This window comes from Lolium rigidum, chromosome 6, assembly GCF_022539505.1.
Source record: "Lolium rigidum isolate FL_2022 chromosome 6, APGP_CSIRO_Lrig_0.1, whole genome shotgun sequence".
Taxonomy (NCBI): domain Eukaryota; kingdom Viridiplantae; phylum Streptophyta; class Magnoliopsida; order Poales; family Poaceae; genus Lolium; species Lolium rigidum.
This window is the reverse complement of record NC_061513.1, coordinates 125,081,220-125,153,308: the sequence shown is the minus strand read 5'-3', so window position 1 is coordinate 125,153,308 and position 72,089 is coordinate 125,081,220. Positions and strand designations below refer to the sequence as shown.

The following is a 72,089-nucleotide window of genomic DNA, read 5'->3' as shown; positions in this document are numbered from 1 at the left end:
TAATTTATTTAGGATGGATCCTATATTCCCCATAGTTAATTCAACTACTTATATGAGGATTCTATTTTATAAAATTCTACTCCATTTGGTCAATTAAACAAGGTACTTGGAATACCAAATAGAATTGGATATTAGTTTCACTATACTCACCAAATGACAATTAATCTTAAGTATATATGGCTTTGTTTATACTTGTGATCAATGATACACAAGTTAGGACATATTATTTTATGAGGAGCTAATCCTATGTGAAAGGACTAGGGTTTTGGTAATGCTTCACTAATTGAAGTAGGAAACAGGCATGAGGCATGTCAGGGTTCTATTTGTAATCTAAATTTATACTTGTATTGAAACTCAAATTGGGTTTAGGGTTTTATTAGTGATCACCCAAGTGATACACAACTAAGATTAGGTATGAGCATAAGCTTGGTTATGTTTAATTGGCTAGGGTTATCCTCCTCACTTAGGTAGAATTATTGTATCAAGGCAATGCTAGGTTTGTCTCAAGTGTTTGATAGGCAAGATGTAAATACCATATCATTACTATTCCATACAAGGCATGAGTATTGGTTTCGTTAACTACTATTGATATATTTATCATTTCATGTGAAGAATGAGATCTATGGATCACATATATAGGTTTAACTTATCATCTCAATTTATAAAGTAAAATCATGCATTAGACATGATCCACTTATTCCTCACTAATCGCTCTTCTTTAATACTTCTCTCAACACACTCACTTAGATTCTTAGGGTTTATGATCATCACCCAATTTGTAATGATCAAAGCATTGGCCTCATAACAATTCATTGGTGAATTATGGTTGATGGCGTGTAACTCACACGTTCGTTGGGAACCCCAAGAGGAAGGTATGATGCGCACAGCAGCAAGTTTTCCCTCAGAAAGAAACCAAGGTTTATCGAACCAGGAGGAGCCAAGAAGCACGCTGAAGGTTGATGGCGGCGGGATGTAGTGCGGCGCAACACCAGAGATTCCGGCGCCAACGTGGAACCTGCACAACACAACCAAAGTACTTTGTCCCAACGAAACGGTGAGGTTGTCAATCTCACCGGCTTGCTGTAACAAAGGATTAACCGTATTGTGTGGAAGATGATTGTTTGCGAGAAAACGAGTAGAACAAGTATTGCGGTAGATTGTATTTCAGTAAAGAGAATTGGACCGGGGTCCACAGTTCACTAGAGGTGTCTCTCCCATAAGATAAACAGCATGTTGGGTGAACAAATTACAGTTGGGCAATTGACAAATAAAGAGAGCATGACCATGCACACACATATCATGATGAGTATAGTGAGATTTAATTGGGCATTACGACAAAGTACATAGACCGCCATCCAACTGCATCTATGCCTAAAAAGTCCACCTTCAGAGTTATCATCCGAACCCCTCCAGGTATTAAGTTGCAAAGCAACGAGACAATTGCATTAAGTATGGTGCGTAATGTAATCAACAACTACATCCTTAGACATAGCATCAATGTTTTATTCCTAGTGGCAATAGCACAACACAACCTTAGAACTTTACGTCACTTGTCCAGGTGTCAATGCGGGCATGAACCCACTATCGAGCATAAATACTCCCTCTTGGAGTTACAAGCATCTACTTGGCCAGAGCATCTACTAGTAACGGAAAGCATGCAAGATCATAAACAACACATAGATATAACTTTGATAATCAACATAACAAGTATTCTCTATTCATCGGATCCCAACAAACGCAACATATAGAATTACAGATAGATGATCTTGATCATGTTAGGCAGCTCACAAGATCCGACAATGATAGCACAATGGGGAGAAGACAACCATCTAGCTACTGCTATGGACCCATAGTCCAGGGGTAGACTACTCACACATCACTCCGGAGGCGACCATGGCGGCGTAGAGTCCTCCGGGAGATGATTCCCCACTCCGGCAGGGTGCCGGAGGCGATCTCCTGGATCCCCGAGATGGGATCGGCGTTGGCGGCGTCTCCGGAAGGTTTTCCGTATCGTGGCTCTCGGTGCCGGGGGTTTCGTCACGGAGGCTTTAAGTAGGCGGAAGGGCAAGTCAGGAGGGGGCACGGGGGCCCCACACCATAGGCCGGCGCGGCCAAGGGGGGCCGCGCCGCCCTAGGGTTTGGGCACCCTGTGGCCCCACTTCGTTTCGTCTTCGGACTTCGGAAGCTTCGTGGCAAAATAGGCCCCCGGGCGTTGATTTCGTCCAATTCCGAGAATATTTCCTTACTAGGATTTCTGAAACCAAAAACAGCGAGAAAACAGCAATCGGCACTTCGGCATCTTGTTAATAGGTTAGTTCCGAGAAAATGCACGAATATGACATAAAGTGTGCATAAAACATGTAGATAACATCAATAATGTGGCATGGAACATAAGAAATTATCGATACGTCGGAGATGTATCGGCATCCCCAAGCTTAGTTCCGCTCGTCCCGAGCGGGTAAAACGATAACACGGATAATTTACTGGAGTGACATGCCATCATAATCTTGATTATACTATTTGTAAAGCATATTTAGTGAATGCAGTGATCAAAACAATGTATATGACATGAGTAAACAAGTGAATCATAAAGCAAAGACTTTTCATGAATAGCACTTCAAGACAAGCATCAATAAGTCTTGCATAAGAGTTAACTCATAAAGCAATAATTCAAAGTAAAGGCATTGAAGCAACACAAAGGAAGATTAAGTTTCAGCGGTTGCTTTCAACTTGTAACATGTATATCTCATGGATATTGTCAACATAGAGTAATATAATAAGTGCAATAGGCAAATATGTAGGAATCAATGCACAGTTCACACAAGTGTTTGCTTCTTGAGGTGGAGAGAAATAGGTGAGCTGACTCAACATTGAAAGTAAAAGAATTGTCCTCCATAGAGGAAAAGCATCGATTGCTATATTTGTGCTAGAGCTTTGATTTTGAAAACATGAAACAATTTTGTCAACGGTAGTAATAAAGCATATGTATCATGTAAATTATATCTTATACTCCCTCCGATCCATATTAATTGACTTCAATATGGATGTATCTAGAACTAAAATATGTCTAGATACATCCATATTAGAGTCAATTAATATGAACCAGAGGGAGTAAGTTGCAAGCCTCATGCATAGTGTACTAATAGTGCCCGCACCTTGTCCTAATTAGCTTGGACTACCGGATCATCACAATGCACATGTTTTGACCAAGTGTCACAAAGAGGTACCTCTATGCCACCTGTACAAAGGTCTAAGGAGAAAGCTCGCATTGGATTTCTCGCTATTGATTATTCTTCAACTTAGACATCCATACCGGGACAACATAGACAACAGATAATGGACTCCTCTTTTATGCATAAGCATGTAACAACAATTAATAATTTTCTCATTTGAGATTGAGGATATATGTCCAAAACTGAAACTTCCACCATGGATCATGGCTTTAGTTAGCGGCCCAATGTTCTTCTCTAACAATATGCATGCTTAACCATAGGGTGGTAGATCGCTCTTACTTCAGACAAGACGAACATGCATAGCAACTCACATGAAATTCAACAATGAATAGTTGATGGCTTCCCCAGTAAACATGGTTATCGCACAACAAGCAACTTAATAAGAGATAAAGTGCATAATTACATATTCAATACCACAATAGTTTTTAAGCTATTTGTCCCATGAGCTATATATTGCAAAGGTGAATGATGGAATTTTAAAGGTAGCACTCAAGCAATTTACTTTGGAATGGCGGAAAATACCATGTAGTAGGTAGGTATGGTGGACACAAATGGCATAGTGGTTGGCTCAAGTATTTTGGATGCATGAGAAGTATTCCCTCTCGATACAAGGTTTAGGCTAGCAAGGCTTATTTGAAACAAACACAAGGATGAACCGGTGCAGCAAAACTCACATAAAAGACATATTGAAAACATTATAAGACTCTACACCGTCTTCCTTGTTGTTCAAACTCAATACTAGAAATTATCTAGACCTTAGAGAAACCAAATATGCAAACCAAATTTTAGCATGCTCTATGTATTTCTTCATTAATGGGTGCAAAGCATATGATGCAAGAGCTTAATCATGAGCACAACAATTGCCAAGTATCACATTACCCAAGACATTAATAGCAATTACTACATGTATCATTTTCCAATTCCAACCATATAACAATTTAACGAAGAAGAAACTTCGCCATGAATACTATGAGTTGAAACTAAGGACATACTTGTCCATATGCTACAGCGGAGCGTGTCTCTCTCCCATAAAGTGAATGCTACGATCCATTTTATTCAAACAAAACAAAAACAAAAACAAACCGACGCTCCAAGCAAAGCACATAAGATGTGATGGAATAAAAATATAGTTTCAGGGGAGGAACCTGATAATGTTGTCGATGAAGAAGGGGATGCCTTGGGCATCCCCAAGCTTAGACGCTTGAGTCTTCTTGATATATGCAGGGGTGAACCACCGGGGCATCCCCAAGCTTAGAGCTTTCACTCTCCTTGATCATGTTGTATCATACTCCTCTCTTGATCCTTGAAAACTTCCTCCACACCAAACTCGAAACAACTCATTAGAGGGTTAGTGCACAATAAAAATTAACATATTCAGAGGTGACACAATCATTCTTAACACTTCTGGACATTGCATAATGCTACTGGACATTAGTGGATCAAAGAAATTCATCCAACATAGCAAAAGAGGCAATGCGAAATAAAAGGCAGAATCTGTCAAAACAGAACAGTTCGTATTGACGAATTTTAAAATGGCACCAGACTTTCTCAAATGAAAATGCTCAAATTGAATTAAAGTTGCGTACATATCTGAGGATCACTCACGTAAATTGGCATAATTTTCTGAGTTACCTACAGGGGATAACAGCCCAGATTCGTGACAGCAAAGAAATCTGTTTCTGCTCAGTAATCCAAATCTAGTACTTACTTTTCTATCAACGGCTTAACTTGGCACAATAAAACACTAAACTAAGATAAGGAGAGGTTGCTACAGTAGTAAACAACTTCCAAGAAACAAAATAAAAACAAAGTACTGTAGGTAAAAACATGGGTTGTCTCCCATAAGCGCTTTTCTTTAACGCCTTTCAGCTAGGCGCAGAAAGTGTGTATCAAGTATTATCAAGAGACGAAGTGTCAACATCATAATTTGTTCTCATAATAGAATCAAAAGGTAACTTCATTCTCTTTCTAGGGAAGTGTTCCATACCTTTCTTGAGAGGAAATTGATATTTTATATTACCTTCCTTCATATCAATAATAGCACCAACAGTTCGAAGAAAAAGTCTTCCCAATATAATGGGACAAGATGCATTGCATTCAATATCCAAGACAACAAAATCAACGGGGACAAGGTTATTGTTAACGGTAATGCGAACATTATCAACTTTCCCCAAAGGTTTCTTTGTAGAATGATCAGCAAGATTAACATCCAAATAACAATTTTTCAGCGGTGGCAAATCAAGCATATCATAAATTTTCTTAGGCATAACAGAAATACTTGCACCAAGATCACATAAAGCATTACAATCAAAATCTTTAACCTTCATCCTAATGATGGGCTCCCAGCCATCCTCTAGCTTTTTAGGAATAGAGGCTTCACGCTCTAGTTTCTCTTCTCTAGCTTTTATGAGAGCATTTGTAATATGTTGCGTGAAAGCCAAATTTATAGCACTAGCATTAGGACTTTTAGCAAGTTTTTGCAAGAACTTTATAACTTCAGAGATGTGGCAATCATCAAAATTCAAACCATTATAATCTAAAGCAATGGGATCATCATCCCCAATGTTGGAAAAAATTTCAGCAGCTTTATCACAGGCAGTTTCAGCAGTTTCAGGCAGTTTCTCGCGCTTTGCATTAGAAGTAGAAATATTGCTAACACCAATTCTTTTATTAGTATTAGTAGGAGGTGCAGCAACATGTGTAGCATTAGCATTACAAGTGGTGGTAATAGTCCAAACTTTAGCTACATTCTTCTCTTTAGCTAGTTTTTCATTTTCTTCTCTATCCCACCTAGCATGCAGTTCAGCCATTAATCTTATATTCTCATTAATTCTAACTTGGATGGCATTTGCTGTAGTAACAATTTTATTATGATGATTTTCATTAGGCAAAACTTTTGATTTCAAAAGATCAACATCAGCGGCAAGACTATCGACTTTAGAAGCAAGTATATCAATTTTCCCAAGCTTTTCTTCAACAGATTTGTTAAAAGCAGTTTGTGTACTAATAAATTCTTTAAGCATGGCTTCAAGTCCAGGGGGTGAATTCCTATTATTGTCGTAAGAATTACCATAAGAATTACCATAGCCGTTGCCATTATTATAAGGATATGGCCTATAGTTGTTACTAGAATTGTTCCGGTAAGCATTGTTGTTGAAATTATTATTTTCAATGAAGTTTACATCAACATGTTCTTCTTGTGCAACCAATGAAGCTAATGGAACATTATTAGGATCAATATTAGTCCTATCATTCACAAGCATAGACATAATAGCATCAATCTTATCACTCAAGGAAGAGGTTTCTTCGACGGAATTTACCTTCTTACCTTGTGGAGCTCTTTCCGTGTGCCATTCAGAGTAGTTGATCATCATATTATCAAGAAGCTTTGTTGCTTCACCAAGAGTGATGGACATAAAGGTACCTCCAGCAGCTGAATCCAATAAATTCCGTGAAGAAAAATTTAGTCCTGCATAGAAGGTTTGGATGATCATCCAAGTAGTCGGTCCATGGGTTGGGCAATTTTTAACCGAGAGATTTCATTCTTTCCCAAGCTTGAGCAACATGTTCAGTATCTAATTGTTTAAAATTCATTATGCTACTCCTCAAAGATATAATTTTAGCAGGGGGATAATATCTACCAATAAAAGCATCCTTGCATTTAGTCCAGGAATCAATACTATTCTTAGGCAGAGATAGCAACCAATCTTTAGCTCTTCCTCTTAATGAGAAAGGGAACAATTTTAGTTTAATAATATCACTATCTACATCCTTATACTTTTGCATTTCACATAGTTCAACAAAATTATTAAGATGGGCAGCAGCATCATCAGAACTAACACCAGAAAATTGCTCTCGCATAACAAGATTTAATAAAGCAGGTTTAATTTCAAAGAATTCTGCTGTAGTAGCAGGTGGAGCAATAGGTGTGCATAAGAAATCATTATTATTTGTGGTTGTGAAGTCACACAACTTAGTATTTTCAGGGTTGGCCATTTTAGCAACAGTAAATAAGGCAAACTAGATAAAGTAAATGCAAGTAACTAATTTTTTTGTGTTTTTGATATAGCAAACAAGATAGCAAAATAAAGTAAAACTAGCAACTAATTTTTTTGTATTTTGATTTAGTGCAGCAAACAAAGTAGTAAATAAAACTAAGCAAGACAAAAACAAAGTAAAGAGATTGAGAAGTGGAGACTCCCCTTGCAGCGTGTCTTGATCTCCCCGGCAACGGCGCCAGAAATTTAGCTTGATGGCGTGTAACTCACACGTTCGTTGGGAACCCCAAGAGGAAGGTATGATGCGCACAGCAGCAAGTTTTCCCTCAGAAAGAAACCAAGGTTTATCGAACCGAGGAGGAGCCAAGAAGCACGTTGAAGGTTGATGGCGGCGGGATGTAGTGCGGCGCAACACCGGGGATTCCGGCGCCAACGTGGAACCTGCACAACACAACCAAAGTACTTTGTCCCAACGAAGCAGTGAGGTTGTCAATCTCACCGAGCTTGCTGTAACAAAGGATTAACCGTATTGTGTGGAAGATGATTGTTTGCAGAAAACAGTAGAACAAGTATGGCAGTAGATTGTATTTCGGTAAAGAGAATTGGACCGGGGTCCACAGTTCACTAGAGGTGTCTCTCCCATAAGATAAACGGCATGTTGGGTGAACAAATTACGAGTTGGGCAATTGACAAATAAAGAGAGCATGACCATGCACATACATATCATGATGAGTATAGTGAGATTTAATTGGGCATTACGACAAAGTACATAGACCGCCATCCAAGCTTGCATCTATGCCTAAAAAGTCCACCTTCAGGTTATCATCCGAACCCCCGCCAGTATTAAGTTGCAAAGCAACAGACAATTGCATTAAGTATGGTGCGTAATGTAATCAACAACTACATCCTTAGACATAGCATCAATGTATTATCCCTAGTGGCAACAGCACAACACAACCTTAGAACTTTACGTCCTCTGTCCCGGTGTCAATGCGAGGCATGAACCCACTATCGAGCATAAATACTCCCTCTTGGAGTTACAAGCATCTACTTGGCCAGAGCATCTACTAGTAATGGAAAGCATGCAAGATCATAAACAACACATAGATATAACTTTGATAATCAACATAACAAGTATTCTCTATTCATCGGATCCCAACAAACGCAACATATAGAATTACAGATAGATGATCTTGATCATGTTAGGCAGCTCACAAGATCCAGACAATGATAGCACAATGGGGAGAAGACAACCATCTAGCTACTGCTATGGACCCATAGTCCAGGGGTAGACTACTCACACATCACTCCGGAGGCGACCATGGCGGCGTAGAGTCCTCCGGGAGATGATTCCCCTCTCCGGCGGGGTGCCGGAGGCGATCTCTGGATCCCCGAGATGGGATCGGCGTTGGCGGCGTCTGCGGAAGGTTTTCCGTATCGTGGCTCTCGGTGCTGGGGGTTTCGTCACGGAGGCTTTAAGTAGGCGGAAGGGCAAGTCGGGGAGGGGGCACGGGGGCCCCACACCATAGGCCGGCGCGGCCAAGGGGGGCCGCGCCGCCCTAGGGTTTGGGCACCCTGTGGCCCCACTTCGTTTCGTCTTCGGACTTCGGAAGCTTCGTGGCAAAATAGGCCCCCGGGCGTTGATTTCGTCCAATTCCGAGAATATTTCCTTACTAGGATTTCTGAAACCAAAAACAGCGAGAAAACGAAGCGGCACTTCGGCATCTTGTTAATAGGTTAGTTCCAGAAAATGCACGAATATGACATAAAGTGTGCATAAAACATGTAGATAACATCAATAATGTGGCATGGAACATAAGAAATTATCGATACATCGGAGACGTATCAATGGTTCTCTCTCCAAGATCAAGTATAAGTCCATATACTTGAGTATACCTCTTTTGGTTGAGCTCTTCTGAATAGGTCGGGTTTCTCTAGGGTTTATGATCATTACCAAAGTATAATGATCACAACACTTGCCTCTATATAATTACTAGAGGAATAGGTTCTAACTTACCATCAAATGTTAGCTAGGTCAAGTAGGGTTTAGTACTTGACTTATATTTCTTGTATCATTGGTTAGTATCCACAAGTACCTCAATTGGATAATGGTTTAAATAGTAATCTAGGTTCTATTCAATGGATAGAATAAGCATATGAATGATTCTCTCCTTTCTCTAGGTTTAATAGTATGAGTTGGGAAACAAGGTTGGAATGGTCAAAGTTAATGAAGAATGAATATGTATGTCTTTGGCTTGGGTTCAATTATTGTAGTTGAAAAGATATACCATGTCACTCATGGTAGGAACATTTATGTAGTAGAAGACATGGATAAGATAAGTATAGAATAGTGTCTTACTTAATTGTGTTCTTTGATTTATAGTTGAATAATTATTCATGTGTCGTTGTTAGAAATGTCATGTTGAGATCTTTTATAAGATCTTGTAGTTGATCCTTACTTAAGGTGTTGTTTGTTGTAAAACTAATTTTATTTGATCTAGCCCATAGATCAAATCATCTCTACCCAAAACAAGGTTTTAGCAAAGATCACAGTGAAGTTTATAGCGCTTGACTTGATGATCTACTTCAATTCCAGACAAGTCAAGTGAAACTTCAGTTACTGTGGTAAGTTTTATTTGAAAGCGCGAAAATTCCCCGGATTTTCTATGCATGAATGCAATGCACACTTTGGTGTTCTCTCATTTTATAGCCTCTAAACCTGGGATATTACACAAAACCCCCTGAATACTTGTCTGTGAGCATTTACAGTGAATCCTTCATCGAAACTGCTTGTCAACACCTTCTGCTCCTCATTGGGTTCGACACTCTTATTTATCGAAAGTACTACGATACACCCCCTATACTTGTGGGTCATCACGCTGTCATGCAAAGCCTTCGTGGCATGGCGCGGCGGCGGCGCGCCTTCCTCGGATGTTGACTGGGGCACGATCGCATTCTTCCAGGCTTCCATATGCAATGGCAATGTGGGGAGGCGGCAGCCAGGAGGCGATCTACAGGCGACGTCACTACCAAGAATTCTGTTGGATCTGGACCCAGATTTGTCTAGGCAGGTTTCTTTTCGTGTTGCTGCTCCAGTGGTGGCTTTCTTGGGCTTCTCCCGCCGTCCCACGTCATGAGGATCCCTAGAGCAGTTTCTCCGGGCTTGGCGGTTTTGTCCATCTCCTCCGCCGGAGGTGGTCGGCCTGAGGTTAGGTTGTCGGATCGCGAGATCCATCATGTAGCCTCGGCTGCGAGTTGGAAAGACATAGTTGCCGGTGAAAACCGAGCCGATTGGCAGATGATGGAGGCGTTCTGCATCATTGCCTTGCATAACTAAACATTGAAGGTCGAAGTACTCGTGCTTCTCGAGGGCAAACCCTAGTTTGGTTATTGAGTTGTCAATTCAGCTGCACCTGGAAAAGCACTAGTAACAGGGGTGATGTGAAAGCAGCAGTAATATGAGAGAAATAGTAACAGTAACACATCAGCAGTAACAGTAACACAGAGGCAATGGCACCCGAAAATAGTTGATACTACTTCCAATGACATATAGAACGAGTATATGATGATGAGAGATGGACCAGGGTTCCCTGCGATCTACACTAGTGGTAACTCTCCAATAACAAGTGACAAGTGTTGGGTGAACAAATTACAGTTGGGCAATTGATAGGATTGAAATAGCATTAAAAAAGAACATCAAGATCATTAATCATGTAGGCATGTTTTCCATATATAGTCATACGTTCTCGCAATGAGAAACTTGTACAACATCTTTTGTCCTACCAGCCGGTGGCAGCCGGGCCTCAAGGGAATCTCTCGGCTATTAAGGTACTCCTTTTAATAGAGCACCGGAGCAAAGCATTAACACTTGGTGAAAACATGTGATCCTCATACCTACGCCTTCCCCTCCGAGTTGTCCCAATTTCGTCACTTTGGGGCCTTTGGTTCCGGACATAGACATGTGCATACAACTTGTAGGTACAATCTAAGCAATAAGTATAGAGCTTAAATCTAAGATCATGCCACTCGGGCCCTAGTGACAAGCATTAAACATAACAGGATTGCAGCAACAATAACTTCACAAACTTTATAGATAGACTAATCATAATGTATCATCCATCGGATCCCAACAAACACAACACCGATTACATCAGATGGATCTCAATCATGTAAGGCAGCTCATGAGATCATTGTATTGAAGTACATGGGAGAGAGAGTACCAACTAGCTACTGCTAGAACCCGTAGTCCATGGGGGAACTACTCACGGAGCATGATGGAGGCGGTGGCGTCGATGGAGATGGCTTCCGGGGGCACTTCCCCATCCCGGCAGGGTGCCGGAACAGAGACTTCTGTCCCCCGAATTGGAGTTTCGCGATGGCGGCGGCGCCCCTGGACTCTTTCTGGAGTTTCGTCAATTGGTATCGAGTTTTTAGGTCGAAAGAGCTTATATAGGCGAAGAGACGGAGTCGGAGGGGTTACGGAGGTGCCACACAACAGGGCGGCGCGCCCCCCTCCTGGGCCGCGCCAGCCACATGTGTGGGTCCCCTGTGGCCCTCCTCTGGTCCCCCTTTGACTTTCTGGAAGGTTCCGGGAAAAATAAGATGTTGGGTCTTTATTTCGTCGAATTCCGAGAATATTGCCCGAACAGCCTTTACGGAACCAAAAACAACGAGAAAACGAGAACGCAGCGCTGTGGCATCTTGTTAATAGGTTAGTTCCGGAAAACGTATAAAAACATTATAAAGTGTGAGCAAAACATGTAGGTATTGTCATAAAACAAGCATGGAACATCAGAAATTATGGATATGTTGGAGACGTATCAGCATCCCCAAGCTTAGTTCCTACTCGTCCTCGAGTAGGTGAACGATAAAAAGAATAATTTCTGTAGTGACATGCTACTTACATAACCTTGATCATACTATTATAAAGCATATGAGATGAATGCAGTGACTCAAGGCAATGATCTATAGTTGCTAACAAATAGATAATATATAGCAAAACTTTTCATGAATAGTACTTTCAAGACAAGCATCAAAAGTCTTGCATAAGAGTTAACTCATAAAGCAATAAATTCAAAGTAAAGGCATCGAAGCAACACAAAGGAAGATATAAGTTTCAGCGAGTTGCTTTCAACTTTCAACATACATATCTCATGGATAATTGTCAACACAAAGTAATATGATGAATGCAAATAAGCAAGTATGTAAGAATCAATGCACGAGTTGACACAAGTGTTTGCTTCTAAGATGGAAGGAAGTAGGTAAAGCTGACTCAACATAAAGTAAAAGAAAGGCCCTTCGCGAGAGGGAAGCGAGGATTAAATCATGTGCTAGAGCTTTTTAAGTTTTTAAATCATATAGAGAGAATAAAAGTAAAGTTTTGAGAGGTGTTTGTTGTTGTCAACGAATGGTAGTGGGCACTCTAACCCCCTTGCCAAACAGACTTTCGAAGAGCGGCTCCCATGAACATTATCTCTCACATGTACTTTAGTTTAATTTATTTTTATTTTTGGGTGACACTCCTTCCAACCTTGCTTTCACAAACCATGGCTAACCGAATCCTCGGGTGCCTGCCAACAATCTCATACCATGAAGGAGTGCCTTTTTAGTTTTATTTAGATGACACTCCTCCCCACCTTTGCTTTCTCAAGCCATGGCTAACCGAATCCTCGGGTGCCTTCCAACATTTCACATACCATGGAGGAGTGTCTATTTGCAAAATTAAGTTGCTTCTCGACGAATCGAGAGCAAAACATGTGAAGAGAATTATTAATGAAAGTTGATTAATTGGGGCTGGGAACCCCGTTGCCGGCTCTTTTTGCAAAATTATTGGATAAGCGGATGAAGCCACTAGTCCATTGGTGAAAGCTGCCCAACAAGATTGAAAGATAAAACACCACATACTTCCTCATGAGCTATAAAACATTGACACAAATTGAGAAGCATTTTGAATTGTTTAAAGGTAGCACATGAAGTATTTACTTGGAATGGCAGGAAATACCACATAGTAGGTAGGTATGGTGGACACAAATGGCATAGGTTTTGGCTCAAGGTTTTGGATGCACGAGAAGCATTCCCTCTCAGTACAAGGCTTAGGCTAGCAAGGTTATTTGAAGCAAACACAAGTATGAACCAGTACAGCAAAAATTACATAAAAACATATTGCAAGCATTATAATACTCTACACTGTCTTCCTTGTTGCTCAAACACTTTTACCAGAAAATATCTAAACCTTAGAGAGACCAATCATGCAAACCAATTTCAACAAGCTCTACGGTAGTTCTCCACTAATAGGTTTAAACTACATGATGCAAGAACTTAATCATGATCTACTTGAGAGCTCAAAACAATTGCCAAGTATCAAATTATTCAAGACAATATGAGGTATTTTCTGTTTCCAACCAAATAGCAATAAATGCAATAGCTTCCAACTTTTACCTTTGAACATTAAAAGTAAAACGAAGAACAAGTGTTCATATGAAAAAGCGGAGCGTGTCTCTCTCCCAAACAAGGATTGCTAGGATCCGAATTTATTCAAACATAAACAAAACGAAAATAAACACACAGACGCTCCAAGTAAAGCACATAAGATGTGACCGAATAAAAATATAGTTTCAATAGAAGAAACTCGATAAATTGTTGATGAAGAAGGGGATGCCTTGGGCATCCCCAAGCTTAAACGCTTGAGTCTTCTTGAAATATGCAGGGATGAACCCCGGGGGCATCCCCAAGCTTAGACTTTTCACTCTTCTTGATCATATATCATCCTCCTCTCTTGACCCTTGAAAACTTCCTTCACACCAAACTTCTCATAAACTTCATTAGAGGGGTTAGTACTCAAAAAACTTGAATCCACCTTGGTCCTGTAGTGACACATTGCAAGAACTCAATAAAACATTAGCTACAGCTCTCCACGTCTAGAAATCCTCGCTTAAAGTCCACAAGAGACAATGCAAAAAACAGAGACATAATCTGCCAAAACAGAACAGCCAGTAAAGACGAATTTTTAAGAGGTACTTCCGTTGCTCAAATCAGAAAACTCAAAACTAATGAAAGTTGCGTACATACCTGAGGAACACGCACGTAAATTGGCAGATTTTTCTGAGTTACCTACAGAGAATCTGACCCAAATTCGTGACAGATAGAAATCTGTTTCTGCGCAGAAATCCAAATCTAGTATCAACCTTCTATTAGAGACTTCACTTGGCACAACAATGCAATAAAATAAAGATAAGGAGAGGTTGCTACAGTAGTAACAACTTCCAAGACACAACAAAATAGTAGCAAAATAAAGACATGGGTTATCTCCCAAGAAGTGCTTTCTTTATAGCCATTAAGATGGGCTCAACAATTTTAATGATGCACTCGCAAGAAATAAGAGTTGAAGCAAAAGAGAGCATCAAAAATCAAATTCAAAACACATTTAAGTCTAACCCACTTCCTATGCATAGGAATCTTGTCCACAAATAAATTCATGAAGAACAAAGTGACAAGCATTGGAAGATAAAACAAGAGTAACTTCAAAAGTTTCAGCATATAGAGAGGTGTTTTAGTACCATGCAAATTTCTACAACCATATTTTCCTCTCTCATAATAATTTTCAGTAGCTTCATGAACAAATTCAACAATATAACTATCACATGCAGCATGCTTTTCATGATTCATAAACATATAATTTTTATCAAGCTCAAAGATAGTGGGGTTAAAACTTTCAAACCCACTTTTATCAATAATATAACATGATGATTGATCAATCTCAAAAGATATGGGACTCATAGATAAAGTCAAGAATTCTCCAATCCCATTTTCATTAGTAGTACAATTAATATTATCAAGTAACATAGGACCATCATCTAGAGATTTATCATAAACATTTGCTACGCAAAACTCTTTTGTACCATGCATTTCGACATCAGGCATAAACAAAGCATTATCATAAGATTTATCAAAGTAGCATGGATTATCATAGATAACAGTAGCGTAATTATTCTCACAAGTTTTACTCATAGGTAATATTTCAAGAGAATCCACAGGAACATAACATTCAACTTCCTTTGGTAAGCATGGAGGACAATCAAATAGTGTAAGAGATAAAGAGTTACTCTCATTAGAAGGTTGGCATGGGTAGCTAATCCATTCTTCCTCCTTTTGTTCATCACTCTCCTCTTCTTTTTCATCCAATGAGCTTTCAGGTTCATCAATTTCCTCCTCTTTTTCATCCAATGAGCTTTCAGGTTCATCAATTTCTTCTTTCACAGGTTCCTGCAATATGTGAGTGCATTCTTGTGCATTAATAAGTCTCTCTTTATAATCAATAATATAAGGATTATCACTGTAACTTTCTATGAAAAAATTAAGGATAGAAGAGACATAATCTTTAAGGTCCTTACAAACAACACAAGTTTCATATTTTTTAGCTATGAAGGATTCGATCCCAGAAGCTCCCATAAACAAAACAAATTGTTCTACCTCTTCGAACCCAAGATGAATATAGTTATTCCAAGTATAGTTCTTAATTAAAACTTCTTCACTAAAGCCACATTAAAATTTAAGATGTTTAGTATCCTCTTTAGAGCAACAGTTTATATCATGGCGTTTAAGCAAGATTTTAGCAATTGCATTCAATTTTTCTATCACAACACTCATTACTTTACCCGTTCTTGATTCTCTATAATTATTATATAATTCTATAAGCTCCAACATGGTCATGCGTTCTTCCATAACAACAGTTTTTTATTTTTCGATTTTTCAAATTTTTATGGATTTTTGGGTATATAAGAAAAATAAAACAAGACAAAAAGAAACTAAGCAAAAGTAAACTAAGCAAAATAATACTAGACAGAAATAAACTAAGCACAAATAAACTAAACAAAAGTAAACTAAGCAAAACAAAATAAAATAAAACGAGAGAGAGAGGTAGAGTGTACTCCCCGAGGTGAACTTATGAGTAGAGCTATGCCTCCCCGGCAACGGCGCGAGAAAATAGTCTTGATAACCCACAAGTATAGGGGATCGCAACGAGTCTTCGAGGGAAGTAAAACCCAAATTTATTGATTCGACACAAGGGGAGGTAAAGAATACTTATAAGCCTTAACAAGCTGAGTTGTCAATTCAGCTGCACTGGAAAAGCACTAGTAACAGGGGTGATGTGAAAGTAGCGGTAATATGAGAGCAATAATAACGGTAACACAACAGCGATACTTGGTAACACGGAGGCAATGGCACCGAGAAAATAGTTGATACTACTTCCAATGACATATAGAACGAGTATATGATGATGAGAGATGGACCGGGGTTCCCAGCGATCTACACTAGTGGTAACTCTCCAATAACAAGTGGCAAGTGTTGGGTGAACAAATTACAGTTGGGCAATTGATAGGATTGAAATAGCATTAAGAAAGAACATCAAGATCATTAATCATGTAGGCATGTTTTCCATATATAGTCATACGTGCTCGCAATGAGAAACTTGTACAACATCTTTTGTCCTACCAGCCGGTGGCAGCCGGGCCTCAAGGGAATCTACTGGCTATTAAGGTACTCCTTTTAATAGAGCACCGGAGCAAAGCATTAACACTTGGTGAAAACATGTGATCCTCATACCTACACCTTCCCCTCCAGTTGTCCCAATTTCTATCACTTTGGGGCCTTTGGTTCCGGACATAGACATGTGCATACAACTTGTAGGTACAATCTAAGCAATAAGTATAGATCTTAAATCTAAGATCATGCCACTCGGGCCCTAGTGACAAGCATTAAACATAACAAGATTGCAGCAACAATAACTTCACAAACTTTATAGATAGACTAATCATAATGTATCATCCATCGGATCCCAACAAACACAACACCGATTACATCAGATGGATCTCAATCATGTAAGGCAGCTCATGAGATCATTGTATTGAAGTACATGGGAGAGAGAGTACCAACTAGCTACTGCTAGAACCCGTAGTCCATGGGGGAACTACTCCGTGAGCATGATGGAGGCGGTGGCGTCGATGGAGAAGGCTTCCGGGGGCACTTCCCCGTCCCGGCAGGGTGCCGGAACAGAGACTTCTGTCCCCCGAATTGGAGTTTCGCGATGGCGGCGGTGCCCCAGAGTCTTTCCGGAGTTTCGTCAATTGGTATCGAGTTTTTAGGTCGAAAGGGCTTATATAGGCGAAGAGACGGAGTCGGAGGGGTTACGGAGGCGCCACACAACAGGGCGGCGCGCCCCCTCCTGGGCCGCGCCAGCCACATGTGTGGGCCCCCTGTGGCCCTCCTCTGGTCCCCCTTTGACTTTCTGGAAGGTTCCAGGAAAAATAAGATGTTGGGTCTTTATTTCGTCGAATTCCGAGAATATTGCCCGAACAGCCTTTCTGGAACAAAAAACAACAAAAAACAGGAACTGGCACTGTGGCATCTTATTAATAGGTTAGTTCCGGAAAACGTATAAAAACATTATAAAGTGTGAGAAAAACATGTAGGTATTGTCATAAAACAAGCATGGAACATCAGAAATTATGGATACGTTGGAGACGTATCAGTTATCCAGACCGAAAGGTGGCAGCCGTGTGGTGTCTTTTTCTCTCTTGGGTGTATCGTTTGTGGAGCATCGCTGGTGGACAGAGGTTGATGGAGGAAGAGATGTCAAGTCATGCCTGGCTGACAGGTGTACGCTGAGTCATGCACTAGAAAAAGGTCTAGCCGAAGATCACTACAAGTGGCACACCATGCTAGTGATGCGCACTAGGAAGAGGCGTGCCACCACTAATCCTATTTCCAGAGGCGCACCAGGCCACACATGCGCCAATGCTATATTTCTGCCGGGTCCACCCCCTCCCTAGGCTTACCAGTGGCGCACCACTGCTACAAAATGCACAAAATATTCACCCATTAGCAATGGCGCACCATGGCATGGTGCGCCACCTCTCGGGGAGGGGCAAAAATTCTGCCACCCCCCCCCCCCCACCCATGGGCCGCCTTTCTAGTTTCCAGAGAAAAAAATTGTTAAAAAATTTCAAAAAATAAAATACTTCGAGATGTCCATACGTTATGTCATCTAGTTGCAAGAGAAGTTAACAAAAATTAATTTGGACTTTTTTTTTGCAAAATTGTGACATGTATCGATAAAACGGGTTTTGTGGTTGCATACGACCTTTGATGAAAACTTTTTTTATATGGAAATGTATCTATGCAATATTTTACATCCAACTTCAACCACCTTCGGTCATTTAGAAATTGTTTTGATTCCCAAAAAATCAAAAAAAAAAACAGGAGTTTTTTCAGCTTGAAGATTTCAGGAAAAACAAATTTCAAAAAAAAAAAGAAGTGGAGCACCGTACCAAGCCTTTTGGTGCGGCACCGCTAGCCTTCCAGCCTCCAAAATTCAAAATGGTCAGCCACCACCTACCCTCACTACCATATTATCGACCTCCATCCTCAGTCCACCCTCCTCCGCAGATCCTCTCCTCTTACTCCCCCCTCCTCCTCCTCCTCTCCTCCATCCTCCTCCTCTCCTCCATCCTCCTCCTCTCCTCCTCCTCTCGTCCTTCCTCTCCTCCACTCTGCGGCCCCTTCCTCCTCTCCGCCCTCTTCTCCTCGAAGCACTCCGGTGACCTGACCTCCCCTCCTCCACTCCATCCTCTCCTCCATCCTCCATTCTCCTCCATTCTCCATCCTCTCTTCCCTCTCCTCACCATCCTCCAACCTCTCCCATGGACCATCTAATTGGGAAAACAAAACGAGCAAAAAATGGTGCTAGATGAATGGAACAAATAATTTGGAAAAAAACACGCAAAAAAATGAGCAAAAAAGTTTGTGAAAATATGGTGCTAGATCCAGATTTCAAAATCTTACTAGTGGCTCACACTAAAGAGCTAGTAGTGGTGCACCAATCAGAGTCAACAGTGGCACACCTAAATGTTAGCAGTGACGCATACCAGTGGCGTGATAATAGTGGCACACCATGGTGCGCCACTGCTAGGGTTTTTTCTGGTAGTGATGCCTATTCGGCAGGTGCTACGCGCGACATATCTTCCATGGTGGCGTCGACAACACGACTGACAAAGGTTATGTGGATCTGTGCGCTGGAGATGGACCGGCTTTGCAATGGTGGTGATGGCTTCTGAAGCGAGGGCTTATTAAGGTGATCGCCAAAGGTCTACTAAACCGATTGTGAGCTCCTATTTTTGCCATAGGGTGATTCGGGGATGCCCCGGGTTTTAGTTGGTGGGGCATTTATTTCTGTTTTTAGGACATAGGCCCTGGCGGCATGTCACTTCACCCACTATCTGGTTTTTTAGGTGTCAAGTGGTGGCTTCGGATTTTGTGATGTATGATCTTAAATAAAGTATAAATAAAGGCCGGATACATCATTTTGATGCAGAGGCAGGAGCTCCCTCATTTCGAAAAATAGAAAGCGGATGCGATATAGTCAGAAAGCAAACCAAGAGAGACCGAACGTTTCTTTCCCTTTAGAGAAAATGCATTGGCGAGTGAATTTTGAAATACTAGAAAAGATCAATTTTTAAATACTTACAAACGATGTATGAAAAGTACTACCTCCATCAACAAATATGTCTTAGTGTATCTAGACACAGTTTAGTTATAGATACATCTGTATCTAGAAAAAAGTTGAGACATATATTTTTAGATGGAGGTACAATATGTAAAGTATGCCCTGTTTTAGACTCAAACAATGTAAAAACCTATTTTTTTGGAACTGTACTTTGTGTCTAAAAATTAATAGACAAAACAGCGTTACTCATCATCGCTGGAGTGTAGTTATGTACAATTCAATTAATGTACTGCACTTATTTAGGTGTATCATCATCCTTTTCCTATGTTTCAGTTTCATGTTTCCTTTGCAACCGATAACTTATACGCAAAAGAAAAAACTTATACGCGATTTCCAGTTCTCACATTTTTTATTCATTAGGAAACATGCCCGTGCGCTGCACCGGGAGCGTTACAACGATTCCAAACATAATTATGTGCAGTATTTGAAAATGAAAATTGTATAACTTAAGCATCTTATTAGACCATCTCCAACGGCAGCTGTATTTCACCGCCAGTTTACCACGGGCGAGGGCTATTCGCACGCTCCAGCAGAGGCGAGAAATGCGCGTGCTAGGAATTATTTTCCGCGGGTGAGAAAAGGCTGCATCGCGCGAAACTTCCAGTGTGCTTTCGCGCCCTCTATACATGCGAGGTGGGCAACACAACAAACTGCCGGGAAATCCCCCACCCCGCACACCACATCTTCCCCACCACTCGTCTGCACGCCACCGCCATCGCGCCGCTCGAGAGCTGGCCGAGCGCGCACCAGGTGGCGGCATGGCGCTTATGTCGGCCCCTCCGCGACATAAACTTCGATGGTGTTTCATGTCGCGAGGAGGTGGAAATGTTCGCTAGCGAGCCGCGGCTCCTGATGCGCGAGTAGCGCCGCCTCGCTGGCACCGAGGAGAGCGAGCGCGCCATGCAAGCCTAGAAGACGGCTTTCCCCGTTATCGTGTCAGCTCAGTTATCTCTTCCAATAGAAGATCCAGTCAACTCCTTCTTTACCATTGCTACTGCTTGTAGTTTCCGGAGGCGGCTTGATGGTTCCAGAAATCTTGCCTATATAAGTTGGCCGGGCAAAGTAAAAGGGAGCGAGGTGGGACTATCTAAACACAAAAATCCAAACATATTAGACCATGTACTATGTATGCCCAAAGCGATTCAAAGTTGTCTAGGAGCCGGTTCGATACATAGCAGAGAACCGATTCATTGTGTCAGATACAAGAAGCGAATCAACAATTTGATGCGGTCCAAACGAATCTTGTGTCAGGAGCAAGTGCATCAGGGCCACTTGCCAGGGAGAAAGGAAAGGAGAGAGGTAGCATTGACGGAAGAATAAAGTTGAATAAAATAAGTTTGCATGCTGCATGCAAGATGAATGGCCTCTGACAAGAAACGATTCTCACATAGCAGCAAATATAGAGCGACTCATATTTCTGACACATTTTTCTTTGAATGGGCACCACGTAGTACATGGCCTTACTATGTGGCTACGGTACATTTTACATGGCCCGGATGGTGTGGTTCGACATGGCCCAGGGACAGTTCTGTGCTGGTGCGGCCCACATCAAGCGACCGAGCGATCGACCACTGCCCCGCGAGTAGGCCATTCATTGCCTTCTTTGCCAATTCCTGTAGATCCAAGGGTTTTTGTGCAAAACAGACGAACAGATAAGATGATTGAGGTCCATTGACCTTCTCCCGTGCGGTTCCTGGTCGGGGGATTTCCCCATTTGGAGCGTTGCCGCGAGCGATGGCCGAGGGCCGCCACAGGAAGCCGGGAGAGTGCCGCGCAGGCGGGCGCTTGCCACCAAGATCAGGCCGCGTTGGATTCCGCCGGGAGAGGCCACACACGCAGGCAGGCGCTGCCGCGGGAGCTCCAGGTCGCGCGCCGTGGAGTCCACTCTCGCGGGGCAGCCGCGCCGCCCAGCTCTCGTCCGCTCATGCCTCCGCCCAACCATCCTCTTCGGGCCAGCCCGACGTGGCTGGCGCGCCTCTCCTGCAGTCCTGCTTCCACTCGCGCGTCGCCCTGCTCCGAGCTCGGACACGGTTCTGTTCACGTGGCTGAGAAAGAAATAAACAAACCGGTACCATGGCACTTTGCTGTATTATGCGGTTTGGTGGGAGGATAAAACGGTCTAATAAAAAGTTGGACGAATTTTTTTGGCAGAAACCTTAGCTCCTTTATTATTACTAGTACAAATGCCCGTGCGTTGCCACGGGTCCTCAACTTTTGTTTCTCAATGCATATAAATAATTTAAAACTCAGTATAAAAATTTAAATCAAATCAAGGAAATTATAATGTACTATAGCATGCTAATATGAAACACAATAACAAGATAGCATTGTCATACAACTGCATTGTTATGAAGTAGTACGTTATAATAATTGACATCGTTTATAAAATTAAATAAGCACTCCGCTAATTGTTTACATTAAAACTGGAAGTGGAGGACGACGCGCCCGTCGAGGAGTTGAAACTGGAAGAAATGTCGTCATCGTCGTCGTCGTCGCGCCAGCGCCCTAGCCCGGGCCCTGGACTTCTTCCTTGCCGCCGCCTTGTCGTCTGCCGTCTCCTGCGCCTCCAACCGGGCGAACTTGATGTCAGAGTCCTCCTCCTCCTCCTCCTGCCCCTCCTCCTCGTCCTCGGCGTCGGCCGCGCCGGCGCGCCTCCGTCCTCCTCCCGGCCTTCGGCGGCATTGCCGCCTCCGTCCTCCTCCTCCTCACTTGGCGTGGAGCGCGGGTCGTTGGGCGTGGAGCCGGATCGTTTGGCGTCGCAGGGGATTCCCACCAATGCGGAAATCCGGGCGACTTGCCCTCGCTCTCCGAGTCCGACGGCGGCGTGTAGTCGCTCGTGGCGTACCGGGTGTTGGAGAAGAAGAAGAAGAAGAGGAAGAAGGAAGCGGTTCGCTTTGAATTACCGTAGACGCATGGGTTATAATGCAGCGGGGATTAACGGCGGCGCGTATAACGAAGAGGCGCCGGTTGTTCTTCCGCGGCGGTTTGGCGCTCCATTGCGGCGGTTGGCGGGTTGATCGGCGCGGTTGCCACACCGACGGTTGACATTCGCGCGCTTGCCGTGGAATTCGAGGCCGATCGAACCCGGGTCGTCGCCGGGCGGGCCGCGTGGAGCAAGCGTACGCTTTGTGCGACCGCGTAGCATCCGCGGAGACGCAAACCCGGCGCATATTTGCGTCGCGTTTGCGTCGCCGCGGAAGCTCCAGACACGATCCGTCGCCCGCTGGAGGTGGTGCCAGACACATTTCCGGGCCGCGCGGACGCAAACGGTCGCTCACAACGTCTGTTTGCGTCGCGCCGCTGGAGATGCCCTAATTGTAACTGAAGGTAACTGAAGAAAACATATTACTACACTGAAATCAGCAAACAGAATAACAACACCTTGCTGTTTAAAAGGAAAACAGAGCATACGCTAGTCCTGTCGTGAGTTGTAATTAGCCATTAGCTGAAATGGTTTGCGTTTCGCGTGCAAATATTCACGTCGTCGCCACGGTTGTATCAGAGACAAACCTGCTGCTAATTAAGAGGAATCTGAACCTGCCTGTATTTTCTCTCCTAGAAACGGTGGTCCAGCAACAGGTGCGAACCGGAACCACCCTTTCATGTCTTCTTCTTTTTCTCGCTGCCGGCTACAGACGCGGCGGCCGGCCGCCAGCTTCCCTCGCCTTGCCGCCGCCGGCCCCCAGCTTCCCTCGCGCCGTCGCCGGCTCCCAGCTTCCCTCGCGTGCCCCTGCCACTGGCTCCCTCGCGCGGCCGCCGCCTGAGTTTTGCTCGCCCGCTCCCGCTCCTCTGATCCGTCGCGCGCCCCTGCCCCCGGCTCCCTCGCACGGCCCCGGCCCCCACTCCCTCGCGCGTCCCTGCGACCAGATCCCTCGCGTGGCCGCCGACCCCAGCTTCGCTCGCGCACCACCGCCCCCCGGCTCCCTCGCGCGGCCGCCGGCTGCCTCGCGACGGACCGGTCCTCCCCCGCGCCTGCAGGGATGAGCCATGGTTCACCGCTGGCGAGGTGCCATTGAAGATCCCAGGGTTCCAAAAGGATTCGAGGGAGCGCGGGCAGTGTTGTGCCTCAGTTCATACCTTGTTGGCGATGATGATTCGTGATAGCGCCGTGCTGTTGGATTGATGCCGCTCGGGAAGATTGATCACCCAGAAGAATAATAGGTAATGCCTATTTATATTGGTACATGATTGGTATTTGGTAGGTGATCGCAAATATTTCCTATTTATATTGGTACATGATTGGTATTTGGTAGGCGATCACAAATATTTCCTGCACATATGCTTTTTGTTAGGAAATTTTGAGACTTTATTGTGAACTTTTTTGTTAAGGAAATAAGGAAATTAGCATGCCAAGTTTAAGCATTCCACAATGTATCTCTGCCCCCTCTTCAAATTGAGGGAATATGCTCCATTTTGTATGAAATCTCCTTATTCGTCTAGATACTGGCTATGTCGTTTCTATGTGGCATAAGTTCAATACCAATCACATAGCTACAAGGCATAAATTCTAGCATTTTTAATCATAGATATATTCTGTACATATGGTTCAATGGAAAATTTGTTTACCAAAGATGACACAACTCACATGTATTATTGTTTTTCATACCAAAGATGCAATTGCGTCAATGAAAGTGAATTATTTTCAGCATATAAAATTAACCATAAGTTGACAAGTGTTCTGCACTAATTGTACCTGAATTGATTTGTATGCTGAATTTTATTGCTTGGTTCAGACTTCGACGACGATCTGGTCAGCTAATACAAAAGCGAGTTTTCATCCGGCAATTCCATACGCTGCTGCCGGGCAGCTGCAACCAACACCTGACAGAGGCTTATGAATGCGCTTTTTCCCATCTTCCTAAACCGGTATACCCTCTAGCCGCTAACAAAAACCGTGAGGCCCAAGACCATGTTCAAGTGGTTAGCCCGCAATAAAGAAGAGAACAGGAGCAGTTTGCCTAAACCGCTGTCTGGTATTACCTAAAATCATGTCTGAATTGCTTCTCATGGACATTTCTTGATTATTACATTTCTTGAATTAAGATGTATAAATATTGTTTGCTGATAAAAACTTACCTTGTGTTTCAGTTGCATTTTATTTCTGGAAGATGCACAGGAAACCACATAGGTAGCCAATGCATTGACTGCGAACGCACCAAGCATGGTTTCAACTTCAAGTAATTTTGTTTCTATTCTTTCACTTATCTGTATGAGCTCCCCAAAAGACAGTGAGCTTACATTTGTTGTATATTCAGATAAAACTTTGATTTGTGTAGGTAACTGTTCCAACAGTGTCTTCTGTTTACCATGAGTACCCAATGAAAAGCCAAAATACCAGTATTTATCTTCAGGTACTTTCTTACTTATGATGGAACAACTGTCATTTTCCATTCTTCCATTCATATTGCAACTTTATACTTTGTATGGTACTTCCTTTATTTTTCCAACTCGGGTTCTGCCATTCTTGTTTTCATATCTCTGATTGTTTTCTGATTATATACATTATAGTTTAAGATCATGGCAATACACACATCAAAAAATATAAATATTAAAACTAATTGTTTATTCCAAGCAATAAATATACTTATTGATGCAATAAAAAAAGCCTGCATTGATAACAAATCTAAGTTCTTAATCCCATTGATAGTGAAGAGAATGGTCATCTCCTCTATAGTGTGCTGACATGAAGATTGTCATTCTTTGCAACCCTGGTCCATAATTCGACGGCCTCTTTGACATGGCGTGATAGTGCCCCCGCAGATGCGACGAACATTGCATGGGATGCTTCTAATGCGTAGGCAGACTGACTTTGTGGCCGGAAAACTATCTCGCTCTCATAGGTTGTTGACAAACCTCCTGTAATATTTACAATTAGATAAAGAATACAATGGGATTTAAGTAACTACACCAGCACATCACCTTCCGTCCTTTTCATTGTCAACAGTGTGGCAGCTAAAGTCCACTTCTCGCGCTCCGCTAGTCTCCAACGTCCTATGTGACGCCCCACGTGTCGGTCCCATACACGGACAAAAATTATTTCTCCCCTGGCGAGTAAAACAATCTCATCTCAGCACATAAATAATAAGAAGTACAACAACAATTTGGCAAAATTGATACCTAATGTTCATAACTGCGACGTCTAGGCACGGAGTCTTCTGATAATATGATTGTATGTACATGAACTTGCTAACATACACCACCAGTCCAATAACATCTAGAAAAATAATCACATAACCAGGTCACAAACATGGCAGTTTAGTGGTACGAAAACAGTGATAAAATTCCAAGTACCTGCGAGCATTCTGTTCCCAAGGCCATAAACTGTCCTAAAATCCATGAACTGCATCGGTAGGCGAGGGACACTTATGTGTGCCATAGGTAGGTGTATCTCAGTTCGCCCACGTAAAATGATAATAAAATTTGACGGTATGGCTAAGGCGGTGGGTAATGGCAGTCCCGCTAGCTCAAACCACAAATTCTTTAAAAAATATACCGTTCCAATTTGTAGCTCGTTATTGAAGCGATCTACAAACTCTTCGTAAGCAAACGCCTCCATTTTCGTCCCCTAGAATATATAGCCAAGTCATGTCTCATATAGTTGCCAAGAGATACGAGAGATGACCGTGCAAAATTGCTTACTCTAGTGTCCGCTAGTATGGCACAGAAAAACCGTCCGCTTCTCCTCGTTTGTTTTACGTGTGTATATAAAACCTTGGCTGTTGTCTCCCAGCCTCCTGATTGGATGTGCGCGAGCTCGACATCATCGAATGTTACATGCCTGCATGGTTGAATGGTCAGAAAAATAGGCTATAAAAATGTGAGATGTACGGAAGTAGTAGTTCTGGACATGTGAGCTTGAATCGCCCCTCCATGATGAGCAAGAAGTGTGCATGTGGAAGGCCCCTCTTTTGGAACTCCACCACGTACACATATGCTTTCACCTTCCCGAGGATGTCCTTATGAAGCAACTTATTCTTCGGTTCTTCCGGCTTTGCCACGAAGACACGCACAACAAGGTCTGGGCGATCTTGAGGTGTTTGGCCAGGGTAGAGCTCGCGCTTGATTTCATCCCAGTTAGGATTGCATGTCATCGTGAGAAAGATGTCCGGCTTGCCGTACTTCCTCACCAAAGCCATAGCATCCATGTAGCGACGCCTCTTGTCACGTGGACCACCAATAAATGATGTTGACAACACTGTACGTTTTCCAATAGCATCAGCGCTACCCTCACCGGCATGCAAGCTGTCCATCAGGCCTTGGTACAGGTCTGCCCTTATCTTATCTTGATTGTTCCATATATAGTCCAACCGTGAGTTCTCAATCTTGATATACGTGTCGACCGCGAACTGCTGAAACAAACGCTTTCCATGGAGGATCGGGTTAAATATCCCAGGACGCATCCGGAATTTGTAGCAGTAGTAGTCCCGCATCGATACACATTTATTTCCTCCCGAATTTGCATAGAGAATTTAGAATGAGTGGTGTTACAAACGGAAGATCATATGTCTTAGCATGGACTGCGCATGTAAGAAATAATCAAAACACAAACCTGGATCATTATCTTCGTCTCCATCATCATTGTTATCGACGGGGGATTGGGAGGACTCGTTGCTATTACGACGAGCTAGACGAGCTGCACGAGCTGCCATCACAGTATCATAGGACACATTTTCCTTCGGGATATCGGTATGCCACCCAAGCTCGCCTCTAGGGAAGAATAGTGGGTAGGACAATGCATCATAGCATCCATGATAGGACTTGATACCAAAAATATCTCTGTTTTTTGAAGGAGATATGCCCTAGAGGCAATAATAAAGTGGTTATTATTTATATCTTTATGATAAATGTTTATATATCATGCTATAATTGTATTAACCGAAACATTAGTACATGTGTGATATGTAGACAACAAAGAAGTCCCTAGTATGCCTCTTAAACTAGCTTGTTGATTAATAGATGATTAGTTTCATAATCATGAACATTGGATGTTATTAATAACAAGGTTATATCATTATATGAATGATGTAATGGACACACCCAATTAAGCGTAGCATAAGATCTCGTCATTAAGTTATTTGCTATAAGCTTTCGATACATAGTTACCTAGTCCTTATGACCATGAGATCATGTAAATCACTTATACCGGAAAGGTACTTTGATTACACCAAACGCCATCTGCGTAAATAGGTGGTTATAAAGGTGGGATTAAGTATCCAGAAAAGTATGAGTTGAAGCATATGGATCAACCAGTGGGATTTGTCCATCCCGATGACGGATAGATATACTCTGGGCCCTCTCGGTGGAATGTCGTCTAATGTCTTGCAAGCATATGAATGAGTTCATAAGAGACCACATACCACGGTACGAGTAAAGAGTGCTTGTCAGGAGACGAGGTTGAACAAGGTATAGAGTGATACCGAAGATCAAACCTCGGACAAGTAAAATATCGCGAGACAAAGGGAATTGGTAATATATGTGAATGGTTCATTCGATCACTAAAGTCATCGTTGAATATGTGGGAGCCATTATGGATCTCCGAGATCCCGCTATTGGTTATTGGTCGGAGTGAGTACTCAACCATGTCCGCATAGTTCTCGAACCGTAGGGTGACACACTTAAAGTTGGATGTTGAAATGGTAGTACTTGAATATGGAATGGAGTTCGAATATTTGTTCGGAGTCCGGATGAGATCCGGACATCACGAGGAGTTCGGAATGGTCCGGAGAATAAGATTCATATATAGGATGTCATTTTATGTGAAATAAAATGTCGCGGAAGGTTCTATGGAAGGTTCTAGAAGGTTCTAGAAAAGTCCGGAAGAAACCACCAAGGAAGGTGGAGTCCACATGGGACTCCACCTCCATGGCCGGCCAGCCCTAGATGGGGAGGAGTCCCAAGTGGACTCCTCCATAGAGGCCGGCCACCTCCACATGGGAGGTGGAAATCCCACCTTTTGGTGGGAGTCCTAGTTGGGCTAGGTTTCCCCTCTTATGGAAGGTTTTTGGTTCGGGTCTTATTCGAAGACTTGGACACCAACACTTGGGGATCCACCTATATAATGAGGGGCCAAGGGAGGGGCCGGCCACCCCAAGACCACAAGGCTGGCCGCCCCATTGAAGTGGCCGGCCACCCCTCCCAAACCCTAGCCGCCCCCTCTCCTCCATATCTCCCGCGTAGCTTAGCGAAGCTCCGCCGGACTTCTTCACCGCCACCGACACCACGCCGTCGTCTTCGTCGGATTCAAGAGGAGCTACTACTTCCGCTGCCCGGCTGGAACGGGGAGGTGGACGTCGTCTTCATCAACAACCGAACGTGTGACCGAGTACGGAGGTGCTGCCCGTTCGTGGTGCCGGAACCGATCGTGATCAAGATCTTCTACGCGCTTTTGCAAGCGGCAAGTGATCGTCTACCGCAGCAACAAGAGCCTCCTCTTGTAGGCTTTGGAATCTCTTCAAGGGTGAGACTCGATACCCCCTCGTTGCTACCGTCTTCTAGATTGCATCTTGGCTTGGATTGCGTGTTCGCGGTAGGAAAATTTTTGTTTTCTATGCAACGTTATCCAACGGTGGTATCAGAGCCGTGTCTATGCATAGATGGTTGCACGAGTAGAACACAATGGTTTTGTGGGCGTTGATGCTCTTGTTATCTTTAGTTTGAGTACTTTGCATCTTTGTGGCATAGTGGGATGAAGCGGCTCGGACTAACTTTACATGACCGCGTTCATGAGACTTGTTCCTCGTTCGACATGCAACTTGTATTGCATAAGAGGCTTTGCGGGTGTCTGTCTCTCCTACTATAGTGAAGATTCAACTTACTCTTCTATTGAAAACATTAGTATCACCGTTGTGGTTCATGTTCGTAGGTAGATTAGATCTCTCTCGAAAACCCTAAACCACGTAAAATATGCAAACCAAATTAGAGACGTCTAACTTGTTTTTGCGGGGTTTGGTGATGTGATATGGCCATGATATGATGATGAATATGTATGAGATGATCATTATTGTATTGTGGCAACCGGCGAGAGCCTTATGGTTGTCTTTGATTTTCATGTTGAGTAGTATTTCAAAGTAGTTGTAATAGTTGCTACATGAGGTGAACAACCATGAAGACGGCGCCATGGACCTTGACGCTACGCCAGACGATGATGGAGATCATGCCCGAAGATGATGGAGATCATGTCCGTGCTTTGGAGATGAAGATCAAAGGCGCAAAGACAAAAGGGCCATATCGTATCACATATGAAGCTGCATGTGATGTTAATCCTTTTATGCATCTTATTTTGCTTAGATCGCGACGGTAGCATTATAAGATGATCCCTCACATTAATATCAAGATAATAAAGTGTTCTCCCCTCGTATGCACCGTTGTAACGAGTTCGTCGTTTCGAAGCATCTCGTGATGATCGGATGTGATAGATTCAACGATTCACATACAACGGGTGTAAGCCATGTTGCACACGTGGAATACTTGGGTTTGCTTGACGAGCCTAGCATGTACAGACATGGCCTCGGGACAATGGAAACCGAAAGGTTGAACACGAGTCATATGGATGATATGATCAACATGTTGATGTTCACCATTGAAACTACATCATCTCACGTGATGATCGGTTTTGGTGTAGTGGATTTGGATCGTGTACCACTTTACAACTATGAGGGATGTTGTATTAAGTGGGAGTTCATTAGTAATTAGATTAAAACATGAACTAATTATCATAAACATAGTCTTAGTAGTATTTTGAATTAATTTTGTAGTATTGGCATCCGTTTACTACTATGCGCTAGTCTTATAATTGAGATAGAAATACTTGTTAAAATCGACAAGAAACTTTACGGATTGGTACCGTATTGTTAAAGAATCAAGAATTGATTAAGTCCTATTGCAAACTTTTAGTAAACCTCACATTATTGATTCAAAGAGCTATGGTTTCAATTAGTACCTAAAGTTATCTTGTCTCCAGTGAAACTTGAAGTTCAAATCTGTTTGAAAAGTAAGGAGCTGAAAATTTAGTTTTCGAAATAATCAAGGTATGAGATATATGTGATATCTAAGACCTTATTGCAAGATGATAGAATATAATTTGGTGAGACTACATGAACTCATAAGTTTTATGGGAATGTACGAAGGTTGAAGACGCAAGGCGTCACAATCCTCCAACTATTGGGGCACTAACGATATTCGCATATCCATGAAGTGACCATCCTTAATATGCACTGGTTACTAAAACTTGTCGTTTCGAAGCATCACGTGATGATCGGGTGTGATAGATTCTACGTGTGCATACAACGGGTGCAAGCTAGATTTGCACATGCAAATACCAAGGTTAAAACTTTACGAGCCTAGCATGTACAGACATGGTCTCGGAAAGTCGTCATGATATGATGGATAAAATTATGAGTGAAATTGTTCATCATATTACAAAGTTACTAATAGTGAAATCTGGAACACTTGTCATATGATGATCAACTTCAAAGTAAGAACCTCAAGGTTATTGGTATTTGACCAACAAACCTAGAAGTTATTAATGTTGAAGTGTTTTTACGAATAATGAGGAAAGCTAAAGAGAAACTGCAAAAGATATTTTGGCAAAAAGAAAAGAAAAGACTAGAAAGTCTAGCCCAGGTGTATATAAATGATATACATGTTATGGTTGTATTCCTAGTTAAGTCACACAATGAAATTCTTGGGTATTAGTACCATATTGGTTGGTATGAAGTGTCATACAAAACAACGCAATACAAGAATACAATGGCCTAAGTGAGTGACAAGGAATATGATAGGAATGCACGTCTGGAACAAAATAAAGTGTTATTATGTTCGTCGTTGACATTCTATCTAGCCCTTAGAATTTATAATAAAGAACTTAATAATTGTTATTTTGCTCTGGTCAAATGAAAACAATGAGTTGTTTAAATTATGACATTACTCCATGTAAAATGGATAAGTTATTATAAATCTTAATGGTGAAACACACATACATAACAACGACGCTAAAAATGCCATAAGGCAAATGATTTGAATTCCACTTATTTGTGGAACCGCAATTTAGGTCATGTTAGAAAGGATCGCATGAAGGAACTCCATGCAAATGGATTTTTGGAGTCATTCGATTTGTTGAATCGTTTGGCACTTGCAAATCTTTTCTAAAGAGAATGATTAAAATGCCGTTCATAGGCCAAGAGTTGAACGGGCAACTAACTTAGTGAAAAATACATGATGATGTATGTGGTTCACTAGGCATAGTTGTGTGCGGGAGATTCTTCTACTTCATAAAAACTTTCAACAATGAATTGAGTATATATGTGGATATATTCAATAAGGAAGAAGTTTGAAACATTTGAATGGATTCAAATAAATTTCAACATGAAGTAGAAATCATCGTAATAGAAAAGTCAAATATCTATGATTGGATCATGGTGGAAATATTTGAATTACGAGTTTTAGCGAACATCTAAGAGAGTTATGAAATTGTTCTACAACTCACGTTTCTTGGAGTATCATAGTGATGATGAAGTATCCGAGAGATGTATCCAAACCTTGTTGGATTAATGATGAGATAAAATATTATGACGCCATTATATTTTTGTGGATTATGCTTTAGTGACTACCGCTTTTACACTTAATAGAGCATCATCATGATCCGTTGAAATGACACCATACGAGTTATGGTATGGGTATGAATCCTAATGGTCTTTTCTTAAAATTTTGGTATGCATAGCATAAGTAAATAAGTTTACAACCAAAATCGGATGAATGTCTTTGTTGGTTATCCCAGAGAATTGATTGGAAAATCTTCCCACTATGTAGACAAAGACAAAAGTGTTTGTCAATGTTTCTTATTTCCAAGAAATTGTTTCTAGTGAAGTATTTGAGTGGGAGGACAATATAATTTGATGAGGTTTATGAACCTGAGCATAATGATCAGTGTAGCGCAGCATCGGAAATTGGTTCCGGAAGCGACCACGGCGATCATGGCTCCCATGACTACAAAGTGTTTTAGCCATGGAGATCGAAGTACATATTGAACCTTGTAGGTATGGTTTACTTTGTGATCAAATAAATGATTTGTGGACAAAGGATTGATTATGAACAATGATAAACCAACTACAAACAAAGAAGCTATGATGAGCCCTGACTCCGTTAAAATGGCTATACGCCATAAAATCCAAGATAGATGAATACTTTTTTGAAAGTAAATGGATCTATAAAATTGATGGACTTGGATGAAATATCCTTGAAGAAGCTTGACTTGTCGAAAAGTTGTTTACGACAAAGTTCAAATAGTTGACTACAACAAGATTAGATCTTCAGTAGCAATGCTTATAGTCTATGTGGATTATTCTAGTAATCACTACATATTTCTTTTATGAGATATGTTAGTAGGATGGCAAAATACATTACTTATCAGAAGTGTGTATTAAAGGTGTATACAAGATACAACCAAGAGTTTTGTTGGTCCATGGAATACTAGATAAATATACGAACTTCAATTGGATGAAGTAAGTATCACGGAGTTAGAATCTTCACCAGATGAAATAGTCAAAGAGTTTTTGATTTCATCAGAAACGATGAAGAGGCTTGCATTTGCAAAAAAAAATTAAGTGGGAGCGCTAAGACATATTTATAATACTTTATGTAGATGACATATAGTTGGTTATAAATAATGTAATTATATACTTGATTAAAATGTTTCATTGAAAATTAACTTCAATGAAAGGATATGGACTAAAACATATTTAGTGTCAAGATCTATGAAGATAGATTGAAACACATGATAAGTTTAAGTCAAAGTACATAGAATGGATATTGAAATAGTTCAATATAGAAATATTAAGAAAATGTTCTTGTCATGTGAAGGTTTAACAAGACTTGAGTGTATCTGACACTCGATGAGTAAAAACACATGAGTGATTTTAGATCACGAATAAAATGTACAAAATCGAGATATCTTGTGCTCTAAAATGTTATGAGCATATACCGGAATGATTCATAAGATGATCATGGGACGACGAGTAAGAATATCCTTGAGTACTTTAGAAGAACTAAGGATATATATATATATATATATATTTGTATGACGAAATGACAAACAAATCGGCTGTAAGGTGTTACACCGATATTGGTTTTGTCACATATAAAATATAATTTCAATCTCAAATTAGACTAAGTGTTGTTTAAAAGGTAGCACAATGAGCTAGAAGTTGTCTATGCTAGATTTAGAAGAGTTCTAAATATTGTGATGGATTCTACAAAAGAAGGCAGAGTATGTCATTGTTTTGACAATGACAAAGGATGTTAAGTCAAGAGGTTCTTTGAGAACATGGTGTAGTTCCGACGGAATCAGAACTTTGAAGCTATATTGTGTATGACAATATTAGTGACATATTTCGGACCGCGGAATTAAGGTTCCACCGAAGACCAAACATATTTAATGCCGACTCATTTGGAAATGAGTGATGCGTTGAGACGCAAATGAATTACAAAATACATACGTTTCTGAGCGTGTCAGATCCGTTGACTAAAAACCTCTCCCGTGAGCAATACATGATAAAACACCGGAAGGCCAAGGTGTTATATCTTTACAAATGTAAACTAGATTATTGACTCTAGTGCAAGTGGGAGACTGAAGGAGATATGCCCTAGAGGCAATAATAAAGTGGTTATTATTTATATCTTTATGATAAATGTTTATATATCATGCTATAATTGTATTAACCGAAACATTAGTACATGTGTGATATGTAGACAACAAAGAAGTCCCTAGTATGCCTCTTAAACTAGCTTGTTGATTAATAGATGATTAGTTTCATAATCATGAACATTGGATGTTATTAATAACAAGGTTATATCATTATATGAATGATGTAATGGACACACCCAATTAAGCGTAGCATAAGATCTCGTCATTAAGTTATTTGCTATAAGCTTTCGATACATAGTTACCTAGTCCTTATGACCATGAGATCATGTAAATCACTTATACCGGAAAGGTACTTTGATTACACCAAACGCCACTGCGTAAATGGGTGGTTATAAAGGTGGGATTAAGTATCCGAAAAGTATGAGTTGAAGCATATGGATCAACAGTGGGATTTGTCCATCCCGATGACGGATAGATATACTCTGGGCCCTCTCGGTGGAATGTCGTCTAATGTCTTGCAAGCATATGAATGAGTTCATAAGAGACCACATACCACGGTACGAGTAAAGAGTGCTTGTCGGGAGACGAGGTTGAACAAGGTATAGAGTGATACCGAAGATCAAACCTCGGACAAGTAAAATATCGCGAGACAAAGGGAATTGGTAATATATGTGAATGGTTCATTCGATCACTAAAGTCATCGTTGAATATGTGGGAGCCATTATGGATCTCCGGATCCCGCTATTGGTTATTGGTCGGAGTGAGTACTCAACCATGTCCGCATAGTTCTCGAACCGTAGGGTGACACACTTAAAGTTGGATGTTGAAATGGTAGTACTTGAATATGGAATGGAGTTCGAATATTTGTTCGGAGTCCGGATGAGATCCCGGACATCACGAGGAGTTCCGGAATGGTCCGGAGAATAAGATTCATATATAGGATGTCATTTTATGTGAAATAAAATGTCGCGGAAGGTTCTATGGAAGGTTCTAGAAGGTTCTAGAAAAGTCCGGAAGAAACCACCAAGGAAGGTGGAGTCCACATGGGACTCCACCTCCATGGCCGGCCAGCCCTAGATGGGGAGGAGTCCCAAGTGGACTCCTCCATAGGGGGCCGGCCACCCCCACATGGGAGGTGGAAATCCCACCTTTTGGTGGGAGTCCTAGTTGGGCTAGGTTTCCCCTCTTATGGAAGGTTTTTGGTTCGGGTCTTATTCGAAGACTTGGACACCAACACTTGGGGATCCACCTATATAATGAGGGGCCAAGGGAGGGGGCCGGCCACCCCAAGACCACAAGCTGGCCGCCCCATTGAAGTGGCCGGCCACCCCTCCCAAACCCTAGCCGCCCCTCTCCTCCATATCTCCCGCGTAGCTTAGCGAAGCTCCGCCGGACTTCTTCACCGCCACCGACACCACGCCGTCGTGCTGTCGGATTCAAGAGGAGCTACTACTTCCGCTGCCCGCCGGAACGGGGAGGTGGACGTCGTCTTCATCAACAACCGAACGTGTGACCGAGTACGGAGGTGCTGCCCGTTCGTGGCGCCGGAACCGATCGTGATCAAGATCTTCTACGCGCTTTTGCAAGCGGCAAGTGATCGTCTACCGCAGCAACAAGAGCCTCCTCTTGTAGGCTTTGGAATCTCTTCAAGGGTGAGACTCGATACCCCCTCGTTGCTACCGTCTTCTAGATTGCATCTTGGCTTGGATTGCGTGTTCGCGGTAGGAAAATTTTTGTTTTCTATGCAACGTTATCCAACATTTTTCCCTTGCAAGATCACGCTGTGGTCGAACTGTCTTCGTCGTTCGCTTCCTTCTACCCACACTGCGGCTACTTCGGAGGTTGTAGGTGCATTGTATCTCCTCTGGTCCATCCTTTGGTCGAGGTTTAGTGTGATGCGATAATCATCAACATCCTCAACCTATCCCATACTCCGTAGATGTTCAGAGTATGGGTTTCCACGAAGTATGTTGACCATTTGTGTGATTACTTCTTTGTCTTTTGCGCATTGCTCTTTGCGGCAGCTACGATATCTGTGTTCTAAATTGGGGTCATCATCAAAGAAGTAGAGCTCCAGGTGACTTCCTTGTAGACCATCTACTCTGCCAAATGACCTTATGTTGTGGTACATTTGGCCATGAGCACGAAAAGTGTAGATAGGATGCTTTGATGTGTTAGTGGTATCGCCATCAAGGTTGCGATATAGTGAGGTGAACGAGAAATGTCCATTGAAAAACCTTATGTTATCACGGAAATGCCTAGCATCGGGGTCTTGACTCGTCCAAAGCCTCTCGAGCTCGGGTGGTGTAACCGTGTTGGCTAGCTTGATCCGCCCATTACGACAAGCAAAACCCCGGTGGCTCATGCTCGAACCTTTTTGCACCACAATGTTTATGTATGCGATCGTCAACGGACTTGAGAATGTGTGTTTCAATTGGCATTTTGTTGTACACCATGTCATATGGATCTGGGACGTTTGGAACCGAAGCAGAGCCATCATTGATCTCATCTATTTCCACATCCTCATCGGCATCATGTTCTGAAATGATGGATAAAAACATTAGTCATAATATTATGTGCAATGTGTGCACAATATGGCATGTAACATGATCAAATTACCTTGTCCAAGCAAACATGTATCCTTCCTCATCTTCGAGTCTTCTTCCAATATGACACCCTCATCCTCACCTGAAGTATAACTATCTATCATTGACAACATGTTTCAAATATATATTAATGAATATGGGAAAACATATACCATTGGTCGGTGATTCGTGTTTGAAGTTGTTGAACAATCTCGTATGTTGGAGGCGTAGTATCCGTGTACATAGCATTAAAGTATATGTGTCGACTGCTACACTTTTTAGGAAAACAACACATAGAAATAAGTTATAAATAGTAGCCGCTTGAGCATGTTTCAAATAGGCATGTAATGAATACATGGTGAATTCTTACCGTCATCATTGGCTGGTAATTGTGTTTGTTTTTTTTAACAATCTGCGGCATTGGAGGTGTCGGCGGCGTAGTTTCTGCGAACACCAAATGAAAGTATGGGCATTAGAATCGTTAACGACTTAACTGGAGAAAAAGAAAAATGAAGAGATGAAAATTACCATAGTTAAGAATGGTTGATTGCGTTGGCGTCTCTGTACCATCTTCCATGGTTATAGATGGATTTTGATCCGCTGATGCAACCACATGCTTCTTACAATTTGCATAGAATGCTTCATTTCGTAGACCTAGCAACGCATGCCTTTCTCCAGGTGTTACATGTTTTCTCCGTGATATATTACTAACTTCCATGTTAGGGGTCACCTCCCTTGAGATTTTCTCTGTAGTAGGTTCGATATAAATTGGGGTTCCGCTGAAATCAGGGATATGCCAATCACATGTCGGTATGTAACCTTGAGGACCAGGGGCATTAAAAACCAGTTCAGGGGTCCAACATGGGTTCTCCATGGCGTTGGATTCTTTGCTCAGACTGTTGCGTCGTGAGTCTCTGAGAGCCTTCTTAGAAGACTTTTGTTCAGGAGTCATATCGGCATAACGGAGCCTTTCCCTTGCACGTTTTGCTTCAATTTGATCTGAAAACATGACATTATATAAAAATTTGAGCACTTAGCTTTGAAAACATCATCACTAAGAAATCCAGTTGGCTAGAAGCAACAGGGAAACATGAAAGTATTTCCTTACCAGCTAATTTTATTTTTTGTTGATATGCAACATGTTTTTTTGCTAGTACTTCATTTTTCTCATTGGCATTCATTTGTGCATATCGTTCCCTTTTCCGCTCACGTTCCCTTTTTTGTGATTCTTCCCTTTCCGTGCTATGCATCTCTGCATTTCGTTCCCTACTTCGTTGCCTCTTCAAATCATTTGGAAATATGGGTGTTGTTTGAATGCTGATTGATGTGGGTCCATCAACAGTTTCTACACATCAAAAAAATACAAGGAATGTATCTATATCAGGCATGAATTAGTAGATAACTGCATTAATTTTATTTGAAAATCGGCTGCCTTTATACCAGTGACGATGCTTTGTTGCTCTTTAGATGACACATGAGCTGTATGCATTTGATATGCTTGAGTTTCACCAGAGTCCACATTTTCCTTGTTTGTAGCTGTGTATCCTGGTTAAATCCAAAGATCATGTGGATTAGCTACAACTAATGTTCTTACAAAATTAGCTGTCTTCGTACCATTGACTATGCTTTCTTGCCCTTGAGATGAAATATGAGCTGTATGCATTTGGTATGCTTGATCTTCACCAGGGTCCACATTTTCCTTGTTCGTAGCGGTGTCTCCTAGTTACATCCAAAGATCATGTGGATTAGCTACATTAGAGAAGAATTAGTAGATTGTTGCATTCATGTGGATTAGTTGCATTATAGACATGAACTGTGCAATGGTGGGATTTAGCATTGTACTTTTGTCAAATACAAATACTTGTATGGAGCTAAATTGCACCTTTAACAGCGGCCATGATTTGTAGTTGAGAGAGTGCAGATGGACCTCCATGTGACTCGATGTGCATGTAACGTAAGGCGTGCATTGTAGCTTAGCTTTCTTTTGTTGATAGGATTCACGACGCTTCCTAAGCATCTCATCTTTCTTATCTTTATCCATTTCTCGCATATCTTCGTCGAGCACGTTGTCTATTGCGTTCTTTGGCATCCGTAGGTTCCCCTCCATTACTGTTATCGATGACACCTAATAAAACACAAGACACCATCAGTTGTTGAGCATCTATTGAATCACTCACAAAAAATATAACATAGTTTTTTACTTGTGTTGAGGATGTTGGACAAATCTTTGAAAGGAGTACGTTCACTTGATCGTGTCGGCGAATCCATCTGCAATGTTAAAATTGGCAAGGGTCCTCAAATTTTATTTCTCAATGCACATAATACCGAACGTAATAACAAGACAATATTATTGTGCATATGCGTGAGCCATCAAGAATGTTACCATAGTAAATAGAAAATACTTAGGAGAATGCAAATATTCACTACATAAAGAACATGGAGGTTGTTCCTGTTTATAAACCTGCAAATTTTATACATGTCTTGCAATACATCGGCTGAACAAAAAACTCATGCACGAGCTGGAAAAAAAGAACCGCCCAAGAACCAAAATGGAACTGATCCAGAAAATGGTCTCTGCTACTACTCAAGCGAACACTTCACTAAAATTCTCTACCACGGCGACGACGGACTCCCCTAGATTGCAGGATGCGATGTGTGCAGGGGCTTCAGCAGTAATTCAACCCATTCAGTGGCAGTTCCCTTGGCTGAAGGTGCCAGCTACAGCCAGTGCGCTCGGGAGCAACCCAGAGAAGTAGTGGGGAAGAAAAGTTGGACGGCAACCCTACAGTACATACATGTACATAGAAGCGGGTTGCTGAACATCGTTACTTCTCGCTAGCTGACCATACATTCTATTTAGTAAAAGAAGGTATTGAGTTGACCACACATTCTATTTAGTAAAAGAGGGCATTGAGTTCGTGAAGTTATATCATGTGCAGAGTTCATTCTACGACACTCATATAAACTCTGGAAATAAACATATAAACTGGTATTAAGGGGAGTATATACACTAAGAAATATGTACAATTTAATTCCGGTACATAAAATTTTAGTGAAGCTTTCTACCTGTGAATGCAGATTAGCAAGCTATTTGACTACCGGAGGTAGAGTAGAAACGAGATGGTTCAGTATTTTCAGTATTTTCAGCTAGCTCGTTGGTTTACTCGAAATGTCATATGTTTGGCTTCGTAATCAAACATATACTCAAGGTCAGATTTAGCTTTAGCTATAGCTAAGTAAAACTACAGAGTGTAGGTTCTTGATGGAGTTTGAAGGGACTGTGATTGATAAAACTTCACATTGGTGTCTCGCAGGAGTGATCTATTTTAGACCAGACCACACAGTTAATTGCATGTCAATGCAGTAATATTGGGTGAAAGACAGTGCTTGAAAACAAAAGTATTTTAATTAAAAAAACCTGGACTCAGAGAAAGAAGTACATGTGTTTTGGAATCCTTAACATGTAATTGCAATCTGCCAATCTGCCAAGCTATATTTGTATCTCTCCGAATATTTTACCAAGGACATATTGTGTTAAGGAATGTTTCCAGTAGCACCATTTCTGTATTTTGTTCATATTTGTCTGGGCGGTTCAAAATTTCTGGGCAGCAAATTGATATGTCATTTTACCATTTCAGAAGTGCTCAGATTTGGATATAATTTGAACAGTAGGCTCATATTAGTATGTTTGTTTTTCTGTTCTTTCCACAGATTTCTCTTCCCAGGATCTTCCCTTGAAGGCGATGCCGCCAAGGAAGCGGGGGAAAAGGGGATTACCACCGCTACCAAGCAGCAGCAACCGCAACCGCCCGACCTGCCTGGACCTGACGCTCCCGTGCAAGAGAAGCTGCGGAGGCTTGCCGACCAAGAGAGTAAGTGTCTCAAAGCCCTAACTCCTTACCGATATGCTTTGCTTTTTATTCTTTTTTTACTGATTTTGATTTTATGCTTGAAATGGTAGGATTATTTTCAGTTCATTAAATGAAGGATGTACTCGAACCAACATAAGGTGTGTTACATAAGTCAGTCGGTTGCTGCACAATAGTAGAATTAAATTAAGAAATAGTGTTGCTGCATTGCATAGGATTAAATTTGTTTACCGGAAAAGTTAAGTTTTTGTTCGTCTAATAATTGGGTATCCATTTATTTGAATTAGGGTAACTACATAACGTATCCAGTATTTGAAAAAGGTCTTGTGTTACTTCATCAAGAATGGATAAATAGGTTTTGCCATAATGTGAGTCCAACCATGTGCATGAGAGTGCCCTCTGAAGCCCTCACTCCACTGACCTGTCATTTCCTTTCCGTCAAAAGCTAGAGCACTTAAAAAATAATGCACAAAAAAGGCAAAAGCATTACAGCGGGCCTGACAAAGTCTCCTGAATGTACTCAGGAGTTAATTGTACCACGTGGTTGATTCTTCCGAGTTTGATAAGCTACTTGAGAAAAAGCAATTCAATTAATTTTTCTCTGCACCGGATAGACAGATAAGCTACTTGATACCCTACTAATAGCATGCTAGCACAAGGCTGATGAATCACCATTGACAGAGATCAGCGACCAGGGACCCTGCAGTTAAGTTTCTGCTCGTCTAATGGATTTTCTTGCATTCTGTCAAAGGTATAGACAACTAATGGCCGTACCTATGCTATGAAAGCTCAACTGGATATGATTTATCCTGACAATGCCATTTTTTCAGTTAAGGTGATTTGACTTACTGCCGCGTCAAACAATACCTGGAATGCTGGAGCTATGGCGAGAAACAATGGCGTGAAGGTTCCTGTACGATGACGGCAACAAGCTGATGCAACGGCGGGCGCGTTCAGCGGGCGAAACTCGGAGGCGGCGACCGTAGGCGGTGACCGTAAGCGGTGCGTGTCTTCAGGAGCAGCAGGCGTGGGCGCAGGGCGGCAGGCGGCGGACGAAACTCGGAGGCGGCGGACGAAACTCGGAGGCGGCGATCCTGTCAAAGGTATAGTCAACTAATGGCCGTACCTATGCTACGAAAGCTCAACTGGATATGATTTATCCTGACAATGCCATTTTTTCAGTTAAGGTGATTTGACTTACTACCGCGTCAAACAATACCTGGAATGCTGGAGCTATGGCGAGAAACAATGGCGTGAAGGTTCCTGTACGATGACGACGGCGGGCGCGTTCAGCTGGCGAAACTCGGAGGCGGCGACCGTAGGCGGTGACCGTAAGCGGTGCTTGACTTCAGGAGCAGCAGCCGTGGGCGTCGGGCGGCAGGCGGCGGACGAAACTCGGAGGCGGCGATCCTGGCGGCGATCCTGGCGGCGATCCTGGCTACGATCGGAGGTGTTGATCGGACTGTTCAATGAGGCGGCGCGTAAATTCAGGAGGCTGCTCGTGACTTCACGAGGCTTGCCATACCTTAAAGCACACGCGGAAAATAGAATCATGTTTGGTTACATGGGAAAGGAAACGTTTTTATGGCTGTGCAGTGAAGGAATGTAATGCGATATGTGATTGTTTCATGCGATCTCTGATTGTAATGCGATCCATGGTGAACAATTTCCTTTCCTGGAATGTGCTGTACTTGCCTATTTTATTTGCCGTGCTGAATTTGTTCGAGGCAAGGTGGGAGGGCAAAAACGTCTCATCAAAAATATGCTTGACGAAACCCCATACCGGAGGAAACAGAACACGTTCCTCCTTTTTATATAGTAGAGACTAGCAGAGTGCCCGTGCGTTGCTACGGTGCGTCATGGCGTTAATAAAAAAATCTAAACTTTAAAAAGAGACTTAAAAACTCTACTAAAAAACTGACAATTTACGAAAAACCTAAACATAAAGGATGTGTGTGTACCTTCGTGAGTCTTGCCTACCGGTGCGACTCATACATGGTTTATAGGGGTTTTGGTGGCGAGCCCTCACAACTTGCCAACATGACAATTATTTTATATAAAAAATGCCAATTCTCACATAATTTTTAGTAAAAAAATAGCTTGCAAAACAATCTCTAATAAAATAGCACATACATCCAATTAAAAAATTGAAATTTGCATCCACACTGCTGTTTTATTTAACTGTAAATTAAGTTGTCTTCAAAATAGAAAATGAACTGACTCCCAATCTTGTCCCAAGACCATGAAATGAAAGATCCAACGTCAAATTGTTTTTCTTTTTTCTTAACCACATCCTTGCATGGGACACTGAACAAAAGGATTGCCATTTTCCACTGACAGCTCTGTAGTCGATTTGAGAACAACACCAGTCAACACTGTACCTCTCCACAAAAATAAAATACATGAATTGCTGCTACTTTATTGTCAACTTAGTTAAGTCTGATTTTCCATCGTCAAATAGCTGTAAGCTAATCAGGATCTTCTAGATAAGAAGGCAGTCCTTTCTCAACCTCAGTACTCTAATAAACGTGGCACATTCAGTTAATACATTACAGTAAGATATCAGAGCATTGCAGTGCTTTAGTGCTTCCTCCCTATACACATACGCAAATAATAAGAAGTATAAGCTGCCAAGCTCCAAGTTATCTAGAATGTTTGTCAAGCAAATACATGGATCTTGAGCGTTGAGGTTTGCCAATTACCACACAAGATTTTCAGGCCACTGCTTGTTTTCATCAACGGCAAGAGTGGGAGCCGAAATTGGCCTTCTCTAAGAAGAAGACTGACTCCGCTCATCTCCTCTAGTCATCCCTATTTTTTTGGTTCAAGTCCAAGATTTCGGAAAGATCACAACAATAGTAAAATTTATAGTGGAATGCACTCTCCTGAATTCAAGCATAGTTCTGCATCAAATAAAAATATTAACTTTTGAGTTTCCCCTCCTAGAAACACATCAAGATGGAAGTATTCAACACTGTACCTCCCAGCAAAAATAAAAACCATGAAGTGCTGCTCCTTTGTTATCAACTTTAGTTATCTGCAAGTGTGGTTTTCCATTGTCAAATAGCTGTAAGCTAATCAGGATCATAATCATGCAGTCCTTACTCAACCTCAGTATACTAATCAACATGGCATATTCAGTCAGCAAATTAAGCATTCAAATCTTGCAAGTCTGCGCACCAATATAGCAAACTACAACAAGAGCTTCAAGCATTGATAAAATTCAGCAATGGACACCAGGTACGGTAAACTATGAGGTTTTATCTGATGATAGAAGATGGAGGGCCTCTAGGTTTATGCCTTACGGGTATTTTGCAGATTCAAGCTTGTTATATGATATCAGATTCCTTCCAAAACTTGTTATGTTGCATCAAAAGTTTCCAGGTCAATTATAATGATACCTGGATTGGAATAAAATAGTATAGATCGTGTCAGACTCCAGGTCACTTTCAATAATGCCTGGATTTGAAATAAGTCTTCAAACTCTGAAAATCCAGAAAGAAATCAAGTATAATAATTTCCGCTCCGTCAGTAGTCTTATAGCTTCATATTTACACTGCAGCATCTGTTTTCGCGGTTCTAATTGTTCATAGATAAATCATATGAAAGAAGCCAATATATCCATCATAATAATGATGAATTCACGGACAAAGAGTCAGCAATGATAATCTGATAAAAATAAGTTGTAGGGGGCAAATATTAGATCTATATTTGCTGCCCAGATGCCAAAGGCAGGACCACAAGACCTGTACTAATATATGCCTGCAAAAAGGTCAAGGAAATAATCCAGTCCTTCATTTAATTCAGAAATAAATTGGTCACCCCAAGAAAAGCAGGCAAACGAAGAGATCCTCAATTGTCCAGAACCTCAAACACTACCTTCCTGTGAATTTCCGGCATTGCCAGACTGACAAATTTGGTGCATAGAGAGAGGCGCGGTTAGCCCTGGTCCTGGACGAATAGCATTGCACAACATCCAGCAGGCATGGCCAGAGCACCGGACTCCAATTCCTTGCGCGTCGTATGTTACTGATCAATTCGACTGGCAAATTTAGTGCAGAGAGAGAGAGGCGCAATTAGTCCTTTCAAGCAGAGCTCCTTGGCAGCATGAATCGAGTTGACTTCTCGTCGTTACCTGCAGAGGACACCGGGTTGTGGACCAACTCCAGTCTCCAGGACGGCCTTGTCGGAGGGAGGTGAGGACGACGGGCAATAGCCTCGGTCGCGCGCCGAGTCTCCTTCACCAGCTGACGGTGCAGCGCGTCTCCAGCCTTCGGCGCCATCTCAGTTGGGAGTGCCAGCACCACCTGCCTGAAGCCGAAGAAGGCCCCGAAAGACAGATGCCGTCGCCCATCGATCTGGACGGACACCGCGGCCATCGATCTGCCCCCAAATAGGGCGGCGACGCAGGACGGCGGGAGGCAGGAGACGGAAGATCAGGGGATGGCCCCAAAGACCAGATCAGAGTTTGAAAGAAATCGGGAAGGATTTGATTTGATCTGCTTGAGTGCTCGTTTGATTGGGCGCGTCTTGATCGCGACGTCCTCTTGTGATCTTCCGCCGTGGCCGAGCTTCCACAGCTCGCCGCCCCGATTTCAGGAGCCGATTCCAATCGAATCAATAGCAAGGAAGGGAGGGATAAATTGACGGGACTGTGTATAAGTAGAGGAGATGCCGGGTGTGGCACGAGAGGAGATTGGGTCGAATCAGGGCTGGATCGAATTAGGGTTGAGCATGAACACGGGGTGGTTTGCAAGGGCGGAAATAAACGAACCGGTAGGATGGCAAGTACAGTATTATGTATTTTGGTGGAAGGGCAAAACCGTCCAATAAATTGTTGGATGAAAATTTTGGCAGAAACCTTAGCTCCTTTATTATTAGGTATAGATAAGTATAGACTAGAAAAAATGCCCGTGCGTTGCACCAGGAGAGGAACGTAAAGTTTTAGTCGAAGATTCGAAACTATTTGGCAACGATGTTATTGGCATATTCGTCATGTGACCCACCTGGGAAAATGCAACAGAGTTTCATTTTTTTGGGATGTCATAACAATGGCAAGAAAAAGGTTTTTTTACTAAGCTTTGACGAAATGCTCAACATTCGATATTTCAGAAAATTTTGACGAAATGATCAAACCAAAAATCAAAATCCAGAACAAAAAATATTGAATTTTTTCATTTTAATGTAGAACCAAATTTACCAAGAAATCATATTCAATGGGAGAAAATAGTAGTATACCCCTCTAGCAGTCTAGCTCCACCTGGCGCTATTTCTGTTCTGGACATGCATTTAGAATGGGCGCTTGCATCTGGCCGGCCAGCTCATGTCGCTCTCTCTCTCGTTTGGACATGCTTATTTTCATTTCTAGCTCCACCTGGCGCTATTTCTGTTCTGGACATGCATTTAGAATGGGCGCTTGCATCTGGCCGGCCAGCTCATGTCGCTCTCTCTCTCGTTTGGACATGCTTATTTTCATTTCTGACGAGGCAGCTTGTTGATTCCTTTTAGAAGTCATTTGAAAGCCAGGCTTTCATTTCGTTTGTAGCATTTTAAAATGAATACATGTATTCATTTAATTTATATTGTAATTACAGAAATGGACACTTGTTTGGTTGCCATAGGAATTGCAAATAACATCAGAATTCAATATTGAATTTGTAAATGACTTCTATAGAGAAATGCAAATGACAGGTCTCAGCTTGAAATTGTGTTTACCCATAGCGTCATTTTGCTGGATTTTCTAAATGAAATGACAGTCCAATTCTGTTGCAACCAAACAATCCACCTATGAAATTCCAAAATGAATTCCCGGATTTCAGGCCTAAATGATGGATACCAAAGACCTCAACTTCATGTATATGATAGGTAAAACTTTGTGCGACAGAGCGGGGTGGTACTATTCTACCAATGAAAAGGAGCTTTATACCGAACGAACTGAGTGAGCATTTCGTGCACATGAGCACCAGTGCTCTCAGTTTTTTAAATATTAAAAAAATTATATATATGTGTTCCAAAAAATCATCACATTTATTCTATGAATACATATGTATGTTCCGAATACTCGTGAGAAGTTTTGGTAAAAGTTGCATTGTATTTTGAGCTACAGGAAAAAAAAAATTTGTGGCTACGTATAGGGGCTGTATATTTGTTAGAAATTTGTCTTTTTTATGTAGCTCAAAATATAACATATTTTTCTCCAAAAATTCTACCGTATCTTCGAAATGTTTATATGTATGTAGGTATTTAATTTCATTTTTTTAAAATACAAATAATATAATTTTATAGTACTAGGAGCACTGGTGCTCATGTGCTAAAGACACTTTTCCGAACGAACTATACTATGAAAATAAACAATCGGTTCCTCAATATGCTGGTGCATTGAGCCATTTTGTACATGGGCCAGCGGGAGCGATCGTGCAGCGCTTGTTAACTGACGAAAGAGACAACAGCGGCCCATGTATGCGGCTGACTCCAAGCTAAACGATCGACCAAAAAGTAGTCAGCCATCAATCTAGCCAAATAATCCCCATTCTTTCCGCCGCGTCAAGTTTCCGGCAGGTCTCCTCGGATGCGCCACCAGGCCTGGGGAAGCTCACCGTCGGACACGCATTACATCAAGAAGGCGCACGAGCTCTTAAGGAAGTCGTCAACGCATCACCTCCGACCTCCGGCTGCTGCGCGGTCGCCACTTACATTCAGAAGCTGGCGCTGTCGCCGGGAGCGCGTCGCCGAAGAAGGCGAGCGGCTGGCTCGCACCGGCATAGTTGCTGTGGAGGAAGGCCACCTCCGCCTCGGCCCGTGGAGTCAGCGCACGTGGAGGACGACCGTCGCGAGGCCGACTCCTGGGTCACCTCACCGTCGTCGAGGCCCGCAGAGTGGACGCGGCGAGGACGCAGCAGCGAGGCCAGTTTCCCATGGCATCTCACTGCCAGGCGCCAGCGCCGGACGCTTCCATCCTCCTCTCTTCTATTCGGGGGATTCAAACGATGTGAACATCCTTGCCATCGCGGCTCGCGCTGTCGCGCACCATCCCAGATCTAGCTGACAAGCCTTGCGCTCCCCTGCCTTCCCAGCTCAGCTGGCGGGCGACGACACGCCCAAAATTGTGAACCGGTACGGTGGCATCTGCCCCTATTATGCGTTTTGGTGGGAGGGCAAAATGGTCCAAAAAAAAGCGTTGATGAAATTTTTGGCAGAAACCTTTACTCCTTTATTATTATGTATGTATGTATAGGTATAGATAGGACAAAACCCGTGCGTTGCTACGGCATCACATTAAATAAACAAATAACATGAAGTTTTTAATTGGCCTGTCTTTTAATTTCTTACCAAAGAAACTGATATGTTAACATATGTAACATTAAGAGAAGGGAGTCTGCATTCAACATATAATAACCAACATCATATCAGGCTTTTGGCTATATGACAAGCATCCACTACATCAATAATTTAAATTCTAAATTGTAGAAAATATATAAATATATAGTCTAAATACTCCGGTAATACCAAGTAGTTACTGCACCGCAGTCTTCTTATACAAAAAAATATAGGTATGATGGCTCTAGTTAGGCAAAAACAAAAAAGGTGCTCAAAAAACGTAGATCCTTGCAGGCAAAAAAAAAAAATCATCAGGTCATTAGCTTCTACAGCACAAACATCTCAAATTTTGCCTCAATATTTTTGCCTCAAATTTACTCAATGGTCATAATAAAATTCTAAAGCTGAGGTACTCCATGATTTATCTCATAGTCTAATCAAATCTACAACACACACTTAGAGCATCTCCACTAGTCTCCCCACGGAGCCCCCCACGGCCACTTTTTTTCATCCGGACGACGAAAAACGGCCCAGTCAGGCCCCCGGTTCCTCGTTTTGGTCCGGATTTGAGCCTATTTTCGTCCGGACTCCCCATGCCATCCTCGGTTTCCCGGGGGTCTCCCGGGACTCCGGATGAAGCTAAACCAACCGCCCACGCCCACGTGTCTCCTCTTTCGTCCGGATTCCCCGAGCCATCCTCTTTTTCCCCGAGAAACGCCGCTTGGGGAGCACACGACTGGGAAACTACTCCTCCCCACGCCAAATCTTCCTCCAATCCGGACGAAAATTTCGTCGAATTTGGGCGTGGGGAGCGCCAACGAGTGGGGATGCTCTTAGGAAGGTGAATAAAAAATCAGAAGGGAAACCAAATTGATTTATCTCGTAGTCTAATCAAATGTACTGTACGATCGTACATGTGCACCCAACAACGATGGCCTGCAGCAGAAAAAATAGCCCGGTTCTCTTGGGCGTTCTCGCGTGGTAGTGGAAGCCCCAGGCTATCTCGATGATTTCAACGAGCCGTCCTTTTTTTCCCTTTGTCTTTGGTGCATCTGGCAACCGGCCGTTGGCGAGGAAGCACCTTTTGGTTAGTCGATTTTCCTCCCAGCGCCGCCACTTGCGACGAGCCCACCGTGCGTCTGTGCTCCTCCGGCAAGCAGGCAGATCACCTCGTCCATCCGGGCTCAAATCTAGTTCTGGTTTATGTCTCGGCTCACATTTAGCCTTCCCGGCAGGCACACCTCATGCTTTCCGATTCCCGATTTCCATTCAGCGCGGCCTTTCTTCCATAGTTCCATCTGAGCATCTCTGATCTCTCTCTTGCCGTCCTTCATTGGCTTGCTCATATCCACAAACTTATCGTATATAAACCGGTGGAAGTCCCTATAAGGCTGGTGCCAATGCACCACAACACTCTCACCCGCCACGTCAGCTTTTTTCCCTCACTCTCACCTCACTCTCACCTCACTCTCACCCCACGGTGCCAATGCACAGGCTATAGTGCCGCACTTTATTTCTCTCTCCTCCACGCCAGCTTTTCTCTCTCTTCAACATCAGCATTTCTTTTTCACATTACAACAATATAAATAATGCAAGGAAATTATTTTATTGAACTAAAATTGTTACCGATTACATCATAAAAAAAATTACATAAAAATTTGAAAAGATTACATAAAAATTTGAAAAAATTACATAATCTAGGAATGAGCCCACACATGCTCAATTAAATCATGCTGGAGCTGTGTATACATCGGTGACTCCCTCATTTCGGTGTCCATCTGAATCCTGACTGCTAGGCTTGGTGGTGCATGGTGGTGTATTGTAGGGCCGACATTTGAAGCAACTGTCTCATAGATGTTGTCTAAATTTGTACCACGCTCATCGTCGATGATCATGTTGTGCAGAATGACACATGCACGCATGATCAATCCAAGAGTACGCCTCAAGTAGGAGCGTCCCGGAACTGCTAGAATGTTGAATCTAGCCTTCAACACTCCAAAGGCACACTCGACATCTTTGCGATGCGCTGATTGAGCAGAAGTGAACACTCGATGATTTTCACTTTGTGGAAGAGTAACACCTTTCATGAACACCGGCCAGGAGGGGTAGATGCCGTCGGCAAGGTAGTAACCATAGTGGTACTCGTGTCCATTCACCGTGAAGTTCACTACGGGTGCTTCTCCCCTAACGGCTACCCCAACGACCAATCAGAACGCGCCACCTCAACCCTTCCCTCTCGCCCCGCCTCTCGCCCCCCTCTGCCAGCGCGCCGCCCCGCCTCTCGCCTCGCTCCCGCCTCGCTCTCGCCCCCAACGCGGGCGGTAGCCGGGCGGGAGCGGGCGATACCGCCAGGCGCCCCCGCCGTCGCCCCTCGCTCTCGTCCCGCCCGCCTCCCGCCCCGCGCCGGGCGCTATCGCCTCCCCTCCCGCCCCCATTGGCACCAGCCTAACGTAGCGAGGTGGGACTAACCGAAGTATCTTTTTACGTAGCAACGGACCCAATTGGTTGACGTCGCTACCAGGCCCACCAAAATAGCAACGTGCAGGGTGGCACATGCGGGATTAGAGACAGAAGCAGCGCAAGCAGCTCTTCCAGCTAGCAACTCTCAGTTAGACACGAGTAATTAGCTCCAGCATTTGATACAACAACTTGGCTTGCTTGCGTTTCAGGGCAGCTACTCGTGGCAGGTAACTGCATCTCTCCCAATATTCAGCGGGCAATTCAGGAGAAGATTCAGGATATGTACGTTTACCTGTAGCTTAGAAACTGCATCATTTTTTAAGCTGGTACTTTAGCCAAGACACGACTAATTCAGTATGCCCATAATACAGTGTAAGTTCACGAGAAGATTTAGATTCACTCCCGTTGTCCCGCATCTCGTTGAGAAGAAAGACCGCCCAGTCGATCTGTTGCATCAGATAGACTGCCAGCATGTCGTTCCAAATCTCGTTGAACTATTGTGGCCGAATCCGAGGCGGATGCCGCCGAGAAAGCTCGGGCGGAGGCAGAGGAGCAGGCGGCGGCCATCGCCGCCGTCCAGGAGTTCGAGGCGCGGGAGGCGCGGGAGGCGCAGGAGGAGGCGGCCTCCATCGCCTTCATCCCCTACGTCATCCTTGACGAGTAGACGTAGGTTGATCCGTAGTTAGATGTAGTATGATCCGTAGTATGATCGAATGTATGTATGATCCGTAGTATGATCAATGAAGATGAACTTCCCGGGGTTTTTATTTTTGAAAATACGGGGTGAAATACGGGGTCTGCTAGACGGAATGGCTCGAAATGGAGCAGTTTTTCGATACGGGGCGAAATAAGAGAGTTATACGGGGCAGCGAAATACGAGACCTGTTAGACATGCTCTTAGAGGAGCCGAGAAGAAGAAAACGAAACGGTACAAGGGCGTTTTGTTGTATTATGTATTTTGGTGGGAGGGTAAAACTGGAAAATAAAATGTTGGATGAAAATTTTGGCAGAAACCTTAGCTCCTTTATTATTATGTATAGATAGACTAGCAAATAACCCGTGTGTTGCTACGGCGAAACCCAAAATTAAATGAACTAACATTTCAGTATTTTCAAATCCTTACATCAATCGAATGCATAGAGTTCTTGATCGACATGTCTTTTTGTACATCGCAATAGTGAAAATCACATAACATGAATTTTAAACGAGTAATGGTGAAAATCATATCTTGCCCGGGACTCTATTGCCATTGTCGCCGAGTAAAACATGTGGATGAACTCTTTAGCCCTATTCCAGCCTGACCGATCTGCATGTTCTTTAAATCAATGTTGTCACAAACATTAAAAAACAAATTACAACAGTTTACTCTTGTGTACGAAATAAGTGTGGCCATCTAAAATATCTCAGATGCATCAGCTACCTGAAACTACTCACAACGAATATTTCTTCAGAAGAAACTAATGCTCACAATCTAAAAATTAAATGGCATAACTGATGAAACTGCATCTGAATTCTACCACAATATAGATGATTTGTAGTTGAGTTTAACTTCATCAAACCAGCAGTTCTTCTCACTATACCTGAATTAGTATCAAAATTTCAGTGTAATTGCTAGGAATAGGGAAACCAAGATGACTCTAGAACACAAACAATGTGAATGCAATCTAGAGTTCAGAGAGCTACTACTCCCAGCGGTGCTAGCTAGCAGTCAGGGAAAATGGGAATTGCTTGATCACATACCAGGGGATCAGGACCGCCCAGGGACACTCCTTCGCGAGACAACACGCAAAAGCACAACAACATCAGATAACGAATGAGAAAACACTGATGGGAATAATAGGCGCACTCGATGCGGCAAGGCCTTGCCTCCGCCAGCATGTGAGCCATGCGGATCCAGCACGGTGAGCCTACCCAAGGCACGATCCAAAGCAGAGATTGTTCCAGACCTGGGAAATACGAACCCATCATTCTTTAGTGCTATTTTTTTTTTTTTTTTTTTTTTTTTTTGAACAAGTTAAGGCGCCGGAGGCGCCAATTTCATTTCAGCTCAAGAACAGTGTACAGAGTGTAGTACATAGCCTGCAATGTTTGCTGATTGTAAAACATTATACGTAGGACATTGGCTATTGCTATGAGCTGAACTACTGCATCTAAAGATAGGCTCCAAATCATTCGTTTTGAGAGCCTGATGTGCACACTCATGAGCAACTCCATTAAGGTCCCTTCTGATGTGAAATATAGAAGCCTGTAGTTGAGCAGAGACCTGGAAAAATGATGCAAGGTCATTTCTAATTTCCCATGGCACCTCCTGTGCCGAAATGGACTGGGTAGCTAAAGCCTTTGCAAGCACTAGATTGTCTGTCAGAAAGGTGATTCCCTGCAGCTGGAACAATTGTGCCACCTTCGCCGCTAGAAGAAGAGCTGTAGCTTCTGCCATAAGTGGAGAGGCACCATACTCAGCAGAAGCTTGGATCATCACATTGCAGCTGGCTTCAGCGACTTGGAATTGAAGATAGAGACCAATGCCCATCCGTTGCGAATCTGTTCTTCTTGAAATGTTTCTGCTCTTCCAAGAAGCATCTGAGAAGATCTTGGCCCCGACAATCTGAAGATCCGAATTGAGTGTTGACCCAAGTTGTGGTGGCGGGGGATCAATATTCGGAGCATGAGATCTGTTGCCATATTCACTCCCTGGATCCTCCTGAACCTGTAAAGGAGAAATAGCAGTGGGATCGAACATTTCCATATTTTTCTGAATTGCTTTTGCAGCTTGGTACACCTGATGGGGAGCACCTTGTTTCCTGTCAAATAAGTTATCATTTCTAGATTTCCAAATGCACCACATAAATGTTAGAATGTTTTCCAGAGAGGCATGGGGATGATTCATGGTTAAAAATTTCAGGAGGATCTGAGAAAGAGAATTGCAATTGGCAGCAAGCACCTCGGACCTGATGAACCAAGGAAAACTAAACCAGGCTACACGAGCAAAGTGACAAGTAAAAAAGAGATGGACGTCCGTTTCTTCCAATCCGCACCTGGAACAGAGTGTACTGATATGAGAGGAATACTTACCTGCTCTGGCCCCTGTTGGCATTGCTCTTCTTAGATATCGCCATCCAAAAGTCTGCACTCTAGGTGCGAGTTGCTTGTTTCGCCAAATCTGTTTTAGAAGCTGGACAGTGGTGGGATGTACCTGTCTTGGAGCCGGCTCACCTAGTTCCTGCAATTTTTGCAAGCAAGCCCGATAAGCAGACTTAGTGTTACATTTACCTGACGGTGTGAGCTTCCAGCATAGGATATCCTTGTCTTGTGAGCAAATGAGGGGGGTGAGCTTAATAGTTGTAGCAAGAGGCTGCTGGAAAAGAGAGTCGATAAGCTGCGCATTCCAATCTTGACGGTTCTGGAGCCACAGGTCTTTCACATAAGATGGGTAAACGTAGCCAGGTTCCTGGATTATGAGATTATCATAAATTGTATGCCAATCTTGGCACCAGGGAGTGCTCCAAATAGAGATGTTGCCTTGCGTAATTTGATAAAAGCAATGGGTCTTGAGAATGGGAAGAACTTTGAGAATCGAGGTCCAAAATACCGATTTTGGGATATTAGGATTTGGGCGCCAAATCGAGGAATCATAGAAATATTTTGATTTGAGGACAGCATGTAGCATATCATGAGGATCGTCAGCAATTCTCCGGGCCGCCATGAGTATAAGGGCTTGGTTCATAGCTTGGATATTGCGGATACCTAGTCCTCCTTCGTCCTTTGGTGTACAAATGTCCTTCCAAGCCCTTAAGTACAAAGCTTTTGAATTTACCTCTTCTCTAGCTCCCGTCCACCAGAAATTACGGATAATGGAAGTAAGTTTGGAAAGGAATTTTTTGGTGAAGAGGATATTTGACATATAATAAACCGGAATGGATGCAAAGACAGATTTAATGAGAGCTAACCTAGCCGCATGAGAAAGCTTATCTGCCTTGTATGTGCTGAGTTTGGATCTGAATTTGTCCAAGACAAAATTATAAGCAACCGTCCTATCTTTCCCTGGGATAATAAGGGGATGACCAAGATGGATAAACGTGTTATCTATATCTGGGACAGGAAAGATCTGTTTTATGGAAAGAATGTTTACCTGAGGAACATGCTTACTAAAAATGATACCAGATTTGGACCAATTTGGAGTCTGACCTGATGTGGAGCAGAAAGCATGAAGAATTGAACTCATTTGAGCTGCCTCTTGGACAGTAGCTTGACCACAGATCAACAGATCATCTGCAAAAAGAAGAGAATGGATTGGAGGGCAATTAGGTCCAAGAACAATTCCAGCAAGAGAGCTTTGGGTCATAGCTTCCTGAAGCGCAATGGATAACTCATTGATGGCGAGGACAAAAAGGTAAGGAGAAAGAGGACATCCCTGCCTGACACCTCTATCGCTACGGAATTTTCCAAACGGTTGTCCGTTAATAATGACTGAGAAAGTGGGTGACGAGATACAAGCATGGATCAAATTTATGAAATGGCTATGCAAGCCTTTACGAGACAGAGCCATGACTATGAAATTCCATTCAAGACGATCGAAGGCTTTTGCAAGGTCAATTTTGAGCATAAAAGCCTGATGCTTCCAAGAGCTAAGAGCGAAAGAGTGGGTGATTTCCTAAGCGATAATGATGTTGTTGCTGATCCTCCTTCCTTCAATAAAAGCTTGCTGAGAAGGATGGATGTAGTCTGGTAAGTGCGGCTTGATTCGGTTTGCAAGGCATTTGGCGATAAGTTTGTAGATCACGTTGCATAGACTGATGGGCTTGTAATCTGCAGGGACTAGAGGGACAAGTTTTTTGGGAATCAAAGCAATATGTGTATCATTTATGTGAGCAGGCATAACCCCAGAATGGAAGAAATTCAATACCAGTTGCGTTACATCATTGCCTATCCAATCCCAGGTTGCTAGGTAGAACTCCACATTAAAGCCATTTGGCCCAGGCGATGCATTTCTCTTCATGTCTTTGAGTGTTTCCCACAGCTCTTGTTTGTCCGGAATGGAATACGTATAATCTTGAGAATTTTGAGGGATTTGAGTATTCAAGAAAGGCCTGCCATTGTTAGCATTTGGAGATGCAAAAATATATCTGAAATAATTAACGAAAGTATTGCTGATCTGGTCTGGCATGAACTGAGTGATATTGTTTTCATCCTTTATTGAAAATATCGTGTTTCTTCTCCTTCGTTTTACAATGGCATGGTGGAAAAAAGTGGTATTCCTGTCACCGTCTTTGGCCCACTGTTTCTTTGCTCTCTGCATATAGGAATCGGTTAGTTTCGTCATATTTTGCTCGTACCTTGTGACAAGAGAGGCTTCAAGTGCATGGTCTTGTTCCTGCAAAGGCTTCATCTGTATTTGTTTGATTTGTTCTTCTATGCTGGCTAGCTCCTGCTGCAAGGGTTTCTTCTTTCGACACCAAATCTTGAGTGCACCTGCAAGATGATTAGCCCTGGTCGAGAAAGACTTGTTTGCTGTTTTGGACCAAGCTGTTCTTGCATACAATTGGAAATCTCCTTCCTTGAGCCACCAATTTTCAAATTTAAATGAGCGTTTTATTTTAGGAACAGGACCATCAGTAGAGAGTAATATGGCAGCATGATCACTGATGCTATGAATGAGAGGCATATTATAAACATTAGAGATAGGATAAGCAGCACACCATTCAGCGTTAACTAGACATCTATCAAGTCTCTCATAAACAGGTTTTGACGAGAATCTCTTATTAGTCCAAGTGTAAGCCGGTCCACTGAATCCTAGATCAAAAAAGCCACATTGTTTAACCAACAACCGGAAAGCATGCATGCGAGAATGATTCACCTTCAGGGAATTTTTGTCCATATCATATAAGAGCTCATTCATATCCCCAATACATAACATAGGCATGTTAGAGTTATCGTACACAAAAGAAGCTATCTGATCCCAAATTTGACTAGTCTGGCGATGGTAGGGATCACCATAGACACATACAAGCCCAAACTTTTGATTACTAAATCTATTTACAACCGTAGCTAAAATAACATGGAAGGTAGAACTATGAACAGAGACTTGAATATCATCATTCCACATTAACCAAAGCCCACCTGAGCGTCTCTTCGAAGGAACGACAATACTATCATACATATTAAATCTAGTGACAAGATCGGAGGGTTTGATTTTGGAAGATTTAATCTCAGAAACAAAAGTTACCTGCGGCTTAGTGGAGCTCATCATGTTGGCAAGATGGCACATCTTTGAACTACCAAGGTTCTTGCCCATACCTTGGCAGTTCCATCCTAGAGCCTTCATGGCAACCGTGGCGCCTTGGCAGGCTGGCGCCGCTGCCTCATAATCCATGTGCATGCTCTCTTTCCCAATGTCATCATCATTTACAACCAGTATAGCCGGATAGTGGTCGCGAGCCACCAAAGGAGTCAATAAACCTCCATGGCAGAAATCCCGAGTTCCCGTCAAATAGGACACCGATGACGAGCAGAGTGTCCATGGATCATGGTCAATACCATATCTAGCACTGCAAATCCTGATTATTTCAATCCCCCAAATATAATCTGTTCTAGATACCAACATATTTTTCTGCAGCTCATGAAATTCAGACTCGGTACCAACCAATACTAGAGTATCCTTCAGCAATTTAAGAGATCTGTTTATCTTGGGGATGCCATACGCTCTTAAATCAACATAGATGAAATCGAACTTGTAGTAATCTGAAGTAATCTTTTTATTTTCTGAATTATCAAGATCTATTAGTAAGGTGTCCAAACTTAGAATCCAAGGTTGGCGTATGAGCATATACATCCTTGCTTCAAAGGAGATGAGGTGAGCCTTCAAAATAAATTGATGTACCTGAGTATTCTTGTGGAAATTGCTTCCCCAGTCCCTTGTCATTGCTTGCTCGATAACCTTGACTGAGATCATGCTCGTTGTTTCTCCCGAGCAAGCAACTTTCATCTGCATCGCAAATCTTTCTTCTTTATTTTCCGGTTGACTCTGCTGGATTTGCTTCTGGATGTTCATCAATCGCATGCACAGCATCTCCTTCATGTCAAAAAGGAGGCCTTTGATGTTTTGTTCCTGAAGATTTGGTATGTGGTGCTTTCGCAGAAGTGGGTACGGCTGCAGCTCGTCGCTCCAGAAGGAGCTCCGATTCAGGCTGGTTCTCTCTGGATCTCCCCAATCAGAAGGCCAATTGAGCTTTCCTTCTAAAGAAATCCACTGAGCCATCCGATGAGGAAAAAGGGATTGAGGGATTTTGGTCGAGATCTTGTGGAAGGACAGAGAGGAGGAAGGAACCATGGGGATGGGGGCAAAGGAGAGAGGAGCCATGGAGATGGAGGCAGCAAAGAGAGGAGGCATAGGGGAGAAGGAGGCGGGAGAGGGGGAAAGAGGCCTGGAAGATTCTAGAACGGCATAACGCCAGTCGCCCATTCAGAGCAAGTCTGCACTATGACACGGCCGAATCCTTTAGTGCTATTCTTATTTGTCGGTTCTCTGTTTCTTTGAATGCTTACACATGTAGATCCATCAACCTCATCAGAATAGAAGCCTAGCACCAACGGGCTCGCGAGTGCTTCTCATGAAGCTGGCGAAGCTCCATGGGCAGCTGCACAAACAAACAATTTCTTTTATGGGATTGACTCAGTAAGCCCTGTGATCTAAACCAACCCACGCCAGTACTTTTAGTCGCCACTGCCCACCGCTAAGCCAGAAGTTCCTCTCCAGGCCATCGACTTATTCGATTTCGCGATTGAGTCTGAAGGCAAGCTCTTCCGATTCCCCTAGTTTCTGCATCCCATCGCTGCGCTAGCGATCTCCGAGCCGCCGCTGCCACCGGGAACTCCGCGCCGCCACGGTACTCCCGCCGCTGCGACAGCGAGCTTCGCGCTGTGCTGCCATGGCCTCCCCCCGCCGCCTCATGTTCACATGCATTCGAGCGGTTAATGGTTGGGGACGGCGCCGGGAGCCTCCCCATGGAGTAGAGCAGCTCGACGGCGGCAAATCCACGGGAGGCGGCGACCAAATCGAGAGACACAGGAGACAAGGCTCTCGACCACCACTTGGAGAAGGTAGATCGGAGATGGGTTGTTCCATTCCTTCCGCAGGAGGAGGCCGATTGCGCCGCTCGCCGGAGATCGAGGGCTGGCGGCCGGTTGGGGAAGAACGATTCGAATTTCACCTCCAGGAGAAGTTCGGTCGGGTGGGAAGAGAAGGAAGAAGCGAACCGGTACTCCTGAAGCTTGAGAAGTTCTCACAGAGCACCTGCGCGCACACCCGAGCTTCCTCCCCCCGGCTGTGTGCTCTGGCCATGCCGCCGTTGACCATGGCTTCGCCCACGCGGCTCCTCCGGTCAACCCGAACTTGCCATATTCATCCTCGTGAGATGCTAGTTCTTTTTCCCCACTCCCCGATGTCTCTCGTGCTCTCTAGATCGACGCATCAGGCACCCCGGCGCAGCCTCCAGCTTCCGCGGCGGGTTCATCCAAGCGATTCAATCGGATTTTTTCTAGGGTTTCTGTTGGATTCACGGGCAGAGTAGAGAGGCTATATATGGGGGATCTTCGTGGAGAGGAGGCAAGAAATTAAACCGAAATTAACTGGGATTAGGCGTCCTGGTTCGAGTGCAGGACGAAGGAGGAAGCCATGAGGCGAGTCCTGGTTCGATTGGACGACAAAAAATAAAATCAAACCGGTACCATGGCATGGTGCAGTATTAAGTGATTTGGTGGGAGGGCAAAACCGTTCATAAAAAAGTTGGACGAAAATTTTAGCAGAAACCTTAGCTCCTTTATTATTAGGTATAGATAGATATAGATATGTACATAAAATTTACATGTCTTCCATTCCTAAAAGTCTAGGACATGAAACGTGAATTGACCATAGGGTTAGTACTAGTAGTAGAATAGGCTAGTAACAATAGGCTAAGGGTAGGGTCCATTTGGCGCAACAATTTGCAATGTGGCCATTTTCAGGACAAGAAAATGACGATGAAAAGAATCGTCCAAATCACTGTCGGGCGAGAGCATGTTCGTTCACTGTTTCTGGCCAAATCTGGGCAAGTCGAGGTCCATACGATTCTAATCAGCACAGTCCTTTTCGTTTGCGAGAGAAATATCTGTTTCGAGCACGTGAAACAGACAACGGACACTCATATGGTCCATACTATTGATGATTCTCACGACAACATAGATACGTGGATATAGGGATATTGGCTGGCCATAGTACAAAGTATCATATAATGGTATTATTTATGATACTACATCTATAGTAGTTAGTATCCTCTAATAGTATTATAATCTTATGATATTTAATTATTTGTAGATACAATTATGTGTATATGATGTATTTAATATTAAATTATCTAGTTTCACATGCTATGATAGAGTATCATATTATGATACCTTCATTAGATTTTTACTAAGATGGCATGCATGATATTTCTTATAATACTAGCACTATGGCTAAGCACTTCAATTTGGCAACTATACCAGTGTCATCTCCATTGGCAAGCACCCCTGTTGCTTACATGGCTCATCTACAATCGGTGCTTGCTGAACATCCACATCACAAATCTAGCACATCACTAGAGCAAGAACAGTAAGTTCTCTTTTGGTAAACCCTCTCCAAGGACCTCAACGACTCAAGCTTCAAGCCAACCGAAGAATCGTCCTCGCTAATCTCACCACCTAATGACACCGACAGCAGCCATCTTGAAGTGTCCCAATAGAGACAACAAAATGATATGCAGGGAGAAACCAGTATTCACCATTTTCCTCAGAAACTAAATCTTCCGTTTACTCATCATTGCTCACAGTGCGTTGACAAGTACATCGGTCTTGTGCCAATGCACCACTCCACTCTAGCCTGACACGTCAGCTTTTTTCCTCACTCTCATTCCACTCTCACCCCACTCTCACCCCACGGTGCCAATGCACAGGCTATAGTGCCAGCTCTCACTTCTCTTTCCTCCACGTCAGCTTTTCTCTCTCATCGACATCAGCATTTCTTTTTCAGATTACAACAATATAAATAATGCAAGGAAATTATTTTGTTGAACTAAAATTGTTACCGATTACATCATAAAAAAATTACATAAAAATTTGAAAAGATTACATAAAAATTTGATACATAATCTAGGCATTAGCCCACACATGCTCAATCAAATCATGCTGGAGCTGTGTATACATCGGTGACTCCCTCATTTCGTTGTCCATCTGAATCATGGCTGCTAGGCTTGGTGGTGCATGGTGGTGTATTGCAGGGCCGACATTTGAATCAACTGTCTCATAGATGTTGTCCAAATTTGTACCAGCTCATCGTCGATGATCATGTTGTGCAGAATGACACATGCACGCATGATTAACCCAAGAGTACGCCTCGAGTAGGAGCGTCCCGGAACTGCTAGAATGTTGAACCTAGCCTTCAGCACTCCAAAGGCACACTCGACATCTTTGCGCCAAGCTGATTGAGCAGCCAGTGAACACTCGATGCTTTTCACTTTGTGGAAGAGTAACACCTTTCATGAACACCGGCCAGGAGGGGTAGATGCCGTCGGCAAGGTAGTAACCATAGTGGTACTCGTGTCCATTCACCGTGAAGTTCACTACGGGTGCTTCTCCTCTAAGCACATCAGTGAACAACGGCGACTGGTTGAGTACATTGATGTTGTTGTTGGACCCGGCCACTCCAAAAAGGCATGCCGGATCCAACGATCATACGACGCAACGGCTTCTAAGATTATGGTAGGGTGTTTGATGTCTCCCCTTGTGAATTGACCGAGCATGAGCCACTCGGGCAGTTCCTCCACTGCCAATGCATGCAATCGATGCTCCCTAACATGCCCGGAAAGCCACGCTCCTCAGCTTTCGCTAACAGACGCTGAGTATCCTCCACATTTGGGCGACGGCAAAACGTCTCCCCGTAACACTCAATGATGCCTTCACAGAATCTATCTAGACAATCTGATGAAGTTTGTCTAGCTAATTTAAGCCACTCATTTATCGTACCTGCAGCGGCTCCATAAGCTAACAGACGCAAAGCCGCAGTACACTTTTGTAGGGGAGAAAAACCAGCACGGTTGAGAGCATCAACTCTTTGGGTGAAATACGGAGTGTATTCACCCAATCTATCCACAATGCGCAGAAAAAAGGATCGCCTCATCCGATACCTTCGCCGAAAGTAGCTCAGAGGATAATTGCAATCGTCGGCGAAGTAGTCCTCGAAGAGCCGATCGTGGGCACCCAGACGATCACGCCTGATGAACTCTCGGCGGCATCGCCGTCTTGGCACTGCCTCCTCGTTGAGCATCTCCTCCTCATACTCCGCCTGGAACTGCTCGATCATATCACCCTCCATTCCGTCGCTAGAACTGCTGCTAGACGAAGATATGGCGTTGAGAGGAGTGGAAATGGAGAGTGGAGCTGATGAAGTGAGGTGAGGAATGAGTGAAACCATATGGGGGGTTTTTTATAGGGGGTGAGGATGAAATTTTGCCATTTTTGAAACCAAACGGCTAGCTGACATGGACGAATCAGATCGCGCCACGTCAGCTAGCCATTAGACCCTATCGCCCGCCTCTCGCCCGCCAGTCGCCCGCCTCTCTCCCGCCCTCTCGCCCCCAGCGCTCTCGCCCCGCCTCGCCAACGCTGCCGCCCCGCTATCGCCCGCCTCTCGCCTCCCTCTCGCCCCCAGCGCGGGCGGTAGCTGGGCGGTAGCGGGCGATAGCGCCGGGCGCCCGCGCCACCGCCCCGCGCTCTCGTCTCGCCCCTCTCTCGCCCCTCTCTCGCACCGTCGCCGGCGATAGCGCCCCCACTACAGCCCGCGTTGGCACCAGCCTAAAACTTGTGATTTCAATAGGTCAACAGAGTTCAGAAGTGATACATAGGTAGCGCAGAAGTTGCCTCCCTGGTTCAGTAATACTATGGATTTAACAGACACCCTCCGTCTTAACCTAGACGAAACACAATAATTTTGAAGAAGAGAGTTTCAAAGGTAGATTAGACAATACAATTTAAGACTTGAAATCATGCTTTGAGCATCATTTACTGCCTACTTCAAGGACATGGAATTTTACTTGACAAGTTTACTTAGTAATAACAGATAAATCTAAATGGCAGATGACTAACATGGTAAAATTGCATGTGTGTTGGCGGGGAAGGCTTCGCATGACATAATTAGGAAGGTGGAGAAGTCTCTGGGGAGGACCAAAAAAGAAGAGGGTCATCGCGAGGAAAATTTCTCCTGCTTGATAGACTCATTTTGGGTTGTTGCATTTCATCAGCTCGTGGTTGAAGTAGGTTGAGTGAGTTTGTTGATTTGTGTAGCCCGTGGGAAAGTTGCATGCATTGGATGTTGTTCGCTTGTGGTAATGGTTTTCGCCTGGTTTTTTGTTAAGTGGCTAGACATATTTCTTCTTAATTACCCCCATATTCAACTGGCCATTCAAAAAAAAAAGCATGTTAATCTGGACACAGACTAAAGAGCAGCATAAATCCCACGGAGTAACATATTGGGGCAAAGCTTTTGCCCCCATTTAAAAAAAAGCATGGTAAACTGGCCATTCAACAGAAACCACACTCCATTCCCAGCGTCATTGGAGCTACACATGGTGAAGTGAAACTGACGCTGTATAAGGAAAAAATCACATATGTTACTTAGAGCTGGTTGGTGAACTTGTTTCGCAGTCTCAAATGAATCCATCATAGGACTAACAAATGCTGCAAGAAGAAGACCTGAAATTGCAGGGGCAAAAAATCAAGATGTCGCTTGATGATATCAGTTTGAGCGATAAGAAACAGTTAAAACGAAAAAAAAAATCCACAATCCAAATGTAGTTTGTCCAACAATCCAGAGAAGTAAGCCAGAGAAGTAGTGTTTGTCTAACAATCCAAATGTAGTTTCTGTATTGAACTACATAATCTACTGTAGTCTTTTGAACGATTTAGAAAATGGTGCATGGTTGAAGGACACCCAATTGAACTGGATCCTCCTGCATAAATATTGTACGCAAGCATATTCCATTTCAATCTTCTGTATTTTTCTTTTTCCAAATCATGTATTAAGGAACAAAGATCCAATCATTCATAGAAACTGCATTGCAGAAAGCATGCACCGAGTGAGAAAATAGACATTGCTCATGAACTTCCATGAAGAATGCCAGTAGCAAACATGCATTATGGGGAGAAGCACACAATATTGCTACCGCTAGCACTGAAGTAAAACCAATTGCCAGCTGGTGACCTGTTATCAAACCTATGGTATAACCTGCCGCACTAGATGAATAAGAATTGGTTTCATTTACTTAGAAATGATGGAACTTTCCCTTTAGGTGTTAGCCCTAATTAATTAACACCAACTGAGAAAAAAAATCCATTTCAATAAAGAACCCCAGATGGGAACACATTTCTGTATAACTATTAATAGCTACAAATCTAGAAGTGGCGGCAGATCCAATGTTTCAGCATTGTAAGCAATAACAAGAAAAGGAAAAGTGCAATCTTGTTTAAAAAATATTTGAGTCAATCTACATAACCAATCAAATACACCCTATGTTTCACTATATCTGTCCTCAGCCCATCATGCTACAAGACGAAGGAAGCACTAAACTTAAGAAAACAAAATGAGATATAACCATGCATATCTCTATCACACTATATAACCAATTAATGATTCACAAAAGCATACTAATACGGGCATAAAGTGGAAACAACACAACAACTGCGCGGTTGATTTCCTCCGACAGTTATTTAGAAAAGAAGTATCCTGATATAGTGAAATGGATGGAGTACTCTAAAGTCCATGATACATTCGTAGCATTCATATATAGATATCCTAAGAAAAAATCCATATGGAAATTTACATGTAGAACTGTATTTTCTGGAAGAAATAGATGCACTTCAGTACTGCGTGGGTGGAAAAGGCTAGGTGTACAGCGTGCACCAAATTAGAGAAGTCTAGGTCAATTTTGGTATCCCTACGCGCTATCATGATTTTACAAAGCTACCATGTCAAATGAGAAGTTGCACTTACCACTTATCTTTGGAGAGGAACTGGATGCACTATGCACACATATAGGTATATATATGCAGCAGGACATCGGAGCGTTTGCGTTGACAGTGCGAGCGGGAGGGAAGAGAGGATACCGAAGCCGGTGACGAGGCAGGTGGTGGCAACGACCCTGAGCTCCGCATCAACGCCCATCGCTCCTCGCCTCCCTGCCCGTCGCCGTTGGGATCGCCTCCTGCTCGTCGCCGTCGTGGTCGCGTGCAACTAGGTTAAACGATCGCTTTGGCCCATGGGATTTTGCCTCCAAGCCCCATTGCCTTGTCCAGCCCACGTTCGTAGTTGGGCCGTAGAGCTTAGTTAGGCGTAGCTGAAAGCCCATATAATACAGGTGCCATCTCTTGCTCCACTCCTGCAGTGCGGCTCGAGAACCGGATGAGGTGAGCGGCTTCGCAAAACCTCCGGTCCAAAACAATGGCCATGGCAGTGGCCGCTTCCTTCGCCGCCCGCCACCACCACGGGCACCTCGCCGCCGGCCTCGTCCCCACCCCGCAAGCAAGCGGTAGGACTAGCCGCAGCGGTGTCACCATCTCCATGAGGGCTCAGGTGGAATCCCGCCCAGGGCAACCTACTTCCCTTCCCCCCTTCTCTTCTCCTCCTCGCCAACTCACTGAATTTTCACTATGCTGTTTCAATTATCTGTAGAAAAAGCAGAGCAGTGAGCCCGGGAGTGGGAAGGAAGGCGGGGAAGGCCGAGTCAGCGGTGGGCGGCGAGTGTGGCGTCGCCGGAAACTGGTACGCGGAACAGCCCAACAATGCGGCCTCCTTATCTCTGCGTGGTTGTTTCGGTTGGAATTTAGGACCGTGTAGAATGGAACTATGGAAGGACGGACAAGGTTGCCAAACAAAATACTAGTAGTACCTGTTTTATTGATGTGTTCAAGATTACAAACATCCATTTCTATATGATTGGTCCTAGAAATTTGGCTTCCCCATTTAGGATGGGGTCAGTGATGCTCAATAGGGCTGAAGAGTGGCACGGTCATCTGTTGTCTATTACCATGTTGTTTATCAACCCTGGCAGACCATTCACCCATTGAGAGGACTGCATCCGGTTTATCATTTGTGTGCAGGTGCTTTGGTCGTGCTGGCTGGTGACCATCCTTTGAGTTATATCGGTTGTTCAAACTGTCAAATGAGAAGTCACTAATTCATACATTGTGGAGTTAGAGTATACTTCTTTAATACATTCCATTCGCCATCACATGAAGTAGGAAGCAGCTGCCTTCTTGTTCTTTTGGGTAAACATCAGTAAATGATGGGCGTTGTTGCCATGCTTTAGAGTTTTGTATTCTTTCCGTATTTCCACGTATTTACTAGCAGCGTAATGGTAGCATGTTTAAGAATTGCCTTTTCTTTTTGCAGACCAAAGAAGATGACACGTTGCGTTACAAGTTGGATCGCATCCCTTTCTTAGAAGAGAAAGTGAGAAAAGTAAGGGAAAACGGGAAGCTCGTGTGCTTGGACATCAACCAGCTGATGTTAGCTGCAGAGAATAGATTCGCCTTCACAAATGAGGTGGCAGAAGAAGCTAATGCCTATCTTGAGAAGAACAGGAATGAGTACGGACTGAAAAAACCTATACTCCATGTGCTCAGTGACCGCATGAACGAAGCTGGATTTTCTCGGCCAGAGGGTTACCTTTATCCGTATCCTATCAAGCCAGGGCCTTATTTCATAAAAGAAGAAGGGCACTGAATAGAATCACAGCTCCATAGTATGTATATCACAACTTACTCTCCAATTACTTCTTGACTACCTGCTCCCTACTTAAATTATTATCCTTGGTTGTAGATGTCATGAGTGTGCTTGCACACAAGCATGTCTAAGGGTTGGAGAATCTGCTTCTAGTCAACATCGTGAAAATAATAACATGACCTCACAAGAAATAATTATCAACACACATAATGACATCATAGTTAATCCTCCGCCTCGCTTATGCATTTAGTAATGCACCTAGTGCTCTTTAAAACGAACCATTCTCAACTTCGCGTTACTAGACTATTTATAGAGGATAAGAGTATATCTATCCTTCTCTCTTATCCATTTGGAGGCATATAGCATACAAAAGGGGATTGGAAAATTATATAGGGTTGCTACTGAGAGTGGCTGGTCCCTCACATGACCCCATTTCATGTAGTAGCATACTGATACTGTCATATGCAGGGATATGTATGAAGAAGCTTATCTTCTAGCCATTCCTGCCTCCAACCCCAGGCCTTCTGCGTGGATCATGCCTAGAGTTTGCGCCTCCATAGTCATAATCCTGAATCTCCGTGAGAATCTTTCTGTTGAACCCCTGCATTTCAAGCATAAAGAAATTTGTATTTCGAATTTAGCATATGAATGAACATAAAAGTTATAAATATATTTATCTGGTATTTGTTGATTTTAAGCATAAGTTATATCCAATTATCTCTTATAGAAGTGACCAACCATCAGAGAAAACATCACGAGCTAGAAAGTGTTAGCTACCACTCGCATGTATGATATATGGAACAGAAATAACATAACACATTAAACATTGCTTTAGATGGCTATAACAAAAACTTTGAGATCAACATAGGCAAACCTTTATCAACTTTGGAGTAATACCATTATCAAATTCTACCACTATGGTTTGGCCTGCATGACAAAAGAACTTGTTCAAGTATATATGTATTCAATGACTGGGTAAAATATTAGGAAGAAGAAATAGCAGACACCATACCTGCAGATGCATTGAAGAGAACAATTAGAAGGATGATGCTGAGTACAATAGTGGGTTTAGGCATGTTGATATGCGCTGACCGCTAATAGATTGTTATTCCCTTTGGAGAATTGTTGGCAAGAAGCTATTGTTTCGCTGCCCCTTTTATACATGAATGCTGGGTCAGCCTGTACGAAAGAGAAGGTTGCAACTTTAGATATGGTCTACCAGTAATGATTGTTCAACAGGATTATGATGAAACTTTATATTCCACAACACAAGGTCAACTGCATCTAGCTGAAGCTACTTTAAAAGTTACGTTTGATTTCCAGTAACTAAAACCAACATTGATTGCACTGCATTTTCTTGTAAAGCATTTTTGTGTTAACATAATTTACGCTGTCTACATCTATCATAATAGATGAAATGTTACCTTATAGCTTCGAACTGTAGATAGCACCAATTAGGTTTCAATGTTTTTGTAGTCTTCCTGCTTATCAGATAGGCACAAAACACTTGCTTTAGTTGTAAACATATTATCGCAATTAGATTATGTCCTAGTAATTTTACGAGCATGGAGTTTTCTACAGTATAAAAATGGCATGAAAACAAAACAGCGCCATCTCTGTTTTTTTATCACAATACCTATTTGCTGCATTCTAAAACCTTTAATATTTACACTACCGTAGTAATAAAATTCAGTCGAAGGAGTGGCAATGTATCAGATAACCAAAGACTGGTACAGTTCACCCACTATATCAAATGGTAAGTGCTGAGCGAATGGGGCAGGCAACAGTAAGTGGAGTGAGTGCACACTGACAGCTGTCACAGTGTGCTAGAGCAGAGTGGAGTGAGAAAAATACAATGTAAATGGACGAAGCTGCAAGTGCAAGCGCAACAGTACTCCCACTAGCAGATCCATCGGTCAAAAGGAAAAACAGCTGGCCTGTTATCTTGTGGGGATCCTGTTTGAGATCTTCCCTATCAAGCGTTGTTCATACGATTGGCATATGCGTATACATATTCTGTTGATTTGTCTTGCTATACCCTATCCTTCTGCGATATGTGCCCGTATACCCGTTCTGTTTATGGCTGGTTCTGTGACCTAACCACCCACGTATCCACTGTACCACTAGCTTTGCAAATTGAAAGGATCACGACCAAGATGCAGGTGTGTTGTTGGCCGCTCATTATGTCATCCTAGGCAGCGAGCACCTCCGTGAAGTTGACCATCTATTTGTTGGTTTTCAGCATTGTGACCTGTGAGAGAAAAATGGATGCAACAGGAGAGTAATTTCAGAGTCGCTGCTTTTACTTTATCCTACCCTAGACTAGCCACTACTTATTTACAGTCCCGAGTGCAACAGGGTTTTAGAAACTGGCAATCCCACTATCTTGCTACCTTAATGTGTGAAACCACATACACAGATCTTTCTTGAACAACGTGACTACGCATGTAAAGAAGCTATGTCATGACAAGGCTGAAAATGTCAACATCACACCAGTGCACATGTAGCTGTGCAAAGGTTACATTACGATTGCACTAGATGAATTAGTAGTCAGTGTTGAATATAAATATAGTGCCTAGCCTCTTTCCATTAGATCGGTCTTTTGGAAAACTTGGCTAGTGCATCAATACTATATGGTATCACAGCCAAGAGGTCTCAAGTTCGAGACCTTGCTCGCGCACCGAACCCACGCTAAGGACTAAAATAGCCTAGACGTGAGGGGAAGTGTTGAATATAAATATAGTGCCTAACCTCCTTCCATTAGATCGGTCTTTTGGAAAACGTGGCTAGTGCATCAAGCCATCAATCCTATAGTCAGCACAAGGTCCATTTTGAACTATAAAGGCATTGATCGAGATTATTGTACCTTATCACAACCTTTTAGTCAGGAAGCAAAAAACTCTGAAACATAGCACGAGGAGATGGAGCTAGAGCCAAATGGATTCACATTTTTCTTCACTCCAGGAAAAAGCATCCAATATGGCATATGCCTACTGTTGCATAATACACGAGGCAGATAAATCGTTTCTTGAATATGCGTTAGGCCTTAAATAGATGAGAACAGTGAGAAGCACTATCAGTGGTTAGATGGCCCTTCAAGCCAGAGGCATCCTTGCTACATGTCGACATTTTGGAGCTATGAGGCAGCTTTGTTTCTTGGCCGTTTGCTTAAACATCGTTTTCTTATGGAGATGCATTTCTGATCTTTGAAGCAACTTTACCTTCATTAGTGGTTCAGTGCTTTCCAGTGTGTAACACCCATTAATCAAGAATCTCAGATTACATGTATGCAGGAACTAGTGTCAAGCAAAACATTGTTCTGGGGTTGTGATGTAAACAACTTTTGGATGCAAATATTTTCTTTATGGCATTCATTTTGGGATGCAAGCTTCTTGGACATGTAGCACAGCCTGCAAAACGTCAGATCATAGCTTTTGTTGGTCGGTGCTTGACTCCCAATGCATCCTATAATTCTGATAGCGAAATACCAGGAGCTCAGTATGGCCCAGTTAATGCTGTCTTTGTGTTTTTCTTCTTTAGGCATTCTTTTCATTCGCATGGAATTACTGGGTGAAGTTGAGCAAAGTTACATCACTAAGGCACCATGCATGATTCCAAGTTTTAACGTTCCATCATTATATTTTGCAGGATCAAGGAGGCGCTCTTTTCAGACTGGGCTCCTAGTTTTGTTGTACACACTACAGTTGGGAGCAATCTGGGACAACTTCCATAATCAAAATTCACGGCGCTTTTCATCTTCAGATCTCTGAAACTTATGTAGCCAGCCCTCTCAATATATATAGTGTGTGAATGAAAGCAGACTGTTCTTAACTGTCATCTGTGTTGCTTCAGTGCTGACACGGGATCGAAATAATCAGATTTGCTGAGCGAGATGTATCGGTCCATCTTATTGTTGTCTTAGATATTGTATCGATATTGATATATTCGATTCACCTTTGGGCTGCCACGAACCTTGTCTTAGCGACATGAACTAGAGGTAACTGGTAGTGCTGGAGAAAGCTATGCAATGAAGGTTTGCTTCTCTTTTGAGAGGACTACCCTATCCAATATAACTTTTGGGAAGTCCAAATGGTTCGAATATTCCAAATCAGGCCTGGGCGGCTGTGCTTAGCACATTGTGTTGGGCTCGTAGCTCGTCGGTAAATCGGGCAGTGTCAGTCTGTCAGATGGCTTCCTCGAGCGAAGCTGGTGGGTCTCTTTCACCTACCAGCACGCAAGAGATCATATCTGGGAGCTGCTATTCACCGCATTTAGCTGGACCGAGCGTCCGGGCCGTCTCAAGTGATCGATTCATGAGCCGCTCAAATGCAGCCCAACAAAAACTTACTGACTTTTTTTTTCTTGTTTTCCTTCTGTTTAAATTAAAAAATGTTTACACTTGAAAATTGTTAATATTTTTAAAAGTCCAAACATGAAAATTGTTTAAATTTAAAATATTCAGATTTATTAAATTTTGAAATTTCAAAAAAGTTAAAAATCGAAAAGGTTCAAAACTGAAAAATGTTCAAAAATAAAAAAAATGTTCAAAATGTAAAAAATAAAAAAATTCAAATTTATAAAATGTTGAAATTTTGGAAAATTAAACAAAAAACTCTTATTTGGCTTATTTTGGAATCCATTATAAGGCTTTTGGTATTGTACAAAATTTTAAAATGTTCAAATTTTGAAAAATTAAAAAATTGACCGGCAAAAATAGAAAAACGAGCAAAAAGGGAACAAAACTAAAGACACCAAACGTAGGAAAATTGTAGAAAACCAATGAAAAAGCCAATGTGTGATCACCTCATGCGGCCCCGATGATCAGGGCCACCCCCGATGATTGGGGCTGCAGTGAGCGGCGAATATGGTTCACTATCAGATCTATGAATGCAAAGGGGAGATGGCGTAGGCTGCTAACTGTTTTGTTAGGGAAAAAGCTGGCGTCTATCCACACATGATATGGTCAGTAGTTACCTTTTCGCTCGGGCGTCTAGGGTTTTGGCGACTCGATTGCTATGTTGATTGTCGGCGAGGTATAACGTGGATCCACTGTCCCTAGTCCAAAACTAGACATCCCCAACCCTCGTCCAGACTGATCAAGGGGTTGGCTTGCCCAACTGCCTGATCTTAGCGTAGAGGTGGGGGTAGATCTGTGGCAGAGTTTGGGGATCATAGAAGAATGGCATTTGGAAGCGGGGTGCAACTAGAGGGAGGGATAACGGGGACCTGATTTGATAGGTACTGTTGAAGAAGCTCATTTTGCAGGGTTTAGTGAAGGAGGACGTGAAGGTGGAAGGAGAAAACCTGGAAAAGTTGAAGAAAGCGGCTAGTTGATGGCATTACTATGTTTGCATACTGACAAATCTTTGAGTGTTGCATCTCTCTTCAAAATTCCGATGCCGGCTTGGGGCCTGACGAGGAAGGTTACTTTGCAGCTAGTCTAGTACAATAAGTATGTGATTCAGGATGCATGTCTCGGAGACTGGATGCGTATCATGGAGGAGGGGCCGTGGATCTTCATTGGGACGTCCTTGACCATTCTCAAGTTTTGGTCCATCTTTTGGCGTTACGGTGCAAGGATTAATGGCTCCATTCCATCCACCACAACACTGCTGAGTGTCGAGCTTTCCTGCAACC

At 42.9% G+C, this 72,089-nt stretch overlaps 1 protein-coding gene and 1 long non-coding RNA gene across 3 annotated transcripts; both read left to right on the top strand.

Moving 5' to 3' along the window:
- The first annotated feature begins 24,538 nt into the window (after positions 1-24,538).
- LOC124665161 lies at positions 24,539-41,820 on the top strand. 2 transcript variants are annotated; one of them, XR_006990497.1, is made up of 4 exons: positions 24,539-24,766; positions 24,882-24,970; positions 25,070-25,144; positions 41,719-41,820. It is a non-coding gene; the product is annotated as an uncharacterized LOC124665161 (long non-coding RNA). The 2 variants fall into 2 exon arrangements; XR_006990496.1 differs by lacking the exon at positions 41,719-41,820 and having other exon boundaries at positions 25,070-26,616.
- Positions 41,821-65,143: 23,323 nt separating this feature from the next.
- LOC124665508 (protein PLASTID TRANSCRIPTIONALLY ACTIVE 7-like) lies at positions 65,144-70,419 on the top strand. The gene is made up of 4 exons (XM_047202914.1): positions 65,144-65,300; positions 65,400-65,489; positions 66,120-66,471; positions 70,101-70,419. The coding sequence occupies exons 1-3, from the start codon at positions 65,169-65,171 to the stop codon at positions 66,450-66,452; spliced, it is 555 nt and encodes a 184-aa protein (XP_047058870.1). The 5' UTR covers positions 65,144-65,168; the 3' UTR covers positions 66,453-66,471; positions 70,101-70,419.
- The last annotated feature ends 1,670 nt before the right edge of the window (positions 70,420-72,089 follow it).

Excerpts from the sequence above, each read along its gene's own strand:
- LOC124665508 (XM_047202914.1), top strand. The coding sequence starts at position 65,169 with ATGGCCATGGCAGTGGCCGCTTCCTTCGCCGCCCGCCACCACCACGGG. Across the intron at positions 65,301-65,399 it reads CCATCTCCATGAGGGCTCAG|AAAAAGCAGAGCAGTGAGCC; the intron begins GTGGAATCCCGC and ends AATTATCTGTAG. Across the intron at positions 65,490-66,119 it reads TGTGGCGTCGCCGGAAACTG|ACCAAAGAAGATGACACGTT; the intron begins GTACGCGGAACA and ends TTCTTTTTGCAG.